Consider the following 60,962-nt stretch of genomic DNA (forward strand, 5'->3'; position numbering starts at 1 on the left):
GGGGGATAATTAACGGAGTCTGGCCACGCCCCCCGTGAATAAATTAACATAAATTAGCAGATAATTAATAAAGGGAGGGGAGGAGGGCTGGGAACCCCAGCTTGGGGGGGGGAGAGGGACATGGGGGGGGGGGGGGGCGCGGCAGCGGCACAGGGGGGTCCATGTCCCAGTACCCCCCAGTGCACCACACAGACCCCCATCACCCCACAGATCCCCCCACAGACCCCCCCCCCCATCACCCCACAGGACCCCCAGCACCCCACACACCCCCCCATCACCCCACAGCACCCCAAAGACCCCCAGCACCCCAAAGACACCCCCCCCCAGCACGGCTGGACCCCTCCAACTCCCTCCTCCCCCCAGCCCCGGATTTATGAATGGCTCCAGAGGCTCATTCACAACCACCCGGGGTTTGGGGTGGGGGGGGGTGGGGGGGTGACGTTCATTCAGATCTCCCCCCCCCCCCCCCTCCCCCCAGTGTGGGGGTGGACCCCCCCCCCCCCGCGAAGGAGCCCCCCCCCCACAGATGCCACCCAAGGCCCCACAGATGCCACCCAGCTCTCCGTGGCCACCACCCAGCTCTCCCTGGCCACCCCCCCACAGATGCCACCCAGCTCCCCGTGGCCACTCCCCAGCTCTCCGTGGCCACCCCCCAAGGCCCCACAGATGCCACCCAGCTCCCCGTGGCCACCCCCCAGCTCTCCGTGGCCACCACCCCACAGACACCACCCAGCTCCCTGTGGCCACCCCCCAAGGCCCCACAGATGCCACCCAGCTCCCCGTGGCCACCCCCCGGCTCCCTGTGGCCATCACCCCACGGATGCCACCCAAGGCCCCACGGATGCCACCCAGCTCTCTGTGGCCACCCCCCAGCTCTCCCTGGCCACCCCCCACAGATGCCACCCAGCTCCCCGTGGCCACTCCCCAGCTCTCCGTGGCCACGCCCCAAGGCCCCACAGATGCCACCCAGCTCCCCGTGGCCACCCCCCAGCTCTCCGTGGCCACCACCCCACAGACACCACCCAGCTCCCTGTGGCCACCCCCCAAGGCCCCACAGATGCCACCCAGCTCCCCGTGGCCACCCCCTGGCTCCCTGTGGCCATCACCCCACGGATGCCACCCAAGGCCCCACGGATGCCACCCAGCTCTCTGTGGCCACCACCCAGCTCTCCCTGGCCACCACCCCACAGATGCCACCCAGCTCCCTGTGGCCACCCCCCGGCTCTCCGTGGCCACCTCCCCACAGATGCCACCCAGCTCTCCGTGGCCACCCCCCAGCTCTCCGTGGCCACCACCCCACAGACACCACCCAGCTCCCTGTGGCCACCCCCCAAGGCCCCACAGATGCCACCCAGCTCCCTGTGGCCACCCCCCCACAGATGCCACCCAGCTCCCCGTGGCCACCCCCCGGCTCCCTGTGGCCACCACCCCACGGATGCCACCCAAGGCCCCACGGATGCCACCCAGCTCTCTGTGGCCACCCCCCAGCTCTCCCTGGCCACCACCCCACAGATGCCACCCAGCTCCCTGTGGCCACCCCCCGGCTCTCCGTGGCCACCTCCCCACAGATGCCACCCAGCTCCCTGTGGCCACCCCCCGGCTCTCCGTGGCCACCTCCCCACAGATGCCACCCAGCTCTCCGTGGCCACCCCCCAGCTCTCTGTGGCCACCACCCCACAGACACCACCCAGCTCCTTGTGGCCACCCCCCAAGGCCCCACAGATGCCACCCAGCTCCCCGTGGCCACCCCCTGGCTCCCTGTGGCCACCACCCCACAGATGCCACCCAGCTCTCCGTGGCCACCCCCCAGCTCTCTGTGGCCACCACCCCACGGACACCACCCAGCTCCCTGTGGCCACCCCCCAGCTCTCCACAGATGCCACCCAGCTCCCCGTGGCCACCCCCCGGCTCTCCGTGGCCACCTCCCCACAGATGCCACCCAAGGCCCCACAGATGCCACCCAGCTCCCTGTGGCCACCCCCCAGCTCTCTGTGGCCACCGCCCCCCCCCCCCCCCCAGCACCCGCAGCTAGAAGAAGCCATCGCTTTATTGAAGGTGACATCGGGGGGGGACACCGGGGGGACACGGGGGGGACACCGGGGGGAGACGGGGACACAGACACCCCACCCCCCCCCAAAACTGTGTGGGGGGGTCCCGTGTCCCGTCCCCCCCCCAAAAAACCCTCAAAATATGTCAAATCCCCCCCAAAAACCCGCCCCAAGAAGCGGGGTGGGGACGCGCCGACGCAGGGCGTCCCTCCGAGAAACGTCGCGTCGCCCCCCCCCCCCCCCAAAAAGTGGGGGGGGGGAAAATCCCCCCCTTTCCCCAAAAATAAAAGGGGGGGCGGGGGAGGGGCTGGCCTACTGGGCTACTAGACGATCATCTCCAGTTGCCGGGCGTACTCGATGACCTGCTTGGCCAGCTCGGTGGAGGGGATGGTGGCGTCTTCCGCCTTCTGCTGGCGGCTGCTGAAGCCGTAGTAGTTGTTGGGCCCCAAAACCCACCCGCGCTGGGGAGAAACGGGGGCAAATCGGGCAAAAAAACAGAAAAAAAATGAGGATTTTTGGTTTTTTGGGGGGGGGAGGGGAGGGGGGGGGCTTCCCCGCAGGTTTTGGGGGTGTCATGGTGTCGTCGTGTCCCGTCCCGTCCCCCCGCCCCCAATCAAGGTACCTTCTCGGTCACCCCGAGAAACCACCCCCCCCCCCCCCCCAAAAAAAGCCTCAGAAACCCCCATGAAACGCCCCCCCCACCCCCCACTCCCCCCCCCCTCAAGACGACCCTCCAAAACCCGCCCCCACCCCCAAAGACCCTCCAAACCAACCCCCCCCCAAGCCAAAGAACCCCCCCCAAGACCCCCCAAACCGCCCCCCAATCCAAACAACCCCCCAAAACCCAACACCCCCCCAAAAGACCCTCCAAACCAAACCCCCCAATCCAAAGAACCCCCCCCCACAAGACCCCCCCAAAACCCAAGAACCCCCCCCCAAGATGACCCTCCAAAACCCCCCCGAGACCCTCCAAACCCCCCCAAAACCCAAGAACCCCCCCCGAGACCCTCTAAACCCCCCAACCCAAAGAACCACCCCAAGACCCCTCCAAAACCCCCCCAAGACCCTCCAAGCCCCCCCCAAACCCAAAGAACCCCCCCCAAAACCCAAGAACCCCCCCCAAAAGGCCCGAGAAGACCCTCCAAACCCCCCCGAGACCCCCCCAAACCCCAAGAACCCCCCCCAAGACCCGAGAAGACCCTCCAAAACCCCCCCCGAGACCCTCCAAACCCCCCCCAACCCAAAGAACCCCCCCCAAGACCACCCCCAAAACCCAAGAACCCCCCCCAAGACCCCTCCAAACCCTCCCCGAGACCCTCTAAACCCCCCAACCCAAAGAACCCCCCCAAGACCCCCCCAAAACCCAAGACCCCCCCCAAGACCCCTCCAAAACCCCCCCAAAAGACCCTCCAAGCCCCCCCAAACCCAAAGAACCCCCCCCAAGACCCAAGAACCCCCTCCGAGACCCAAGATGACCCTCCAAAACCCCCCCCAAGACCCAAGAAAACTCTACGAACCCCCCCCAAGACCCCCCAAACCCCAAAACAACCCCCCCAAACCCCAAGATGACCCTCCAAAACCCCCCTGAGATGCCACGAAAGCCCCCCAAGACCTGCCAAAACCCCCCCGAGACCCAAGAAAACTCCACGAAACCCCTCCAAGACCCCCCCAACCCCCAAAAAACCCCCCCAAACCTCAAGATGACCCTCCAAAACCCCCCTGAGATGCCACGAAAGCCCCCCAGGACCTGCCAAAACCCCCCCGAGACCCAAGAAAACTCCACAAAATCCCCCCCAAGACCCCCCCCGACCCCAAGAAACCCCCCCGAGACCCAAGAAGACCCTCCAAAACCCCCCTGAGATGCCACGAAAGCCCCCCAGGACCTGCCAAAACCCCCCGGGACCCCAGAAAACTCCACAAAATCCCCCCCAAGACCCCCCCCGACCCCAAGAAACCCCCCCGAGACCCAAGAAGACCCTCCAAAACCCCCCTGAGATGCCACGAAAGCCCCCCAGGACCTGCCAAAACCCCCCCGAGACCCAAGAAAACTCCACAAAATCCCCCCCAAGACCCCCCCCGACCCCAAGAAACCCCCCCGAGACCCAAGAAGACCCTCCAAAACCCCCCTGAGATGCCACGAAAGCCCCCCAGGACCTGCCAAAACCCCCCTGAGACCCAAGAAAACTCCACAAAATCCCCCCCAAGACCCCCCCCGACCCCAAGAAACCCCCCCGAGACCCAAGAAGACCCTCCAAAACCCCCCTGAGATGCCACGAAAGCCCCCCAGGACCTGCCAAAACCCCCCCGAGACCCAAGAAAACTCCACAAAATCCCCCCCAAAAACCCCCCCGACCCCAACCCCCCCCCCCAAAGACCCCCCCCCCAAGGTACCTTCTTGGCGTAGTCCGTCATCTTCTTGGGGGTGGTGAAGAAGAGGACGCGGGTGGCCTCGGCGAAGAGGATCTTCTCGTAGGCTTTCTCGATGCAGCCGGCGATTTCATCCCTGGGGTTTTGGGGGGGGGGGGGGGGGGGACGGACACACACATTGAGGTGGGGGGGTGACGCAGGGACATTTTGAGGGGGGGGGGACGACACACACGCCACCTCACCGGATGGTGTCCAGCAGGATGTCGATGAAGAAGGTGTAACTCTCCGCCGGGATGTTGCCTTTGGCCAAGAAGACTTTGTTGTAGCTGCCCTCCATCAAATACTGCCGGGGAAAAAGGCCGGGGGGGGGGGTCACACGTTGAATTCCCCCCCCCCCCCCCTCAAAAAGCCCCCTAACACCCCCCACACCCACCCCCCCAGAGCAAAAAACCCCACGGCACCCCAACAAGAGCCAAGAAAAGCCCAAGAAACGCCCGCCAAGACCCACCAAAACCCCTCCGAGACCCAACAAAACTCCACAACATCCCCCCCCACAGACCCAAAAAAAACCCAAACAGCCCCCCCCCGTGACCCAAAAAAAAAAACAAACCCCAAAAGGCCCCCCCAAGAGCCAAAAAAAACCCCAAAAGGCCCCCCCAAGAGCAAAAAAAAAAAACCCCAAAAGGCCCCCCCGAGACCTCACGAAACTGCCCCGAGACGACCACCCAAGATGACCCCCCCAAGACCCAAGCAACCACCCCAAGAAACCGCCCCCCAACCCCCCCAACCCTAAAAACCCCTCCCAAGGCCCAAGATGACCCCGGAAAACCCACCAAGACCTCATGAAACCCCCCCAAGACCTAAGATGACCCCCCAAAACCCACCAAGACCTCCCGAAAGCCCCCCAAGACCCACGAAAACCCCCCAAGACCCCCCCCCAACCCCAAGGAACCCCCCCCAAGACCCCAAAAAAATCCCCAAAACACTCCCAAGACCCACCCCAAGCCCAAGGAACCCCGTCAAGACCACCAAGACCTCATGAAAGCTCCACCAAGACCCCCCAAGACCCAAGAAGACCCCCTGAAACCCCCCCAAGACTATCCCCAACCCCAAGGAACCCCCCCCAAGACCCCCAAAAAAACTCCCGAAACCCCCCCAAGACCCAAGAAGATGCCCCAAAACCCCCCCAAGACCCCCCAAACCCCAAGGAACCCCCTAAGACCCACCAAGACCTCCCGAAATCCCCCCAAGACCCAAGAAGACCCCCCGAAATATCCCCAAGACCCCCCCCCCAACCCCAAGGAACCCCCTGAAACACCCCCAAGACACCCCCAACCCCAAGGAACCCCCTGAAACACCCTCAAGACACCCCCAACCCCAAGGAAGCCCCTAAGACCCACCAAGACCTCATGAAAGCTCCACCAAGACCTCCCGAAACCCCCCCAAGGCCCAAGATGACCCCCCAAAACCCCCCCAAGACCCAAGAAGACCCCCCGAAATATCCCCAAGACCCCCCCCAACCCCAAGGAACCCCCTGAAACACCCCCAAGACACCCCCAACCCCAAGGAACCCCCCCCAAGACCACCAAGACCCCATGAAAGGTCCACCAAGACCTCCCGAACCCCCCCCAAGGCCCAAGTAGACCCCCCGAAACACCCCGAAGACCCCCAAAAAAAACCCCAAACACCCCCAAGCCCCCCCCAACCCCAAGGAACCCCCCTAAGACCCACCAAGACCTCGTGAAAGCTCCACCAAGACCTCCCGAAACCCCCCCAAGACCCAAGACGACCCCCCGAAACCCCCCCAAGACCCAAGAAGACCCCCCAAAACATCCCGAAGACCCCAAAAAAACCACCAAAACACCCCCAAGCCCCCCCCAACCCCAAGGAACCCCACCAAGACCTCACGAAAGCTCCACCAAGACCCAAGAAAACGCCCTGAAAGCCCCCCAAGACCCCTCCCAACCCCAAGGAACCCCCCCCAAGACCACCAAGACCCCATGAAAGCTCCACCAAGACCTCCCGAAACCCCCCCCAAGGCTCAAGAAGACCCCCCGAAACACCCCGAAGACCCCCCAAAAAAACCCCAAACACCCCCAAGCCCCCCCAACCCCAAGGAACCCCCCCCAAGACCACCCGAAATCCCCCCAAGGCCCAAGAAGACCCCCCGAAACACCCCCAAACACCCCCCAAAAAAACCCCAAGCTCCCCCCAACCCCAAGGAACCCCCCCCAAGACCACCCGAAATCCCCCCAAGGCCCAAGAAGACCCCCCGAAACACCCCGAAGACCCCCCCAAAAAACCCCAAACACCCCCAAGCTCCCCCCAACCCCAAGGAACCCCACCAAGACCTCATGAAAGCTCCACCAAGACCCAAGAAAACGCCCTGAAAGCCCCCCAAGACCCCTCCCAACCCCAAGGAACCCCCCCCAAGACCACCAAGACCCCATGAAAGCTCCAGCAAGACCTCCCGAAACCCCCCCCAAGGCCCAAGAGGACCCCCCGAAACACCCCGAAGATGCCCAAAAAACCCCCAAGCTCCCCCCAACCCCAAGGAATCCCCCCCAAGACCACCCGAAATCCCCCCAAGGCCCAAGAAGACCCCCCGAAACACCCCGAAGACCCCCCAAAAGAACCCCAAACACCCCCCAAGCCCCCCCAACCCCAAGGAACCCCCCCCAAGACCACCCAAAATCCCCCCAAGGCCCAAGAAGACCCCCTGAAACCCCCCCAAGACCATCCCCAACCCCAAGGAACCCCACCAAGACCTCACGAAAGCTCCACCAAGACCCAAGAAAATGCCCTGAAAGCCCCCCAAGACCCCTCCCAACCCCAAGGAACCCCCCCCAAGACCACCAAGACCTCCCAAAACCCCCCAAGAAGACCCCCCGAAACACCCCAAAGACCCCCAAAAAACCCCCCAAACGCCCCCAAGCTCCCCCCCAACCCCAAGGAACCCCCCCAAGACCTCATGAAAGCTCCACCAAGACCCAAGAAAACGCCCTGAAAGCCCCCCAAGACCCCTCCCAAACCCCAAGGAACCCCCACCAAGACCACCAAGACCCCATGAAAGCTCCACCAAGACCTCCCGAAACCCCCCCCAAGGCCCAAGAAGACCCCCCGAAACACCCCGAAGACCCCCCAAAAAAACCCCAAACACCCCCAAGCCCCCCCCAACCCCAAGGAACCCCCCCCAAGACCACCCGAAATCCCCCCAAGGCCCAAGAAGACCCCCCGAAACACCCCAAAGACCCCCCAAAAACCCCCAAGCTCCCCCCAACCCCAAGGAACCCCCCCCAAGACCTCATGAAAGCTCCACCAAGACCCAAGAAAACGCCCTGAAAGCCCCCCAAGACCCCTCCCAACCCCAAGGAACCCCCCCCAAGACCACCAAGACCCCATGAAAGCTCCACCAAGACCTCCCGAAACCCCCCCCAAGGCCCAAGAAGACCCCCCAAAACACCCCGAAGACCCCCCAAAAAAACCCCAAACACCCCCAAGCCCCCCCAACCCCAAGGAACCCCCCCCAAGACCACCCGAAATCCCCCCAAGGCCCAAGAAGACCCCCCGAAACACCCCCAAACACCCCCCAAAAAAACCCCAAACACCCCCAAGCTCCCCCCAACCCCAAGGAACCCCCCCCAAGACCACCAAGACCCCATGAAAGCTCCAGCAAGACCTCCCGAAACCCCCCCCAAGGCCCAAGAAGACCCCCCGAAACACCCCGAAGGCCCCCCCAAAAAACCCCAAACACCCCCAAGCCCCCCCCAACCCCAAGGAACCCCCCCCAAGACCACCCGAAATCCCCCCAAGGCCCAAGAGGACCCCCCGAAACACCCCAAAGACGCCCAAAAAACCCCAAACACCCCCAAGCTCCCCCCAACCCCAAGGAACCCCCCCCAAGACCACCCGAAATCCCCCCAAGGCCCAAGAAGACCCCCTGAAACACCCCAAAGACCCCCCCAAAAAACCCCAAACATCCCCAAGCCCCCCCCAACCCCAAGGAACCCCCCCCAAGACCACCCGAAATCCCCCCAAGGCCCAAGAAGACCCCCTGAAACCCCCCCAAGACCATCCCCAACCCCAAGGAACCCCACCAAGACCTCACGAAAGCTCCACCAAGACCCAAGAAAACGCCCTGAAAGCCCCCCAAGACCCCTCCCAACCCCAAGGAACCCCCCCCAAGACCACCAAGACCTCCCAAAACCCCCCAAGAAGACCCCCCGAAACACCCCAAAGACCCCCAAAAAACCCCCCAAACACCCCCAAGCTCCCCCCCAACCCCAAGGAACCCCCCCAAGACCTCATGAAAGCTCCACCAAGACCCAAGAAAACGCCCTGAAAGCCCCCCAAGACCCCTCCCAACCCCAAGGAACCGCCCCCAAGACCACCAAGACCCCATGAAAGCTCCACCAAGACCTCCCGGAACCCCCCCCAAGGCCCAAGAAGACCCCCCGAAACACCCCGAAGACCCCCCCAAAAAACCCCAAACACCCCCAAGCCCCCCCCAACCCCAAGGAACCCCCCCCAAGACCACCCGAAATCCCCCCAAGGCCCAAGAAGACCCCCCGAAACACCCCAAAGACCCCCAAAAAACCCCCCAAACACCCCCAAGCTCCTCCCAACCCCAAGGAACCCCCCGCAAGACCACCCGAAATCCCCCCAAGGCCCAAGAAGACCCCCTGAAACCCCCCCAAGACCATCCCCAACCCCAAGGAACCCCCCCAAGACCTCACGAAAGCTCCACCAAGACCCAAGAAAACGCCCTGAAAGTCCCCCAAGACCCCTCCCTCCCAAACCCCAAGGAACGCCCCCATCCCCCCCCCCCCCCCCCAAGACCCCCGAACCCCCCCCCCCCGCCCCCACCTGCTCGAGGGAGACGGGGTGCTTGATGTAGACGTTGCTCTGGATCTCCTTGGCCGGCAGGCGCTCCAGCTCCGTGTGGAACTCGGCCACCCGGTTCTGGGAGAGCAGGAAGAGCAGGTTCAACCCCAGCAGCTGGTGCTTGTAGGCCGATTCCGGCAGCTCCTCCCTGGCGGGGTGGGGTGGGGGGGGATTAAAAAAGGGAGTTGGGGGGGGGTTGGCTAGCGGAAGAGGCAGGTGGCTAGTAGCCCTCCCCCTCGCTCACTTGTAGTCGAAGTAGTAGCACTTGAGCTGGGCCATGTAGCGCTCGAAGGAGGGGATGTCCTTCTTCAGGATGCTCCACTGCGCCCCGATCTCCAGGATGTCCCCTGGCGAGGGGGGGGGGGGGGGGGTAAAATTGAGGTGGGGGGGGGGTCGTTGAGGTTGTCCCCCCCCTCCCCGTCCTGTGTCCCCCCCCCCCGGCCATCCCGAGGTGACACTCACGGGCCAGGATGAGCTGCTGCTTGGTGAGTTTGGTGCCGGTGGTGGGCAGAAAGTTGAGCTCCAGCAGGGCCAGCTGTGGGGGGGGGGACACACACAGTGAGGGGGGGGGACACACACAGTGAGGGGGGGGGACACACACAGTGAGGGGGGGGACACACACACACACCCCCCCGCCGCCTGACGAGCTTAATTAATATTTGCGGGCAGCTGCGGGAAGTGGGGTGCCCCCAGGGCGGTGGGGGGGGGGGGGGGACGACGGACCCTGACTCATACCCCCCCCCCCCCCGCGGTGTAATTAAAGCTTCCGGCTGACGAGGCAGCACACACCCCCCCACCCCCAGAGACACCCCCCCCTTCCATTTCCAGAGGTCCCCCCCCCTCACTCCCAGCACACCCCCCCTCGTCCCCAGACCCCCCCCCGAAGCCTCTCCTCGCCCCCAGACTCCCCCCCCCCCCAAGCCCACACGCCCCCCCCCCCCAAGGCCTCCCTTCATTCCTAGAGCCCCCCCCGAGGCCCTCCCTCGCCCCTAGACCCCCCCACGAGGCCCCCTCTCGCCCCCAGACCCCCCCCCCCGAGGCCTCCCCTCACTCCCAGACACCCCCCCAGGCCCCCCCTCGCCCCCAGACTCCCCCCCCCCAGCCCCAGGGACCCCCCCCGCCAAGGCCTCCCTTCATTCCTAGAGCCCCCCCCGAGGCCCCCCCTCGCCCCTAGACCCCCCCCGAGGCCCCCTCTCGCCCCCAGACCCCCCCCCCCGAGGCCTCCCCTCACTCCCAGACACCCCCCCAGGACCCCCCTCGCCCCCAGACTCCCCCCCCCCAGCCCCAGGGACGCCCCCCCCCGCCCCCCCAAGGCCTCCCTTCATTCCTAGAGCCCCCCCCGAGGCCCCCCCTCGCCCCTAGACCCCCCCCGAGGCCCCCTCTCGCCCCCAGACCCCCCCCCCCCCGAGGCCTCCCCTCACTCCCAGACACCCCCCCAGGACCCCCCTCGCCCCCAGACTCCCCCCCCCCCAGCCCCAGGGACCCCCCCCCCCCAAGTCCACACGCCCCCCCAAGGCTTCCCTTCATTCCTAGAGCCCCCCCCGAGGCCCTCCCTCGCCCCCAGACCCCCCCCCCCGAGGCCTCCCCTCACTCCCAGACACCCCCCCAGGCCCCCCCTCGCCCCCAGACTCCACTCCCCGAGGCCTCCCCTCACTCCCAGACACCCCCCCAGGCCCCCCCTCACCCCCAGACTCCCCCCCCCAGCCCCAGGGACCCCCCCCCCCAAGTCCACACGCCCCCACAAGGCCTCCCTTCATTCCTAGAGCCCCCCCCGAGGCCCTCCCTCGCCCCCAGACCCCCCCCCCCCCCGAGGCCTCCCCTCACTCCCAGACACCCCCCCCAGGCCCCCCCTCGCCCCCAGACTCCCCTCCCCGAGGCCTCCCCTCACTCCCAGACACCCCCCCAGGCCCCCCCTTGCCCCCAGACTCCCCCCCCCCAGCCCCAGGGACCCCCCCCCAAGTCCACACGCCCCCCCCCCCGCCCCCCCAAGGCCTCCCTTCATTCCTAGAGCCCCCCCCGAGGCCCGAGGCCCCCTCTCGCCCCCAGACCCCCCCCCCCCCCGAGGCCTCCCCTCACTCCCAGACACCCCCCCTAGGCCCCCCCTCGCCCCCAGCCCCAGGGACCCCCCCCAAGGCCTCTCTCTCAATCCCACACCTCCCCCCTCCAAGGCCTCCCCTCACCCCGAGGCCTTCCCTCATCCCCGGCTCCCCCCCCACCCCCCCCACACGCTGTTTTCACCCCCCTCCCGCACCTTGAGGCGGCCCAGGGCCTCCCCGCACTTGCTGAGGTTGGGGCTCTTGCGGCTCCACTCGCCCTTGAGCTGCTCGTACATGCCGGCCGCCGCCTTCAGCCCCCCGGCCCCCTCCGCCCCGTTCACCACCAGCCCGGCCGCCGCCATCGCCGCCGCCATGAATCGGCACCGCGACGCGCGCGCGCGACACCCCCCGCCGCCTTTTACGGCCGACGCACGGCCGCGCTTGACGGCCGGCCCCGTCTCTCCCTGGCAACGGCCGCCGGCAACGCCACGCCCCCCCCCCCCCCAACCCGCTTCCCCGGCAACGCCCCCTAGCAACGCCACGCCCCCCCCTCCCCGGCCACGCCACGCCCCCTAGCGACGCCCCAGCCAATGGCAGCGAGGGGGCGTGGCGAAGGGCGCGGGAGCCGGGGCGGCGCATGCGCAGAGGGCGGGGGACGCGCCGTATCGGGACCTATAGGGCAGCGCGTAGGGAGCTATAGGGCGATGTACGGACCTATAGCGCACCGTATATTGCCCTATAGCACCGTATAGAGCACCCTATAGGGACCTATAGTGCGATATCTACGGCCCTATAGCGCGCTGTATGGCCCTATAGGGCAATGGGCGGACCTATAGCGCACCGTATATGGCCCTATAGTGCACAATATGGCCCTATAGCACACCCTCTGTGGCCCCACAGCACACTGTATAGCGCCGTAGGGCACCGTGTGGGGCCCTATAGCACAATGTATAGCCCCATAGCACACCCTATGTGGCCCCCCCAAGGATCTCCAACCCACAGGTTCTACGTCCCCATAGCTCCATGTCCCCTTGAAGCCCCCTGACCCACAGCTTCCACGTCCCCAAGGATCTCCGACCCACGGGCTCCTTCTCCCCATAGCTCCATGTCCCCTTGAAGCCCCCTGACCCACACGTTCCACGTCCCCCTGAAGCTCCCTGACCCACAGCTTCCACGTCCCCAAGGATCCCTGACCCATGGGCTCCTTCTCCCCATAGCTCCATGTCCCCTTGAAGCTCCCTGACCCACACGTTCCACGTCCCCACGTCCTCCTGAAGCTCCCTGACCCACAGCTCCCACGTCCCCAAGGATCTCCGACCCACGGGCTCCTTCTCCCCATAGCTCCATGTCCCCTTGAAGCTCCCTGACCCACAGCTCCCACGTCCCCAAGGATCTCCGACCCACGGGTTCCTTCTCCCCATAGCTCTATGTCCCCTTGAAGCTCCCTGACCCACACGTTCCACATCCCCACGTCCTCCTGAAGCTCCCTGACCCACAGCTCCCACGTCCCCAGGGATCTCCGACCCACGGGCTCCTTCTCCCCATGGCTCCATGTCCCCTTGAAGCTCCCTGACCCACACGTTCCACGTCCCCCTGAAGCTCCCTGACCCACAGCTCCCACGTCCCCAAGGATCCCTGACCCATGGGCTCCTTCTCCCCATAGCTCCATGTCCCCTTGAAGCCCCCTGACCCACAGCTTCCACGTCCCCAAGGATCCCTGACCCACAGGCTCCTTCTCCCCATAGCTCCATGTCCCCTTGAAGCCCCCTGACCCACACGTTCCACGTCCCCCTGAAGCTCCCTGACCCACAGCTTCCATGTCCCCAAGGATCTCCAACCCACGGGCTCCTTCTCCCCATAGCTCCATGTCCCCTTGAAGCTCCCTGACCCACACGTTCCACGTCCCCACGTCCTCCTGAAGCTCCCTGACCCACAGCTCCCACGTCCCCAAGGATCCCTGACCCACGGGCTCCTTCTCCCCATAGCTCCATGTCCCCTTGAAGCTCCCTGACCCACAGCTCCCACGTCCCCAAGGATCTCCGACCCACGGGCTCCTTCTCCCCATGGCTCCATGTCCCCTTGAAGCTCCCTGACCCACACGTTCCACGTCCCCACGTCCTCCTGAAGCTCCCTGACCCACAGCTCCCACGTCCCCAGGGATCCCCGACCCACAGTCTCCTTCTACCCATAGCTCCCCGACCCACGGCGTCCCTCTCCCTCCCCAAGCCCCCCAACCAGCCCTGACCCCCCTCCCCAAGGTCCCCATGAACCCGGGGCAACTCCGCGACCCCACGGGACCCCCAACCCCCCTCCTCCCCGAGACCCCCCAAGGGTGGCCGTGGGTCCGGCGAGGAAGAAGAGACGGGGGGCGCTGGGGGGACACACACAGAACAGAGGGGGGGGACACGGGGGGGGCCGATGCCGAAGCTGCTTTTTATTGGCCACGGTGGGACGGGGCGAGCGCGGAGCGGTCACGAGTACAGCACAGGCGACGACAATAATAACAATAATTAATTAATTACAAATAATAATAATAACAATAATAAAAAAATTAAACATCTCCCCACCCCCACCTCCCCCACCCCCCCCCCCACACACCTCCCCTCCCCGGGGAGGGGGGGGGGGGGGCGCTCGGCGGCCCCCCCCCCCTCCCCACGCGACAAAAATATATATATTTAAGAGAGAGAAAGAGGAAAAAAAAGAGGAAAAAGGACAAAGTCAACGCTGGCGAAGCTCGGGGACGGCGCGGGGGCGGGGGGGGGGGACGCCAGAGCCACCGGTGGGACCTGGGTGAGGGAAGGGGGGGGGGGACGGGCACCTCCGGGGTGATGGAGATGCTCCAAGGACCCCCCCCCCCCGGGGTGGTGGGGACGTAGAATGGGCACCTCCGGGGTGATGGAGATGCTTCACGGACCCCATGGGATGACGGCGATGGGGGAGAGACACCTCGAAGGTGATGGAGACACCACTGGAACCTTCTCCGGGTGGTGGAAACCGGGCAGGAACATCTCCCAAAGGATGGAGACGTTGGTGAACCCCCACGAGATGATGGGGATGGGGGGCAAACACCTCTAAGGTCAAGGAAACACCACAACAACCTTCTCTGGGTGGTGGAAACTGGGCAGGAACATCTCCCGAAGGATTTAGACGTTGGTGAACCCCCACGAGATGATGGGGATGGGGGGACAGACACCTCTGAGGTGATGGAGACACCACTGGAACCTTCCCTGGGTGGTGGAAACCAGGCAGGAACATCTCCAGAGGGATGGAGATGTTGGTGAACCCCCATGAGATGATGGGGATGGGGAGCAGACATCTCTAAGGTCAAGGAAACACCACAAGAACCTTCTCCAGGTGGTGGAAACCTGACAGAAATGTCTCCAAAAGGATGGAGATGTCACGCGAACCCCCATGAGATGATGGGGATGGGGGACAAAGACCCCTAAGGTCAAGGAAACACCACAACAACCTTCTCTGGGTGGTGGAAAGGTGGAAACCAAATCGGAAACATCTCCAAAAGGATGGAGACGTTGGTGAACCCCCACGAGATGATGGGAATGGGGGGTAAACACCTCTAAGGTCAAGGAAACACCACAACAACCTTCTCCGGGTGGTGGAAACCAATCAGAAACATCTCCCAAAGGATGGAGACGTTGGTGAACCCCCATGAGATGATGGGGATGGGGGGCAAACACCTCTAAGGTCAAGGAAACACCACAAGAACCTTCTCGGGGTGGTGGAAACCGGGCAGGAACATCTCCAAAAGGATGGGGACGTTGGTGAACCCCCATGAGATGATGGGGATGGGGGGCAGACACCTCTAAGGTCAAGGAAACACCACAAGAACCTTCTCTGGGTGGTGGAAACCAATCAGAAACATCTCCCAAAGGATGGAGACATTGGTGAACCCCCATGAGATGATGGGGATGGGGGGGGGACAGACCCCTCTAAAGCAGCCAGGAGGCCGCAGGAACGATGGAGCCCCATCGGGGCCACCTCCACCGCGCCAGCCCCACGGCTGACACACACCCCCCCCCCCGGCCTCCTCCTCTCTCCCCACGCCTCCCCCCAGGCGCCGAAGCCGCCCTTCAACCTCACCAACCCATCCAAAAAAAAAAAGACCGAAAAAGAAAAAAAAAAAAACTTAAAAAAAAATATAAAAAATAGGGGATGGGGGGCGGGGGGGGGGAAAAAAAGAGCCAAAAACCCACCACCTGGGGGAAGGGAGGAGGTGCCCGTTTTTGGGGGTTTTTTGGGGGGGGTGGGGTTGGTTTTTTTTTTTTTGGTGGGTTTTTTTGTTTTGGATTTTTTTTCGTTGTGGTTTTTGGGTATTTTTTTTTCACAACGCGAGGAGCGAGGGAGAGTTCAAGGAGTCCGAGGACTGGTCGCTGCTGCTGCTCCGCTGATGCGAGGCTCCGCAGGTGGCTCCCTCTGGGTGGGTGAACACAAACGGAGACGCGGAAGAGGGGTTAGGTGGCCCCGTGGGGACCCCGGGGACGAAGCAGCAGCCGCCGGGGTGGAACGAGCCCGGGGGTGGGAAAGCCGCCGGTTCTTCCTTGCCCAGGGCGCTCACCTCCACGGGGCCGGCACCCAAAGGACCCAGGTCCTCGAAGGGGAGCTTGCAGGCCGGGGCGTGGGCCACCAGGACGAATTCCAACCGCTCCTTCTCCTTCCGCAGCTCCGCGATCTCCGACTCCAACTCCGCCTTCTCCTCCTCCAGCTGGTCCGTCTCCTGGGGGAGGGGACCCGGAGGTGAGGTGGGGAAAACGAGACCCCCCGGGGCGCCCAACCCTGGGGACGTCACCCGCCCCCGGGCCCCAGGATGGGGTCTTTCCTCCTTCCCGGGTCCCCATCCCACGTCCCCCGCTCAAGGGGACGTCATTGTCCCCCTCCAGCACCTTCATGGCCCCGTCCGTCCCCATCCCACGTCCCCTGCTCAAGGGGACCTCATTGTCCTCCTCCAGCACCTTCATGGCCCCGTCCATCCCCATCCCACGTCCCCTGCTCAAGGGGACCTCATTGTCCTCCTCCAGCACCTTCATGGCCCCGTCCGTCCCCATCCCATGTCCCCCGCTCGAGGGGACGTCATTGTCCTCCTCCAGCACCTTCATGGCCCCGTCCGTCCCCACCTGTCCCCATCCCACGTCCCCCGCTCAAGGGGACGTCATTGTCCTCCTCCAGCACCTTCATGGCCCCGTCCGTCCCCATCTGTCCCCATCCCACGTCCCCCGCTCAAGGGGACCTCATTGTCCTCCTCCAGCACCTTCATGGCCCCGTCCGTCCCCATCCCACGTCCCCCGCTCAAGGGGACGTCATTGTCCTCCTCCAGCACCTTCATGGCCCCGTCCGTCCCCATCCCACGTCCCCCGCTCAAGGGGACGTCATTGTCCTCCTCCAGCACCTTCATGGCCCCGTCCGTCCCCACCTGTCCCCATCCCACGTCCCCCGCTCAAGGGGACCTCATTGTCCTCCTCCAGCACCTTCATGGCCCCGTCCGTCCCCATCTGTCCCCATCCCACGTCCCCCGCTCAAGGGGACGTCATTGTCCTCCTCCAGCACCTTCATGGCCCCGTCCATCCCCATCTGTCCCCATCCCACGTCCCCCGCTCAAGGGGACGTCATTGTCCTCCTCCAGCACCTTCATGGCCCCGTCCGTCCCCATCCCACGTCCCCCGCTCAAGGGGACGTCATTGTCCTCCTCCAGCACCTTCATGGCCCCGTCCGTCCCCATCTGTCCCCATCCCACGTCCCCCGCTCAAGGGGACGTCATTGTCCTCCTCCAGCACCTTCATGGCCCCGTCCGTCCCCACCTGTCCCCATCCCACGTCCCCCGCTCAAGGGGACGTCATTGTCCTCCTCCAGCACCTTCATGGCCCCGTCCGTCCCCATCCCACGTCCCCCGCTCAAGGGGACGGCACTGTCCTCCTCCAGCATCTCCACATCCCCATCTGTCCCCATCCCATGTCTCCATCTGTCCCCATCCAATGTCCCCTGCTCATGGAGATGGCACTGTCCTCCTCCAGCATCTCCGTGTCCCCATCCCACATCCCCTTCCCATGGGGACAGCATCGTCCTCCTCCAGCACCTTCATGTCCCCATCTGTCCCCATCCCATGTCCCCTGCTCAAGGGGATGGCACTGTCCTCCTCCAGCATCTCCACGTCCCCATCCCATGTCCCTGTCTGTCACCATCCCACGTCCCCCCGCTCCTGAGGACAGTATTGTCCCCTTCCAGCCTCCCTGGGTGTCCATCTGTCCCCATCCCACGTCCCCTGCTCATGGGGACGGCATCGTCCTCCTGCAGCATCTCCACGTCCCCGTCTGTCCCCCTCTGGTGTCCCCCGTTCCTGGGGATGACATTGTCTCCCTCCGCCATCCCTGAGCATCAATCTGTCCCCTCTGATGTCCCCAGCTCCTGGGGACAGTCTTGGACCTCTGTGGTATCATCGTCCCCAGGGACCGGGCTGTCCCCTTCCCGGGTCCCCAGCTCCAAGGGACATCGCTGTCCCCTTCCAGCCTCCCTGGGGACACTCTTGTCCCCATCCGACGTCCCCAGCTCCCCAAGATGCTGCACCCGGTGGTGTCCAACTGTCCCCTCCAGCACAGCCGGGTCCTGGGGACACCACTGTCCCCATCAAGTGTCCCCACATCCCCGGGGTTCTGCAGGCACCAACTGTCCCCCATCACCATCGTCATCATCATCATCATCACCCCCTTCCAACGTCCCCATGGCCTTGGGGACACCACTGTCCCCATATCCCTGGAATCGGGGTCTACAGGCACCAACTGTCCCCATCACCATCATCATCGCCCCCTTCCAACATCCCCATGGCCTTGGGGACACCACTGTCCCCCTCTGCTCGTATAGTCCCCCACTGTCCCCTTCCAAGGCCAACCCAACCAACGTCCTCATGGCCTTGGGGACACCACTGTCCCCATTGAGTGTCCCCACATCCTTGGGGGTCTACAGGCACCAACTGTGCCCATCATCATCATCATCATCGCCCCCTTCCAACATCCCCACGGCCTTAGGGACACCACTGTCCCCCTCTGCTCCTATAGTCCCCCACTGTCCCCTTCCAAGCCCAACCCAACCAACGTCCCCATGGCCTTGGGGCCACCACCGGCCTCATTGAATGTCCCCACATCCCTGGGGGTCTACAGGCACCAACTGACCCCATCATCATCATCATCGCCCCCTTCCAACATCCCCACGGCCTTGGGGACACCACTGTCCCCCTCTGCTCCTATAGTCCCCGACTGTCCCCTTCCAAGCCCAACCCAACCAACGTCCCCATGGCCTTGGGGCCACCACCGGCCCCACTGAATGTCCCCACATCCCTGGGGGTCTACAGGCACCAACTGACCCCATCATCATCATCATCGCCCCCTTCCAACATCCCCACGGCCTTGGGGACACCACTGTCCCCCTCTGCTCCTATAGTCCCCGACTGTCCCCTTCCAAGCCCAACCCAACCAACGTCCCCATAGCCTTGGGGCCACCACTGGCCCCATCAAGTGTCCCCACATCCCTGGGGGTCTACAGGCGCCAACTGTCCCCATCATCATCACCATCACCCTCTTCCAACGACCCCACGGCCTTGGGGACACCACTGTCCCCCTCTGCTCCTATAGTCCCCGACTGTCCCCTTCCAAGCCCAACCCAACCAACGTCCCCATGGCCTTGGGGCCACCACCAGCCCCATTGAATGTCCCCACATCCCTGGGGGGTCTACAGGCGCCAACTGTCCCCATCATCATCACCATCACCCTCTTCCAACGACCCCACGGCCTTGGGGACACCACCGGCCCCAAACGTCCCCAGGAACTCAACCCCCGTAGACTTCCATCAACCCACCCCCGCGATGTCCCCAACCCAACCCCCACCCCGGGTGACGCCGCCGCGTCCCCCCTCGAGCGCTCACCGCCTGCAGCCGATCCGTCAGCTCCCGGCGTCGGTTCCGGCATTTGGCCGCCGCCAACTTGTTCCTCTCCCTCCGCACCCGCCGCTTCTCCTCCTCCTCGGGCGTCAGCTGCCGGAAGGACCGCCACCGTCAGACGGTTGTCACCCACGGCCCCCAACCGCCCCTCGGGGTGTCACCCCCCCACACCCACCCACCCACCCACCCGGGGGACGCCACTCACCGTCTCCTCGCGGCTACGCCGGGGCCGGGCGCGGGTGGGACGTGCCGGTGGCGGCGGCGCCGTCGTGGGTCCGGCGGCGAAGGCGCCCATTCCCGGCGTGGAATAACTGGGTCCCGGCAGGTCGTAAGGATCCACTTGGGGGTGGGGAGGGGGTGGGGGGTGGGCCATGGGTGCCCCCGGGGGCTGCGACTGGGCCACCGAGGAGATGAGGGTGGGCTGCACCAGCCACTGCAGGTCCTGGCTGGTGGTGATGGCCGTCACCGTGGGCACGAAGGAGCCGGGCATGTCCCCCAGGCCGCCGCACTCCTGCCGAGAGGGGGACAAAAAGTCGGGGGGGGGGGGGCGGGGAGGGGGTCAGAGCGGTGCACGACGGCCTCGTGGCCCCAGCACCCGCGTGCAAGAACCCCCCCCCCACCGACACATGTGCGTTCGTGGCGCCGGCACCCACGTGCGACGCCCTCGGGTCCCTGGCACCCGCGGGCAAGGGGTCCCTGGCACCGATGTGCAAGACCCCCCCCCCCCCCGGCACTGATGCACGACACCCTCGTGCCCCGGCACCCACGTGCAAGGGCTCCCGACACCGACGTGCAAGAAACCCCTGGCACCGATGCACGACACCCTCGTGCAAGAGCTCCTGGCGCCGATGAACAATGTCCTCGTGCCCCTGGCACCGACGTGCAAGGGCTCCCTGGCACCGACGTGCAAGAACCCCCCGGCACTGATGCACGACACCCTCGTGCAAGAGCTCCTGGCACGGACACACAACGTTCTTGTGCCCCAGCATCCACGTGCAAGGGCTCCCTGGCACCGACACGCAACGTCCTCGTGCCCTGGCACCCACGTGCAAGGGCTCCCTGTTCCCAACGTGCAAGAAACCCCCCGGCACTGATGCACGACACCCTCGTGCCCCGACAGCCACGTGCAAGGGCTCCCGACACCGACACACAAAGTCCTTGTGCCCCAGCATCCACGTGCAAGGGGTCCCCGGCACCCACACACAACGTCCTCGTGCCCCGGCACCCATGTGCAAGGGCTCCATGGCACCGACGTGCAAGAAACCCCTGGCACTGATACACGACACCCTCGTGCAAGAGCTCCTGGCGCCGATGCACGACACCCTCGTGCAAAGGGTCCCTGTCCCCCGCGTGCAAGAACCCCCTGGCACCGACACACAACGTCCTCGTGCCCCGACACCCACGTGCAAGGGCTCCCTGGCACCGACGTGCAAGAAACCCCTGGCACTGATGCGCAAAACCCTCGTGCAAGAGCTCCTGGCGCCAACACACAAAGTCCTTGTGCCCCAGCATCCACGTGCAAGGGCTCCCCGGCACCGATGCATGACACCCTCGTGCCCCAACAGCAACGTGCAAGGGCTCCTGGCACCGACGTGCAAGAAACCCCTGGCACCGATGCACGACACCCTCGTGCAAGAGCTCCTGGCACCGATGCATGACACCCTTGTGCCCCGACACCCATGTGCAAGGGGTCCCTGACACCGACGTGCAAGAAACCCCTGGCACCGATGCACGACACCCTCGTGCAAGAGCTCCTGGCGCCAATGCACGACACCCTCGTGCCCTGACACCCACGTGCAAGGGGTCCCTGACACCGACGTGCAAGAAACCCCCCGGCACTGATGCGCAACACCCTTGTGCCCCGGCACCCACGTGCAAGGGCTCCCGACACCGACACACAAAGTCCTTGTGCCCCAGCATCCACGTGCAAGGGGTCCCCGGCACCCACACACAACGTCCTCGTGCCCCGGCACCCATGTGCAAGGGCTCCCCAGCACCAACGTGCAAGAAACCCCTGGCACTGATGCGCGAAACCCTCGTGCAAGAGCTCCTGGCGTCAACACACAGTGTCCTTGTGCCCCAGCATCCACGTGCAAGGGCTCCCTGGCACTGATGCACGACACCCTCGTGCCCCGGCACCGACACACAATGTCCTCGTGCCCTGGCACCCACATGCAAGGGCTCCCTGACACCGACGTGCAAGAAACCCCTGGCACTGATGCGTGAAACCCTCGTGCAAGAGCTCCTGGCACCAACACACAACGTCCTCGTGCCCCAGCATCCACGTGCAAGGGCTCCCTGTCCCCGACGTGCAAGAAACCCCCGGCACTGATGCGCGACACCCTCGTGCAAGAGCTCTGGCACCGACACACAGTGTCCTTGTGCCCCAGCATCCACGTGCAAGGGCCCCCGGCACCAACACACAACGTTCTTGTGCCCCAACACCCACGTGCAAGGGGTCCCTGGCACTGATGCACGACACCCTCGTGCCCTGACAGCCACGTGCAAGGGCTCCCGGCACCGACGTGCAAGAAACCCCTGGCACCGATGCGCGAAACCCTTGTGCAAGAGCTCCTGGCGCCAACACACAACGTCCTCGTGCCCCAGCATCCACGTGCAAGGGCTCCTGGCACCGACGTGCAAGAAACCCCTGGCACCGATGCACGACACCCTCGTGCCCCGACAGCAACGTGCAAGGGGTCCCTGGCACCAACACACAATGTTCTTGTGCCCCGACACCCACGTGCAAGGGCTCCTGGCACCGACACACAACACCCTCATGCCCCTGGCACCCACGTGCAAGGGCTCCCTGGCACCAACGTGCAAGAAACCCCTGGCACCAATGCACGACACCCTCGTGCAAGAGCTCCTGGCACCAACACACAGTGTCCTTGTGCCCCAGCACACACGTGCAAGGGCTCCCTGGCACCAACACACAACACCCTCGTGCCCCGGCACCCACGTGCAAGGGCTCCCTGGCACCGACGTGCAAGAAACCCCTGGCACCAATGCACGACACCCTCGTGCAAGAGCTCCTGGCGCCAACACACAACGTCCTTGTGCCCCAGCATCCACGTGCAAGGGCTCCCCGGCACCGATGCACGACACCCTCGTGCCCTGACAGCCACGTGCAAGGGCTCCCGGCACCGACGTGCAAGAAACCCCTGGCACTGATGCGCGACACCCTCGTGCAAGAGCTCCTGGCACGGACACACAACGTCCTTGTGCCCCAGCATCCACGTGCAAGGGCTCCCTGGCACTGACACGCAACGTTCTTGTGCCCCGACACCGACGTGCAAGGGGTCCCTGGCACTGATGCACGACACCCTCGTGCAAGAGCTCCTGGCACCGACACACAGTGTCCTCGTGCCCCGACACCCACGTGCAAGGGCTCCTGGCACCGACACACAACGTCCTCGTGCCCCTGGCACCCACGTGCAAGGGCTCCCTGGCACCAACGTGCAAGAAACCCCTGGCACCGATGCACGACACCCTCGTGCAAGAGCTCCTGGCGCCAACACACAACGTCCTTGTGCCCCGGCACCCACGTGCAAGGGCCCCCGGCACCGACACACAACGTTCTTGTGCCCCGACACCCTCGTGCAAGGGGTCCCTGGCACTGATGCACGACACCCTCGTGCCCCGACACCCTCGTGCAAGGGCTCCTGACACCGACGTGCAAGAAACCCCCCCCCCGGCACCGATGCACGACACCCTCGTGCCCTCGACACCCACGTGCAAGGGCGTGCAAGAGCCCCCCCGACCCCCCCCCGAGCCTGGTGACCCCGTGTGTGCCCCCCCCCCCCCCCCGGGACACCCCTTCTGCCCCCCCCCAGCTTTGCACGGGGCACCCTGGGGGGGGGGGGTGTGTGTGTGTTGGAACGCATCGCCCCCCCCCGTTACAGCGGAGGGGGGGGAGGGACACTCATCCCCCCCCCCGCCGGTTGCACCGTGCGCCGTTTTCGGGATAAAACCCCCAAATTTCGCCCCATTTCACTTCCCCCCCCCCCCCCCCCCCCCCCCCCCCGCGGCGGCACTGGCGGGGGGCGTGGCCGCGGCGGGGGGGCGTGGCCACACAACGCGAGGGAGGCGTGGTTATGCAAATAAGCAACGCCGCCTCGCAGCGGAGAGGTGGTTGAGCGCGGAGGGGGGGCGTGGTTATGCAAAATAAGAGGGGGGGCGTGGCCCCCGCCCTCCCCGTCTCCATAGCGACGCGGGGGGGGGGGGTGGTGGGGGGGAAGAGGCGCCCGCCTCGTTCCAAAATAAACCCGCGCGCGCGCCGGCGCCGCGTCATCACGGAGGGTTCCAGCGCGTCACGCGTTTACGCACGACCCCGCCCCCCTTTCCCACACTCCCCCCCCCCCCCCCCTCCCCCCCCCCCCTCCCCGGCTCCATTCACGAATCACGATCGCGGTCATTCACCTGCGCGGCCGCCGCCGCCGCCGCCGCCGGGCTCCCGAAGGAGTCGACCGAGGAGAGGTACTGGGACTCGGCGGAGGGCGAGGAGCTGCAGCGGGAGCCGGAGTCGTAGTCACCGGGGAAACCTTGGTACATGGCCCCGGGGGCCGCCGGGGGCCGCCCCCGCCGCGACAAGGCTGCGGGTCAAGCCACCGGCATCCTCACCGCCCCCGGTTCGGCGGGGTTTGGAGTGATGGAGGTGGGGGGGGTGGGTTGGGGGGGACCTCTCGGTGCCCCGCTGCCGTTGGCCGGTGAAAAGTCTCGGTGCGCCTCTACGAGCTCCGGTTCGCCGCTATGAACCCCGGGTTATCCGTCCCAGGCGCCGGTTGGCCCGTGCAAAGCCTCGGTGCGCCGCTACGAGCTCCGGTTCGCCGCTGTGAACCCCGCTGTATCCGCCTCAGGCTCCGGTGAGCCTCTAGAAGCTCCGGTTCTCCGGTACAAAGGCCCGCTGTATCCGTCCCAGGCTCCGGTGAGCCTCTAGAAGCTCCGGTTCTCCCGTCAAAAGCCTCGGTGCGTCCGTCCCAGGCTCCGGTTGGCCGCTACAACCCGCGGTACATCCCTTCCAGGCTCCGGTTCTCCGGTCCAAAGCCCCGGTGCGGCTGTACAAACCCCGCTGCAGCCGTTCCCAGGCTCCGGTTTGCTGGTACAAAGTCCCGGTTCGCCGCTCTAAGCCCCGGTACAATCCGTTTCCCAGGCTCCGGTTCTCCGGTTGCAAAGTCCCGGTTCGGCCGCTATTGAGCTCCGGTAAATTCTTTCCCAGGCTCCCCCCGCCCCGGTTGCCGCCGGTGCAAAGTCCCGGTGAAGGCTCCCGCCGCTTCCCCCCCGGTCTCCGCTTTTTTTATGAATGAACCGCTCAGCCGCCGCGCCGCCGCTTTAATACGGCGGCGCCCCGCCCCTTGCGCTGACGTCACGCCCACCGCCGCCGCTCCTCCGGACCCCCCGGGACCCCCCCGACCCCGCACCCGCCTTCGCCGCCGTTGCCGCTGTCGTTCTGAGGCCCCGGGAACCGCCGCCGCCGTTAAGAGGCTCCGGGACGGGCGGGGAACGGGGGGGATCCCTCGCCCCGCCCCCTCCGGAGTTCCTGTGACGCAATTAGCCATATATGGGCTTGTCTCGGAGTGTTTGTTTGGTATCCTAGCAATGACGTCACAGGGAATCCCTTCGCCGCCGCCGCCGCCGCCGAAAAACGCGTATTAATAGAAACGGGCGCCGCGGTTCTAGAAACGGCCTGAAGCGTCCGGGGCGACGGCCCCGCACCCCCGGTAACCCCCCCCCGGGACCCCCCCCCCCGACCCCCCCGGTATCCCCTCCCCCTCCTCCCGCCACGCGGTGACCCCCCCCCCCCCCCCTCCGGTGAGCCCCCGGCACCCCCTTCCCCCCCCCCCCCTCCCCGGTAACCTGCCCCCGGTGCTCCTTCCCCACCCGGTGACCCCCCCCCAGACCCGGTAACTCCCCCCAGGACACCCCCCCCCCCCCCGGTAACATCCTCCCGGGAGCCCCCCCCCCCCCCCCCCCAAACGGTAACCCGGCCCCGGTGCTCCTTCCCCAATCGGTGACACCCCCCCCCCCCCCCCCGGTAACTTCCCGCTCCCCGGTTACCCACCCCCCGGGAGCCCACCCCACCCGGTGACCCCCCAGCACCCCCTTCCCCCCCCCCGGTAACCTGCCCCCGGTGCTCCTTCCCCACCCGGTGACCCCCCCGGGATGCCCCCCACCCCCCCCGCTGACCCTCCCAGAACCCCCTTTTCCCCCGGTAACGTGCCCCCGGTGCTCCTTCCCCACCCGGTGACAGCCCCCCCCCCCCCCCCCCCCGGTAACTTCCCGCTCCCCGGTGGCGCCGCGGCCCAACGGACCGTCCCGGGGTGGGGGGCGGGTGCCGGTAGCGGGGTAACGGGACCCCCCCCCCCCAAACTCCGGGATGCGGAGCACCGCGGGGTCTCCGGTACCGGATGGTGACACACCGGGGGGGGGGACGACGGGACGTGTCCCGGTACGGGGGTGTCGGTGACCCCGGGGGTGGGTGGGGGGGGTGTCCCGGAGGCTGATGTCACCGGTGGGAACCGGCGCTGAGTCACGGCGGGGCCACGGCGACCGGGGGGGGGGCGGTTGGGGGGGCAGTTCCCACGCCCCTTCATTCATTCACTCATTGATTCATTCATTCATTCATTCATTCATTCATTCATTCCCCCCCCCCCGTCATTCATTCATGCCCCGCCCCCAGCTCGGGGGGGCGGGGCCGGGGGGGGTAAGGGGGGGTCGCAGCTCCGGTTGTTCCCGGTGTCTCGGTCCCCGGTGTCCCCACCGGGCTCCCCCCAGTGTCCCCCACCCCCGGTCTCTGTGTGTCCCCTCCCGCTGGCCCCCCTCCCCGGTGTCCCCCCGGTCCCTGTGTCCCCTCCTGGTGCCCGCCCTCCCCGGTGTCCCGGTCCCGGTGCCCTCCGGTCCCTGTGTCCCCCCCCACAGTGTCCGGGGGTCCCGGTGCCCCGACCGGGCTCTTCCCGGTGTCCCCCACCCCCGGTCGCGGTGTCCCCCGGTGTCGGTGTCCCCCGGTCCCTGTGTCCCCCCTCCCCGGTGTCCCCCGGTCCCGGGGTCCCCCCTCCCTGGTGTCCCCTCCCGGTGTCTCCCGGTCCCGGGGTCCCCCCTCCCTGGTGTCCCCTCCCGGTGTCTCCCCCCCACGGTGTCCCCCCACGTTGTGCCCCCTCCCTGGTGTCCCCTCCCGGCGTCCCGGTCCCGGTGTCCCCTCCTGGCGTGTCCCCCCTCTCTGGTGTCCCGTCCCGGTGTCCCCCCTCCCGGTGTCTCCCCCCCACGGTGTCCCCCCCCGTTGTCCCCCCTCCCTGGTGTCCCCTCCCGGCGTCCCGGTCCCGGTGTCCCCTCCTGGCGTGTCCCCCCTCTCTGGTGTCCCGTCCCGGTCTCCCCCCTCCCTGGTGTCCCCTCCTGGTGTCTCCCCCCCGCGGTGTCCCCCGGTCCCGGTGTCCCCCCCGCGGTGTCCCCCCCGGGGGATCCCCCCCCCCCGCTGTGTGTCCCCCCCCGGTGTTTCCCCCCCTCCCCCCCCCCCCCCCCGAGGTGTTTCCCCCGTCCCGTCCCCACGTGCCGCCGCGCGCGGCCGGAGTAAACACGGCGCGTGTCGCCCCGGCGACGGCGTTCCATGCCCCTGACGTCACCACGTCCGGCGTCCTTTGTTTACGTCGCGCGGCAACCGCCGTGCCCTTGGCAACGGGGCGGGAGGGGAGGGGGGGGCGTGGCCAGGGGGCAGGGAGGGGGCGTGGCCAGAGCGGAGGGGGGCGTGGCCATGGCGGTGAGGGGGCGTGGTCTGCGCCGCCGCGTTCCCGCGCGTTTGGCGGTGCGGGAGGGGACACGGGGGGACACGGGGAGCACAAGGGGGGGACAAGGGAGACCCAGTGCCCCCCCCCCGGGTCCACTCGTGTCCCCCCGTGTCCCCCGTGTCCCTTGTGCCTCCCCGTGCCCCCCCCGTGTCACCCTGTCCCCCCCCCGTGTCCCTTGTGCCTCCCCGTGCCCCCCCCGTGTCACCCTGTGTCCCCCCCCGTGTCCCCCTGTCCCCCCCCGTGTCCCTTGTGCCTCCCCGTGCCCCCCCCGGCACCCTGTGTCCCCCCCCCCGTGTCCCCCTGTCCCCCCCCGTGTCCCTCGTGCCTCCCCGTGCCCCCCCCATGGCACCCTGTGTCCCCCCCGTGTCACCCTGTCCCCCCCCCGTGTCCCTTGTGCCTCCCCGTGCCCCCCCCATGGCACCCTGTGTCCCCCCCCCCGTGTCCCCCTGTCCCCCCCCGTGTCCCTTGTGCCTCCCCGTGCCCCCCCATGGCACCCTGTGTCCCCCCCCCGTGTCCCTTGTGCCTCCCCGTGCCCCCCCCATGGCACCCTGTGTCCCCCCCCCCGTGTCCCTTCTGCCTCCCCGTGCCCCCCCCGGCACCCTGTCCCCCCCCCGTGTCACCCTGTCTCCCCCCCGTGTCCCTTGTGCCTCCCCGTGCCCCCCCCATGGCACCCTGTGTCCCCCCCCCGTGTCACCCTGTCCCCCCCCCGTGTCCCTTGTGCCTCCCCGTGCCCCCCCATGGCACCCTGTGTCCCCCCCCCGTGTCACCCTGTCCCCCCCCGTGTCCCTTGTGCCTCCCCGTGGCCCCCCATGGCACCCTGTGTCCCCCCCCCGTGTCACCCTGTCCCCCCCCGTGTCCCTTGTGCCTCCCCGTGCCCCTCCCGTGTCACCCTGTGTCCCCCCCCCGTGTCCCCCTGTCTCCCCCCGTGTCCCTTGTGCCTCCCCGTGCCCCCCCATGGCACCCTGTGTCCCCCCCCCGTGTCCCTTGTGCCTCCCCGTGCCCCCCCCGTGTCCCCCTGTCCCCCCCCGTGTCCCTTGTGCCTCCCCGTGCCCCCCCCATGGCACCCTGTGTCCCCCCCCCGTGTCCCTTGTGCCTCCCCGTGCCCCCCCCGTGTCACCCTGTCCCCCCCCCCGTGTCCCTTGTGCCTCCCCGTGCCCCCCCCGTGTCCCCCTGTCCCTCCCCGTGCCCCCCCCATGGCACCCTGCGTCCCCCCATCTCCCCCCCCCACCGTGTCCCCCCGTGTCGCCCCCCATGTCCCCCTCTGTGTCCCCCCCCCCCCCCCCGATCAAGCCGGGCTGTCACAAGAGTTTTTATTAAAGTGTGACCCCCCCCCCACGCACAAAGGGGGGGGGCGGGGGGGGGGGAGGGAGGGGGATAGGACACGGGGGGCGGAGGGGGGGGGACACGACCCCCCCCCCCCCCCCCTCCCCCGAGTGACACCTCCCCCACACACGCAGGGTGGGAGGGACGGGGGGGGGGGGGGGACACCCCTGTCACCCCCCACCCCCCCCCCGCAAAAAAAAAATTGTCACCTCGTGGGGGGGACACGCGGGGGGGGGCGGGGGGGGGGGGGTCACTGCGGCTTGGCTTTGGCACTTGGGAGCTTGGCCCGGATCCTGGGGACAGAGGGGGGGGGGGGGGGTTGGGGACACCCCGGGGACACCCCCAAGGTCCCCATGGCGGGGGGGGGGGGGTGTCCCCCATGGCGGGGGGGGTGTCCCCATGGTGGGGGGGGGGTGTCGGGGGGGGGGGGGGACACCCTCACCTGGCTCGGAGGTGGCTCAGGTGGTTCCTCACCAGACTCACGTACTGGTCGATCTGGGCCTGGGGGGGGGGACAGGGGACATCGGGGACATGGGGGGGGGGGGCGGAGGGGGACACTTGGGCCCTCTCCGTGTCCCCTCAATGGCCCCAGGTCTCTCCAGTCCCCCCGTGTCCCCCCGTGTCCCCCCGTGTCCCCCCTGTGTCCCCTGGTGTCCCCAACCCCTGTGTCCCCCCCATGTCCCCTGTGTCCCCCGGTGTCCCCAACCCTCTCCAGCCCCTGTGTCCCCCCGTGTCCCCAGTGTCCCCCCCATGTCCCCAACCCTCTCCAGCCCCTGTGTCCCCCCATGTCCCCAGTGTCCCCAACCCTCTCCAGCCCCCGTGTCCCCCCATGTCCCCCTGTGTCCCCCGGTGTCCCCAACCCTCTCCAGCCCCTGTGTCCCCCCATGTCCCCCTGTGTCCCCCGGTGTCCCCAACCCTCTCCAGCCCCTGTGTCCCCAGTGTCTCCCCATGTCCCCAACCCTCTCCAGCCCCTGTGTCCCCCCGTGTCCCCAGTGTCCCCCCCATGTCCCCAACCCTCTCCAGCCCCTGTGTCCCCCCATGTCCCCAGTGTCCCCAACCCTCTCCAGCCCCCGTGTCCCCCCATGTCCCCAGTGTCCCCCTGGTGTCCCCAACCCTCTCCAACCCCTGTGTCCCCCCACGTCCCCAGTGTCCCCCCATGTCCCCAACCCTCTCCAACCCCTGTGTCCCCCCATGTCCCCCTGTGTCCCCCGGTGTCCCCAACCCTCTCCAGCCCCTGTGTCCCCCCATGTCCCCAGTGTCCCCCGGTGTCCCCAACCCTCTCCAGCCCCTGTGTCCCCCCATGTCCCAAATGTCCCCCCCATGTCCCCAACCCTCTCCAGCCCCTGTGTCCCCCCATGTCCCCCTGTGTCCCCCGGTGTCCCCAACCCTCTCCAACCCCTGTGTCCCCCCATGTCCCCCTGTGTCCCCTGGTGTCCCCAACCCTCTCCAGCCCCCGTGTCCCCCCATGTCCCCCTGTGTCCCCCGGTGTCCCCAACCCTCTCCAACCCCTGTGTCCCCCCATGTCCCCCTGTGTCCCCTGGTGTCCCCAACCCTCTCCAGCCGCCGTGTCCCCAGTGTGCCCCCATGTCCCCAACCCTCTCCAGCCCCTGTGTCCCCCCATGTCCCCAGTGTCCCCCGCTGTCCCCAACCCTCTCCAGCCCCTGTGTCCCCCCATGTCCCCCTGTGTCCCCCGGTGTCCCCAACCTTCTCCAGCCCCTGTGTCCCCCCATGTCCCCCTGTGTCCCCCGCTGTCCCCAACCCTCTCCAGCCCCTGTGTCCCCCCATGTCCCCCTGTGTCCCCCGGTGTCCCCAACCCTCTCCAGCCCCTGTGTCCCCAGTGTCTCCCCATGTCCCCAACCCTCTCCAGCCCCCGTGTCCCCCCATGTCCCCAGTGTCCCCCCAGTGTCCCCAACCCTCTCCAACCCCTGTGTCCCCCCATGTCCCCCTGTGTCCCCCGGTGTCCCCAACCCTCTCCAGCCCCTGTGTCCCCCCATGTCCCCAGTGTCCCCCGGTGTCCCCAACCCTCTCCAGCCCCTGTGTCCCCCCATGTCCCAAATGTCCCCCCCATGTCCCCAACCCTCTCCAGCCCCTGTGTCCCCCCATGTCCCCCTGTGTCCCCCGGTGTCCCCAACCCTCTCCAACCCCTGTGTCCCCCCATGTCCCCCTGTGTCCCCCGGTGTCCCCAACCCTCTCCAACCCCTGTGTCCCCCCATGTCCCCCTGTGTCCCCCGGTGTCCCCAACCCTCTCCAACCCCTGTGTCCCCAGTGTCTCCCCATGTCCCCAACCCTCTCCAGCCCCCGTGTCCCCCCATGTCCCCAGTGTCCCCCCTGTGTCCCCAACCCTCTCCAGCCCCTGTGTCCCCCCATGTCCCCAGTGTCCCCCCCATGTCCCCAACCCTCTCCAGCCCCTGTGTCCCCCCGTGTCCCCAATGTCCCCCCCATGTCCCCAACCCTCTCCAGCCCCTGTGTCCCCCCATGTCCCCCTGTGTCCCCCGGTGTCCCCAACCCTCTCCAACCCCTGTGTCCCCCCATGTCCCCCTGTGTCCCCTGGTGTCCCCAACCCTCTCCAGCCCCTGTGTCCCCCCATGTCCCCCTGTGTCCCCTGGTGTCCCCAACCCTCTCCAGCCCCTGTGTCCCCCCAGTGTCCCCCAGTGTCCCCAACCCTCTCCAGCCGCCATGTCCCCCGTGTGCCCCCATGTCCCAAACCCTCTCCAACCCCTGTGTCCCCCCATGTCCCCAGTGTCCCCCCGGTGTCCCCAACCCTCTCCAGCCCCTGTGTCCCTCCAGCCCTCTCCAGCCCCCATGTCCCCAGTGTCCCCCCGGTGTCCCCAACCCTCTCCAGCCACGTGTCCCCCAGTGTCCCCCCCGGTGTCCCCCATGTCCCCGCCGTCCCCGTACCTGGTGGTGCCGGTAGAGCACGGGGAAGGTGAACGCACAGATGACGCCTGGACGGGGAGTCCCACGTCACCCCACGTCCCGTGTCCCCTCCTCTGTCCCCTCCTGTCCCCGGGCCATACCCCAGGCTGTCCCCAGGCTCTGTCCCCCTGGTGTCCCCATGCCTGTGCCACCCCCCTGTCCCCTACGCCGGTCCCCTTGTCCCCCAGCCATAGCTGCACCCTGTCCCCGTGCGGGCCAGTGTCCCCCTGCCTGTCCCCAGGCCCCACGCTGTCCCTTGTCCCCATCCCCTCTGCTCGGTCCCCGTGCCCCGTCCCTGTCCCCATCCCGTGTCCCCGTCCCCATGTCCATCCATGGCCCTGTCCCCATCCGGTGTCCCTTGTATCCCAGCCCTCTCCCGTGTCCCTGTCCCCCATCCGCTGTCCCCTGTCCCGTGTCCCTGTCCCCATGCCACATCCCCTGTCCTGTGTCCCTGTCCCCCATCCCTTGTCCCCGTCCCCCTGCCACATCCCCTGTCCCCCATTCTCTGTCCCCTGTCCCTGTCCCCCATCCCGTGTCCCCGTCCCCGTGCCACATCCCCTGTCCTGATGCCATATCCACTGTCCCATGTCCCCATGCCACCTCCCCTGTCCCCTATCCCGTGTCCCCGTCCCCGTGCCACATCCCCTGTCCCCCATCCTCTGTCCCATGTCGCTGTCCCCCATCCCGCGTCCCTGTCCCCGTGCCACCTCCCCTGTCCTGATGCCATATCCCCTGTCCCATGTCCCCATGCCACCTCCCCTGTCCCCTATCCCGTGTCCCCGTCCCCGTGCCACATCCCCTGTCCCCCATCCGCTGTCCCGTGTCCCTGTCCCCATGCCACATCCCCTGTCCCCTGTCCCTGTCCCGTTCCCCATCCCCTGTCCCTGTCCCCCATCCCGTGTCCCTGTCCCTGTGCCACATCCCCTGTCCTGATGCCATATCCCCTGTCCCATGTCCCCGTGCCACGTCCCCTGTCCCGTGTCCCCGTCCCTGTGCCACATCCCCTGTCCCCCATCCTCTGTCCCCTGTCCCTGTCCCCCATCCCGTGTCCCTGTCCCCGTGCCACATCCCCTGTCCCATGTCCCCATGCCACCTCCCCTGTCCTGATGCCACATCCCCTGCCCCCCATCCTCTGTCCCTCGTCCCTGTCCCCCATCCCCTGTCCTGATGCCACATCCCCTGTCCCCCATCCTCTGTCCCTCGTCCCTGTCCCCCATCCCGTGTCCCCGTCCCCGTGACACATCCCCTGTCCCATGTCCCCACGCCACCTCCCCACCCCGTGCCCTTTGCCTCCCGCGCCCACACCCTGTCCCCCTCCCGTGTCCCCCCGGTGTCCCCGTCCCCCGGTGTCCCCGTCCCCCTGGTGTCCCCCCGGTGTCCCCGTCCCCCGGTGTCCCCGTCCCCCTGGTGTCCCCCCGGTGTCCCCCCGGTGTCCCCGTCCCCCGGTGTCCCCGTCCCCACGCCGTACCCGCTCCCAGCAGCGTCAGCCCGTTGCAGACGGCCCCCACGTAGGTCAGCAGGTAGAAGAAAAAGGCGAACTGCGGCCACGGCCCGGTGTCACCGTCACCCTCGTCGTCACCACCGTCACCCGCGGGTGTCGTGACGTGTCCCGTGTCCCCCCCCCCCCCTCCCCCAATGCCACCGGTGTCCTCGGAACCCCCCGGCACCCCACGTCCCCCTGTCCCTCTCTGTCCCCTCTACCCCCGTGCCCCGGCGTCCCTGTGCCACCAGTGTCCCCCGTGTCCCCATACCCTCGGTGTCCCCATGCCCCCAGTGTCCCCATGTCCCCCAAACCCTCAGTGTCCCCGGTGTCCTCATGCCCGCCGTGTCCCCGTGCCCCCCACGCCCCCACTGTCCCCCATGTCCCTCATGCCCCCGTGTCCCCAGCGTCCCCAGTGCCCCCCTGCCCCCAGAGTCCCCACACCCGGGGTGTCCCCAGTGTCCCCCTGGCCCCGCTGTCCCCATGCCCCCCATGTCCTCCGTGTCCCCAGTGTCTTCCATGTCCCCCGTGCCCCCAGTGTCCCCATACCCTGTGTGTCCCCATGCCCCCCATGTCCCCAGCGTCCCCATGCCCCCCATGTCCCCACTGCCCCCCATGCCCCCTGTGTCTTCCATGTCCCCCGTGTCCCCAGTGTCCCAATACCCTGGGTGTCCCCAGTGTCCCCATGTCCCCAGCATCCCCAGTGTCCCCATGCCCCCCATGTCCCCCATGTCCCCAGCATCCCCATGTCCCCCATGGCCCTCATGTCGCCAGCGTCCCCAGTGTCCCCAGCGTCCCCATGTCCCCAGCGTCCCCAGTGTCCCCCATGCCCCCCATGTCGCCAGCATCCCCAGTGTCCCCATGCCCCCCATGTCCCCAGCGTCCCCAGCGTCCCCAGCGTCCCCAGCGTCCCCCATGCCCCCCATGCTGCCAGCATCCCTAGTGTCCCCATGTCCCCCATGCCCCCAGCGTCCCCATGTCCCCCATGTCCCCACTGCCCCCCATGCCCCCTGTGTCTTCCATGTCCCCTGTGTCCCCCATGTCCCCCGTGTCCCAATACCCTGGGTGTCCCCATGTCCCCAGCGTCCCCATGCCCCCCATGTCCCCAGCATCCCCAGTGTCCCCACGTCCCCCACGTCCCCAGAATCCCCAGCGTCCCCCACGCCCCCAACATCCCCAGTTGCCCCCCTGCCCCCGGCGTCCCCATACCCGGGGTGTCCCCCCCGGGGGGTGACGGTCACCTTGAGGGACTCGGGGAGGCTGTGGACGAGGAAGAGGCGGGCGAGGGTGCGGGTGGCGGCGGCCAGGTGACGAGCCAGGCGCCGGGCCCAGCGCTGCTGCTCCTCGGGGCTCAGCCCCACGGGCCCCTCCGGCGGCGCCCTGCGCGGGGACGGGGACAGGGACAGGGCTGGGGACGGGGGGGGACGGGGACCGCAGCGGGGTGGCAGGGCCAGCCCATGGGGACAGGGACATCAGGGCCACCCCATGGGGACAGGGACATCAGGGCCACCTCCCAGGGACATGGGGGCCACCCAGGGCAAGGGGACAGGGTCGTCACGGCCACCCCATGGGGACAGGGATGGCAGGGCCACCCCATGCCATGGGGACAGGGCCATTGGTGCCAGCCAGGGTGAGGGGACAGGGACATCATGGCCACCCCACGCCATGGGGACAGGGACATCGGGGCCACCCAGGGCAAGGGGACAGGGATGTCACGGCCACCCCATGGGGAAAGGGACATCATGGCCACCCCACGCCATGGGGACAGGGACATTGGGGCCACCCAAGGTGAGGGGACAGGGACATCAGAGCCATCCCACAGGGACAGGGACATCATGGCCACCCCATGCCATGGCGACAGGGCCATCGGTGCCACCCAGGGCGAGGGGACAGGGACGTCACGGCCACCCCATGGGGACAGGGATGGCAGGGCCACCTCCCAGGGACATCAGGGCCACCCAGGGCGAGGGGACAGGGACATCATGGCCACCCCATGCCATGGGGACAGGGCCATTGGTGCCAGCCAGGGTGAGGGGACAGGGACATCATGGCCACCCCACGCCATGGGGACAGGGACATCGGGGCCACCCAGGGTGAGGGGACAGGGATGTCACAGCCACCCCATGGGGAAAGGGACATCACGGCCACCCCACACCATGGGGACAGGGCCATTGGTGCCACCCAGGGTGAGGGGACAGGGATGTCACGGCCACCCCATGGGGACAGGGATGGCAGGGCCACCTCCTGGGGACATGGGGGCCACCCAGGGCGAGGGGACAGGGATGTCACGGCCACCCCATGGGGACAGGGATGGCAGGGCCACCTCCCGGGGACATGGGGGCCACCCAGGGCGAGGGGACAGGGATGTCACGGCCACCCCATGGGGACAGGGATGGCAGGGCCACCTCCCGGGGACATGGGGGCCACCCAGGGCGAGGGGACAGGGACGTCACGGCCACCCCATGGGGACAGGGATGGCAGGGTCACCTCCCGGGGCCATGGGGGCCACCCAGGGCGAGGGGACAGGGACGTCACGGCCACCCCATGGGGACAGGGACATCAGAGCCACCCCACAGGGACAGGGATGTCATGGCCACCCCACACCATGGGGACAGGGCCATCGGTGCCACCCAGGGCGAGGGGACAGGGACGTCACGGCCACCCCATGGGGACAGGGATGGCAGGGCCACCTCCCAGGGACATCAGGGCCACCCAGGGCGAGGGGACAGGGACATCATGGCCACCCCATGCCATGGGGACAGGGCCATTGGTGCCAGCCAGGGTGAGGGGACAGGGACATCATGGCCACCCCACGCCATGGGGACAGGGACATCGGGGCCACCCAGGGTGAGGGGACAGGGATGTCACAGCCACCCCATGGGGAAAGGGACATCACGGCCACCCCACACCATGGGGACAGGGCCATTGGTGCCACCCAGGGTGAGGGGACAGGGACGTCGTGGCCACCCCATGGGGACAGGGATGGCAGGGCCACCTCCCGGGGCCATGGGGGCCACCCAGGGCGAGGGGACAGGGACGTCACGGCCACCCCATGGGGACAGGGATGGCAGGGCCACCTCCCGGGGACATGGGGGCCACCCAGGGCGAGGGGACAGGGACGTCACGGCCACCCCATGGGGACGGGGATGGCAGGGCCACCCCATGCCATGGGGACAGGGCCATTGGTGCCAGCCAGGGTGAGGGGACAGGGACATCATGGCCACCCCACGCCATGGGGACAGGGACATCGGGGCCACCCAGGGCGAGGGGACAGGGATGTCACAGCCACCCCATGGGGAAAGGGACATCACGGCCACCCCACGCCATGGGGACAGGGACATTGGGGCCACCCAAGGCGAGGGGACAGGGACATCAGAGCCATCCCACAGGGACATCATGGCCACCCCATGCCATGGTGACAGGGCCATCGGTGCCACTCAGGGCGAGGAGACAGGGACATCGTGGCCACCCCATGGGGACAGGGATGGCAGGGCCACCTCCCAGGGACATGAGGGCCACCCAGGGTGAGGGGACAGGGACGTCACGGCCACCCCATGGGGACAGGGATGGCAGGGCCACCTCCCGGGGACATGGGGGCCACCCAGGGTGAGGGGACAGGGACATCATGGCCACCCCATGGGGACAGGGATGGCAGGGCCACCTCCCAGGGACATGGGGGCCACCCAGGGCGAGGGGACAGGGATGTCATGGCCACCCCATGGGGACAGGGATGGCAGGGCCACCTCCCGGGGCCATGGGGGCCACCCAGGGCGAGGGGACAGGGACGTCACGGCCACCCCATGGGGACAGGGATGGCAGGGTCACCTCCCGGGGCCATGGGGGCCACCCAGGGCGAGGGGACAGGGACGTCACGGCCACCCCATGGGGACAGGGACATCAGAGCCACCCCACAGGGACAGGGATGTCATGGCCACCCCACACCATGGGGACAGGGCCATCGGTGCCACCCAGGGCGAGGGGACAGGGACGTCACGGCCACCCCATGGGGACAGGGATGGCAGGGCCACCTCCCAGGGACATCAGGGCCACCCAGGGCGAGGGGACAGGGACATCATGGCCACCCCATGCCATGGGGACAGGGCCATTGGTGCCAGCCAGGGTGAGGGGACAGGGACATCATGGCCACCCCACGCCATGGGGACAGGGACATCGGGGCCACCCAGGGTGAGGGGACAGGGATGTCACAGCCACCCCATGGGGAAAGGGACATCACGGCCACCCCACACCATGGGGACAGGGCCATTGGTGCCACCCAGGGTGAGGGGACAGGGACGTCGTGGCCACCCCATGGGGACAGGGATGGCAGGGCCACCTCCCGGGGCCATGGGGGCCACCCAGGGCGAGGGGACAGGGACGTCACGGCCACCCCATGGGGACAGGGATGGCAGGGCCACCTCCCAGGGACATGGGGGACACCCAGGGCAAGGGGACAGGGACATCGCGGCCACCCCATGGGGACAGGGATGGCAGGGCCACCTCCCAGGGACATGGGGACAGGGCCATCGGTGCCACCCAGGGCGAGGGGACAGGGACATCAGAGCCATCCCACAGGGCCAGGGACATCATGGCCACCCCATGCCATGGCGACAGGGCCATCGGTGCCACCCAGGGCGAGGGGACAGGGACATCGCGGCCACCCCCTGGGGACAGGGATGGCAGGGCCACCTCCCGGGGACATGGGGGCCACCCAGGGCGAGGGGACAGGGATGTCACAGCCACCCCATGGGGACAGGAACATCACGGCCACCCCACACCATGGGGACAGGGCCATTGGTGCCACCCAGGGTGAGGGGACAGGGACGTCGCGGCCACCCCATGGGGACAGGGATGGCAGGGCCACCTCCCAGGGACATCAGGGCCACCCAGGGCGAGGGGACAGGGACATCGCGGCCACCCCATGGGGACAGGGATGGCAGGGCCACCTCCCAGGGCCATGGGGGCCACCCAGGGCGAGGGGACAGGGACGTCACGGCCACCCCCTGGGGACAGGGATGGCAGGGCCACCTCCCAGGGACATGGGGGCCACCCAGGGCGAGGGGACAGGGACGTCGCGGCCCCCCCTCGGGGTGCCGGAGGCGGCGGGGGGGAGGTGACTCACCGGGCGGGGGGGGCCGGGGGGCGCAGGGCGCGCAGGGCGGCGCGGTGCAGGCGCAGGGGCAGGGTGACGGCCAGCACGGCCAGCGCCCCGTAGGCGCCCACGCTGACGGCGCTGAAGCGGCCCAGGCACCCCAGGGTGGCCAGTGCCACCCCCAGCGCCAGCGCCGAGCGCCCCGGCGCCCGCCAGTACAGCAGCTCCCGCACTGCGGGGGACACCCAGTGCCACCCCAGTGCCACCCAGTTCATCCCAGTGCCGCTGCAACGCCAGCCCGGTGACACCCCACAGCCCCCAGTGCCACCCAGTTCATCCCAGTGCCACCCCACAGCCCCCAGTGCCACCCTGCTGCCACCCACACAGCCCCCAGTGCCACCCAGTTCATCCCAGTTCATCCCAGTGCCACCCCACAGCCCCCAGTGCCACCCTGCTGCCACCCACACAGCCCCCAGTGCCACCCAGTTCATCCCAGTGCCGCTGCAACGCCACCCCAGTGACACCCCACAGCCCCCAGTGCCACCCAGTTCATCCCAGTGCCACCCCACAGCCCTCAGTGCCACCCAGTGCCACCCTACTGCCACCCACACAGCCCCCAGTGCCACTGCAATGCCACCCCAGTGACACCCCACAGCCCCCAGTGCCACCCAGTTCATCCCAGTGCCGCTGCAACGCCAGCCCGGTGACACCCCACAGCCCCCAGTGCCACCCAGTTCATCCCAGTGCCACCCCACAGCCCCCAGTGCCACCCTGCTGCCACCCACACAGCCCCCAGTGCCACCCAGTTCATCCCAGTGCCGCTGCAACGCCAGCCCGGTGACACCCCACAGCCACCAGTGCCACCCAGTTCATCCCAGTGCCACCCCACAGCCCCCAGTGCCACCCAGTGCCACCCAGTTCATCCCAGTGCCACCCCACAGCCCCCAGTGCCACCCAGTGCCACCCTACTGCCACCCCACAGCCCCCAGTGCCACCCTGCTGCCACCCACACAGCCCCCAGTGCCACCCAGTTCATCCCAGTTCATCCCAGTGCCACCCCACAGCCCCCAGTGCCACCCTGCTGCCACCCACACAGCCCCCAGTGCCACCCAGTTCATCCCAGTGCCGCTGCAACACCACCCCAGTGACACCCCACAGCCCCCAGTGCCACCCAGTTCATCCCAGTGCCACCCCACAGCCCTCAGTGCCACTCAGTGCCACCCTGCTGCCACCCACACAGCCCCCAGTGCCACCCAGTTCATCCCAGTTCATCCCAGTGCCACCCCACAGCCCCCAGTGCCACCCTGCTGCCACCCACACAGCCCCCAGTGCCACCCAGTTCATCCCAGTGCCACCCCACAGCCCCCAGTGCCACCCAGTGCCACCCTACTGCCACCCACACAGCCCCCAGTGCCACCCAGTTCATCCCAGTGCCGCTGCAATGCCACCCCAGTGACACCCCACAGCCCCCAGTGCCACCCAGTTCATCCCAGTGCCACCCCACAGCCCCCAGTGCCACCCAGTGCCTCCCTGCTGCCACCCACACAGCCCCCAGTGCCACCCAGTTCATCCCAGTGCCACCCCACAGCCCCCAGTGCCACCCTGCTGCCACCCACACAGCCCCCAGTGCCACCCAGTTCATCCCAGTGCCACCCCACAGCCCCCAGTGTCACCCAGTGCCTCCCTGCTGCCACCCACACAGCCCCCAGTGTCACCCAGTTCATCCCAGTGCCACTGCAATGCCACCCCAGTGCCACCACACAGCCCCCAGTGCCACCCAGTTCATCCCAGTGCCACCGCAATGCCACCCCAGTGCTACCCAGTGCCCCCCTCGAGCCCCCCCAGAGCCCCCCAGGGCCCCTCCAATGCCCCCAGAACCCCCCCAGTGCTTCCCAGTGCCTCCCAGTAACCCCTCCCGAGCTCCCTGGGTGCTCCCAGAGCCTCCATAACCCCTCCAGTGCCCCCCCTCGGCCCCCCAGTACCCCCCCAGAGCCCCCCCAGAGCCCCCAGTCTAATGCTCACAGAGCCCCCCCAGTGCTTCCCAGTGCCTCCCAGTAACCCCTCCCGAGCCCCACTGGGTGCTCCCAGAGCCTCTTTAAGCCCCCCAGTGCCCCCCTCGGCCCCCCAGTACCCCCCCCAGCGCCCCCCCCGAGCCCCCAGGGGCCCCTCTAACGCTCCCAGAGCCCCCCCAGTGCTTCCCAGTGCCTCCCAGTAACCCCTCCCGAGCCCCACTGTGTGCTCCCAGAGCCTCTTTAACCCCTCCAGTGCCCCCCCTCAACCCCCCCAGTGCCCCCCCCAGAGCCCCCCCTCAGCCCTCCGAACCCCCCGGGGTCCCTCCAATGCTCCCAGAGCCCCCCCCAGTGCTTCCCAGTGCCTCCCAGTAACCCCTCCCGAGCCCCACTGGGTGCTCCCAGAGCCTCCATAACCCACCCAGTGCCCCCCCCTCAGCAACCCAGAGCCCCCCCAGTGCCCCCCCTCGGCCCCCCAGAGCCCCCAGAGCCACTCCAGTGCCCCCCTCAGCCCCTCCCGAGCCCCCCAGGGTCCCTCCAATGCTCCCAGAGCCCCCCCAGTGCTTCCCAGTAACCCCTCCCGAGCCCCCTGCGTGCTCCCAGAGCCTCTTTAACCCCCCCAGTGCCCCCCCTCGGCCCCCCAGTACCCCCCCAGGGCCCCCCCAGAGCCCCCCCCGAGCCCCCAGGGGCCCCTCTAACGCTCCCAGAGCCCCCCCAGTGCTTCCCAGTGCCTCCCAATAACCCCTCCCGAGCCCCCTGCGTGCTCCCGGAGCCTCTTTAACCCCACCAGTGCCCCCCCTCGGCCCCCCAGTACCCCCCAGGGCCCCCCCAGGGCCCCCCCAGGGCCCCCAGGGGCCCCTCTAACGCTCCCAGAGCCCCCCCAGTGCTTCCCAGTGCCTCCCAGTAACCCCTCCCGAGCCCCCTGGGTGCTCCCAGAGCCTCCATAAACCGCCCAGTGCCCCCCCCTCAGCAACCCAGAGCCCCCCCCAGTGCCCCCCCTCGGCCCCCCAGAGCCCCCAGAGCCACTCCAGTGCCCCCCCTCAGACCCCCCCGAGCCCCCCAGGGTCCCTCCAATGCTCCCAGAGCCCCCCCAGTGCTTCCCAGTAACCCCTCCCGAGCCCCCTGCGTGCTCCCAGAGCCTCTTTAACCCCCCCAGTGCCCCCCCTCGGCCCCCCCTCAGCCCCCCGAACCCCCCAGGGTCCCTCCAATGCTCCCAGAGCCCCCCCCCAGTGCTTCCCAGTGCCTCCCAGTAACCCCTCCCGAGGCTCCCAGAGCCTCCATAACCCCCCCTCTCAGTGCCCCCCCCCCCCAGCCCTCAGCTGTCCCCACCCCGAGTGACAGCCCCAGGTGCTGGGAAGGGGGAGCCCCCACCTCGCCCCCCCCCCGCCGCCCATGGGTGCCCCCCCCCCTTCCATGGGTGCCCCCGCACCCACCTTGGCCCTCCATGGCTCCCGTGGGTGCTGCTGGGGGGGTTGGGGGGGGGGGAGTTGTCACCCCTATTTTTAGCCACCTGCAACCGGACCCCCCCCGCCTCCACCCCCCCCCCCGCCACCTCCCCGGCAGCGCCCCTGATTGGCCGCTCACCCAGTCCATCAGCTGCCGGCGGGCTCGGTGATTGGTCGGGGGGGGCCGGGGGCGGGTCCGAAATGAAGGGGGGGCCCGGGGGGGCGCCCCCTACAGGCGGGGGGGGGAGAGCGGCCGGAGGGGGGGCGGTGGGTGCTGCGGCGACCATCGGGGGGGGGGGGGGGCGGTGTCAGGAGGGGCCCCGAACCCCCCCACGGGGACCCCCCCCCCATTGCCCTGGGACCCCCCCCCCCCTCGGGACCCCCCCCCATGGCCCCGAGCTGCCCCACCCGGGCCTCCCCCACCCCAAATTGTGTGTGTCGTCCCCCCCCCCCGGGACCTCCATCACCCCCAGCCCCACCTTGGGTACCCCGCGACCCCCCCATCGTCCCCAGCCCCCCCCTCCCCGGGGGAACCCCCTCACGGCCCCGAGCTGCCCCCCCCGGGCCTCCCCCACCCCAAATTGCCCCCCCCCGGGACCTCCATCACCCCCAGCCCCACCTTGGGTACCCCGCGACCCCCCCATCGTCCCCAGCCCCCCCCCCCGGGGACCCCCCCCACGGCCCCGAGCTGCCCCCCCGGGCCTCCCCCACCCCAAATTGCCCCCCCCCGGGACCTCCATCACCCCCAGCCCCACCTTGGGTACCCCGCGACCCCCCCATCGTCCCCAGCCCCCCCCCCCCGGGGAACCCCCCCACGGCCCCGAGCTGACCCCCCCCCCCCCCAGGGACCTCCATCACCCCCCCTCCCCATGGCCCCCCCCCCCCATACCCAGGCTCACGGGGGTCTCTTCAGTCTCCGACCCCCCCAGCTCTGGCAGGGCCCCCCCCGGTTCCAGCCGCCCCTCGGGGGGGGCCGGGGGCTCCTCGGGGCGCCGGGGGGGGACCCTGGCAGCCAAACGGGGGTCCGGCCCCCGGGGGGGCCCCGAGCTCAAGCGGTGGTGGGGGGGGGGTCGTCCCCTACGGGAGTCCCGGCGACAGCGGGGAGCCGGCGGCTCGTTGGGGCCCCCACCCCCCGCGAAGGCGATGTAGGAGAAAGTGAGTTCCCGGGGGGGTCCCCGGGGTGTCCGTCCCCCCCCCGCCGCCGCCGTCGCCCCGTCTTCATCCTCCTCTTCCTCCTCGGGGGGCTCCGGTGCCGCCTGCAGCTCGGGGAAGTCCGACTCCTCGTTGCCACCTTGGGGGGGAAGAGGGGGGGGTGTCAAGGAGGGGGGGGGGGGGGGTCAAGGCACCTCTGTGCCCCCCCCCCCCCCCCCCGGCCCTGCCCCAGAATGGGGGGGGCTCGGCCCCACTCACCCTCCGTGGAGTCCGGCGTGGTGGAGGCCGTGGATGGAGCCTCTTCTGGGGGGGGGGGACGTGGGGGGGGGTGTCGTGACAACCCCCCCCCCCCCCCCCCCGTGTCCTCGACCCCCCCCCCCCCCGTGTCCCTGACACCCCCCCTCGTGTCCTCGACCCCCCCCGTGTCCCTGATTCCCCCCCTCGTGTCCCCAACACCCCCCCCCGTGTCCCCGAGACCCCCCCCCACCGCATCCCCGGACACGCCCCGTCCCCGCTGTCCCGGTCCCCCCGGGACTCCCGGTCCCCCCCCATCCCGGTCCCCCCCATCCCCGACCCCTCCTTGTCCCCCCCTCCCAGCTCCCCATCCCCGGTCCCCCCCATCCCCGGTTCAGCATCCCCGGCCCCTCCCGGTACCCCCCCAAACCCCGGTACCTCCATCCCCGGTGCCCCCCTCCCAACTCCCCATTCCCGGTACCCCCCCATCCCGGTTTCCTCATCCCCGGTGCCTCCCATCGCCGGCCCCTCCCGGTCCCCTCCATCCCGGTGCCCCCCATTCCCGGCCCCTCCAAGTCCCCTCCACCCCCGGTTCAGCATCTCCGACCCCTCCCGGTGCCCCATCCCCGGTGCCCCCATCCCCGGCCCCTCCCCGGTAACCCCCCCCATCCCCGGTCCCCTCCATCCCCGGCCCCTCCCGGTGCCGCCGCCCCCCCCCCGGTTCCCGGTGCCGGTGCGTACTGCAGTGGGCGAAGCCCAGGACCTGCCCCATGGCGGCGGCCCCCGCATGGGGCTCCCGGTTGCCCCCGGCCCCGTCGCCCCCGGGCCGGCCCCGCCGCGCATCACCGCGGCGACATGGCGGGGCCCGCGGCGGCGGACAAAGGGCGGCGGCGGCGGCGGCGGCGGGGAGGGGCGGCGACGGGCGGGGCCCGGGGCGGGGCCGCACCGGAGAGACGGGAACCGGGCACCGGGAACCGACACCGGGGACCAGAGGCCGGGAACCGGATGCTGGGAACCGACATCGGGATCCGACACCGGGAACCAGGAACTGACACCAGGGACCGGATACCGGGAACCGGGCACCGACATCGGGATCCGACACCGGATACCGGGAACCGACACCAGGGACCGGATACCGGGAACCGACACCAGGGACCGACATCAGGGACTGACATCGGGCACCTGGTACCGGGAACCGGCACCGGGAATGGGATACTGGGAACCGGGAACCGACACCGGGAACCGACACCAGGAACTGACAACGGGCACCTGGCACCGGGAACCGACACCAGGGACTGGATACCGGGAATCGGGCACCGACATCGGGAACCGACACCGGATACCGGGAACCGACACCAGGAACCGACATCAGGGACTGACATCGGGCACCTGGTACCGGGAACCGGCACCGGGAATGGGATACTGGGAACCGGGAACCGACACCGGGAACCGACACCAGGAACTGACACCGGGCACCTGGCACCGGGAACCGACACCAGGGACCGGATACTGGGAATCGGGCACCGACATCGGGAACCGACACCGGATACCGGGAACCGACACCAGGAACCGACATCAGGGACTGACATCGGGCACCTGGTACCGGGAACCGGCACCGGGAATGGGATACTGGGAACCGGGAACCGACACCAGGAACTGACACCGGGCACCTGGCACCGGGAACCGACACCAGGGACCGGATACCGGAAATTGGGCACCGACATCGGGAACCGACACCGGGAAGCGGGCACCGGATACCGGGAACCGACACCAGGAACCAACATTGGGGACCGGATACCGGGAACCAACACTGGGAACCGACATCAGGGACTGACATCGAGCACCCGGTAGCGGGAACCGGCACCGGGAATGGGATACTGGGAACCGGGAACCGACACCGGGAACCGACACCGGGCACCGGATACCGGGAACCGACACCAGGGACCGACGTCGGGGACTGGATACCGGGAACCAACACCAGGAATGGGATACTGGGAACCGGGAACTGACACCCGGGACTGGATACTGGGGACCGACACCGGGCACCGGAGCCCCCCAGTATCCCCCAGTACCCTCCAGAGCCTCCCAGTGCCTTCAAGAACACCCCCCCAGTATGCCCCAGTGCCGCCCAGTACCTGTCTAAGTCCCCCAGTGCAAACAGAGGCCCCCCCCGGCCCTGCCCGCTCTTCCAGAGCCCCCCCCAGTACCTCCCAGTGCCCCCAGTACCCTCCTAGACGCTCCCCAGTGCCTCCCAGTGCTCCCAGTACCTTGTCAGAGTCCCCTACCAATAAATCCCACAACCCCCAGTATCCTCCCAGCGCCCCCAGTACCCTCCTAGACCCTCCCCAGTACCCTCCCAGTGCCCCCAGTATCACCTCAGAGCCCACCAGTGCCCTTCCAGTGCCGCCAGTACCCTCCTAGACCCTCCCCAGTACCCTCCCAGTGCCGCCAGTACCCTCCTAGACCCTCCCCAGTACCCTCCCAGTGCCCCCAGTATCACCTCAGAGCCCACCAGTGCCCTTCCAGTGCCACCAGTACCCTCCTAGACCCTCCCCAGTGCCCCCAGTACCCTCCTAGGCCCTCCCCAGTATCCTCCCAGCGCCCCCACTACCCTCCTAGACCCTCCCCAGTGCCTCCCAGTGCTCCCAGTACCTTGTCAGAGTCCCCCACCAATAAATCCCACAACCCCCAGTATCCTCCCAGTGCCCCCAGTACCCTCCTAGACCCTCCCCAGTACCCTCCCAGTGCCCCCAGTATCACCTCAGAGCCCATCAGTACCCTCCCAGTGCCACCAGTACCCTCCTAGACCCTCCCCAGTACCCTCCCAGTGACCCCAGTATCACCTCAGAGCCCACCAGTGCCTTTCCAGTGCCACCAGTACCCTCCCAGACCCTCCCCAGTGCCCCCAGTACCCTCCTAGGCCCTCCCCAGTATCCTCCCAGCGCCCCCACTACCCTCCTAGACCCTCCCCAGTGCCTCCCAGTACCTCGCCAGAGTCCCCCACCAATAATTCCCACAACCCCCAGTATCCTCCCAGTGCCCCCAGTACCCTCCTAGACCCTCCCCAGTACCCTCCCAGTGCCCCCAGTATCACCTCAGAGCCCACCAGTGCCCTTCCAGTGCCACCAGTACCCTCCTAGACCCTCCCCAGTACCCTCCCAGTGCCACCAGTACCCTCCTAGACCCTCCCCAGTACCCTCCCAGTGCCCCCAGTATCACCTCAGAGCCCACCAGTGCCCTTCCAGTGCCACCAGTACCCTCCTAGACCCTCCCCAGTGCCCCCAGTACCCTCCTAGGCCCTCCCCAGTATCCTCCCAGTGCCCCCACTACCCTCCTAGACCCTCCCCAGTGCCTCCCAGTGCTCCCAGTACCTTGCCAGAGTCCCCCACCAATAATTCCCACAACCCCCAGCATCCTCCCAGCACCCCCAGTACCCTGCCAGAGCCCCCCCCAACACTTCCATCAGCCCCCAGTACCCTCCTAGTGTCACCAGTACCCTCCTAGACCCTCCCCAGTACCCTCCCAGTGCCCCCAGTACCCTCCTAGACCCACCCCAGTGCCTCCCAGTGCCCCCCAGTCCCCGGAACTGGAGCGCTTTGGGTGACAACGGGCGGGGGGTGGGCACTGGGCGTACTGGGCCGCCTCCCCTCTTTGGTGAACCCCACCCGCCGCCGTTGCCCCTTTAAGAGGGGAGGGGGCCGCCCCGCCTCCTTTACCGGGAGGGGCGTGGCCGGGGCGGAGGAGGGGGCGTGGTTTGACTGAGAGGGCGGGGCCTGGCGGCGGAGGGGGCGTGGTCTGGCGGGAGGGGCGGGGCCGGGCGGGGCCGGGCGGGGCCGCGGGGCCGGGACCGGCCGGTCCTTCCCCCCCCCCCCCCCCCGCGCTCGCCCCCCCCCCCCCCTCGCCGCTACCGGAAGGGCCCGGCCCGGCCCCAGCGCGTCGCCGCCGCCAGCATGAGGTGAACGGGCGGGGGGGGGGCACCGGGAATAGACCGGGAATAGCGGGGTGGGGGGGGGCGCTGGGACCACCGGGAACCGGTAGTGGGGGTAACGGGGAGCACCGGGAACCGGTACTGGGGGCATTGGGGACACCGGGAACTGGTACTGAGGAGTGCTGGGAGCAGCGGGGGCACCGGGGAGGACCGGGAACCGGTACCGGGAGCACTGGGAGCACCGGGAACCGGTACTGGGAGCACGGGGAACCGGTACCGGGAACACTGGGGAGCCCCGGGAACCGGTACTGGGAGCACCGGGAGCACTGGGGAGCACTGGGAAGTGGTACCGGGAGCACTGGCGAGCACCGGGAACCGGTACTGGGAGCACTGGGAACCGGTACCGGGAGCACTGGGGAGCACCGTGAGCCGGTACCGGGAGCACTGGGAGCACTGGGAACCGGTACTGGGAGCACTGGGGAGCACCGGGAATCGGTACCGGGAGCAGCGGGAATTGGCACTGGGGAGCACTGGGAAGTGGTACTGGGAGCACCGGGAACCGGTACTGGGGAGCACTGGGAGCACCGGGAAGTGGTACCGGAAGGTACCGGGAGCACTGGGGAGTACCGGGAACCGGTACTGGGAGCACTGGGAGCACCAGGAATTGGCACTGGGGAGCACCGGGAACCGGTACTGGGAGCACTGGGAGCACCGGGAAGTGGTACCGGAAGGTACCGAGAGCACCGGGAGCTGTTACTGGGAGCACTGGGGAGCACCGGGAACTGGCACTGGGGGAAACCGGGAGCACTGGGAGTACCGGGAAGCCCCAGGAGTTGTTACTGGGAAGTACTGGGAGCTGGTACTGGGGGGGACTGGGGAGCGCCGGGAGCTCTTACTGGGCTAACTGGGAGCACTGGGAAGCACTGGGAGCTGCTACTGGCAGAACTGGGAAGCAACGGGAGCTCTTACTGGGGGAACTGGGAGTATGGGGAAGTCCCGGTAGCTGGTACTGGGGGAACTGGGGAGCACCGGGAGCTCCTACTGGGAGAACTGGGGAGCACTGGGAAGCACCGGGAGCTGGTACTGGGGGGGACTGGGGAGCACCCGTAGCTCTTTCTGGGGGAACTGGGAGCACTGGGAGTACCAGGAAGCATTGTGAGCTGGTACTGGGGGAACTGGGGAGCACCAGGAGCTCTTACTGGGGGAACTGGGAGCGCTGGGAATACTGGGAAGCATCGGGAGCTGGTACTGGGGGAATTGGGAGCACTGGGGAGTACTGGGAAGCACCGGGAGCTCTTACTGGGGGAACTGGGAGCACTGGGAAGCACTGGGAGCTGTTACTGCGGGAACTGGGAGTACCAGGAAGCATTGTGAGCTGTTACTGGGGGAACTGGGGAGCACCGGGAGCTGGTACTGGGGGAACTGGGGAGCACCGGGAGCTCTTACTGGGGGAACTGGGAGCACTGGGAAACACCGGGAGCTCTTACTGGAGGAACTGGGAGCACTGGGAAGCACTGGGAGCTGGTACTGGGGGAACTGGGGTGAACCGGGAGCTGGCGCTAGGGGGGAACTGGGAGTACTGAGGAGCACCGGGAGCTCTTACTGGGGGAATTGGGAGCACTGGGAAGCACTGGGAGCTGGTACTGGGGGAACTGGGGAGCAGCGGGAGCTGGTACTGGGGGAACTGGGAGTACTGGGGGGACCGGGAAGCCCCTGGAGCTGGTACTGGGGGAACTGGGGAGCAGCGGGAGCTGGTACTGGGGGAACTGGGAGTACTGGGGGGACCGGGAAGCCCCTGGAGCTGGTACTGGGGGAACTGGGGAGCACTGGGAGCTGGCAGTGGGGGAACTGGGAGCACTGGGGGGACCGGGAAGCCCCTGGAGCTGGTACTGGGAGAACTGGGGAGCACTGGGAGCTGGTACTGGGGGAACTGGGAGCACTGGGGAGTACTGGGAAGCACCGGGAGCTCTTACTGGGGGAACTGGGAGCACTGGGAAGCACTGGGGGCTGGTGCTGGGAGCACTGGGGAGCACTGGGAGCTGGTACTGGGGGAACTGGGAGCAGCGGGAGCCGCCCCGGCGATGGGCCCCCCCGTGAGAAGAGGAAGGAAAAGGGGGGGGGCGGGGGGGGGGGGGTTGGGGTGCCCTTGTGGTTTGGGTGGTGGGGGGGTGGGGGGGGGGGGAGGGCAGCGCCTATGGGTGCCCCACGGGTGTCCCAAAATTGGGGGGTGGGGGGTCCCCAAATTGGGGGGGGGGGGGGTCTGGCACCCAGGGGGTCTCACCCCATGGGGGGGGGGTCCCAGCACCCTGGGGGTCCCAAACCGGGGGGGGGGGGTGGGTCCCAGCACCCATAAGGTCCCACCACCCATAAGGTCCCACCCCATGGGGGGGTCCCAGCACCCTGGGGGTCCCAAACCGGGGGGGGGTCGGGTCCCAGCACCCATAAGGTCCCACCCCATGGGGGGGGTCCCCAACTTTGGGGGGGGGGGTGTGTGTCCTCAGACTGGGTGGGGTCCCAGCACCCTGGGGGTCCCAAACCGGGGGGGGGGGGTGTCCCAGCACCCATAAGGTCCCACCCCATGGGGGGGGGTCCCCAACTTTGGGGGGGGGGGGGGGTGTCCTCATACTGGGTGGGGTCCCAGCACCCTGGGGGTCCCAAACCGGGGGGGGGGGAGGGGTGTCCCAGAACCCTGGGGGTCCCCAAGCTTGGGGGGGGGGGGGGTGTCCTCAGACTGGGTGGGGTCCCAGCACCCTGGGGGTCCCAAACCGGGGGGGGGGGGGTGTCCCAGCACCCATAAGGTCCCACCCCATGGGGGGGGTCCCAGCACCCTGGGGGTCCCAAACCGGGGGTGGGGGGGGGTCCCAGCACTCTGGGGGTCCCCAAGCTTGGGGGGGGGGGGGTGTCCTCAGACTGGGTGGGGTCCCAGCACCCTGGGGGTCCCAAACCGGGGGGGGGTCGGGTCCCAGCACCCATAAGGTCCCACCCCATGGGGGGGGTCCCAAACCGGGGGGGGGGGGTCCCAGCACCCTGGGGGTCCCCAAGCTTGGGGGGGGGGGGGTGTCCTCAGACTGGGTGGGGTCCCAGCACCCTGGGGTGCCCAAACTGGGGGGGGGTCCAGCACCCCATGGGGGATGGGGGGGGGGGGGGTCCCAAGCTGGGCGGGGGTGCGGCACCCAGGGGGTGCCCGAACCGGGGGGGGGGGTGTGTCCCCCTGCCATGGGGTGTCATCTCTATGGGTTGGGGGGGGTTGGGGGGGGTTGGGGGGGTCCCCACCCACCGTTGCCCCCCCCCCGGCAGCGAGAGGGTGCTGTGCAGCGCCCGGGCCTGGGTGCTGCTGTACGACGAGAGCCAGCAGCAGTGGGTGGGGGCCGGGGGGGGCCCCCAGACCCCCAGCTGCGTCTGTCTCTACCACCGCCCCGGAGCCTTCCGCCTGGTGGGGCGCAGGATGCAGCCCGACCAGCAGGTGGGGTGGGGGGCACCCATGGGTGCTGGGGGGGGGGGGTGGGAGGGGGAGCATGGGGCAACCCATGGGTGCTGGGGGGGGGGGAATTGGGGCTGGGGGGGGGGGGGGGAATTGGGGGGGGGGGGGTTTGGAGCATGGGGGAACACCGGGGTTGGGGGGGGTAGGGGGGGAGCTATGGGGCACCCATGGGTGCAGGGGGGTTAGGGCCTCCCCAGTGCCCTCCCAGTACCCTCCTAGAGCCTTCCCAGTGCCCTCCCAGTGCCCCCAGTACCCTCCCAGACCCGCCCCAGTGCCCCCAGTGCCCTCCCAGACCCTCCCCAGTGCCCCCAGGACCCTCCCAGACCCTCCCCAGTACCCTCCCAGTGCCCCCAGTACCCTCCCCAGACCCTCCCCAGTGCCCTCCCAGTGCCCCCAATACCCTCCTAGACCCTCCCCAGTGTCCCCAGTACCCTCCTAGATCCTCTCCAGTATCCTCCCAGACCCTCCCCAGTACCCTCCCAGTTCCCCCAGGACCCTCCCAGACCCTCCCCAGTACCCTCCCAGTGCCCTCAGTACCCTCCCAGACCCTCCCCAGTGCTCCCAGGACCCTCCCAGACCCTCCCCCCCCAGTACCCTCCCAGACCCTCCCCAGTGCCCCCAGTACCCTCCTAGACCCTCTCCAGTATCCTCCCAGTGCCCCCAGTACCCTCCCAGACCCTCCCCAGTGCCCTCCCAGTGCCCCCAGTACCCTCCCAGACCCTCCCCAGTACCCTCCCAGTGCCCCCAGTACCCTCCCAGACCCTCCCCAGTACCCTCCCAGTGCCCCCAATACCCTCCCAGACCCTCCCCAGTGCCCCCAGTACCCTCCTAGATCCTCTCCAGTATCCTCCCAGTGCCCCCAGTACCCTCCCAGACCCTCCCCAGTACCCTCCCAGTTCCCCCAGGACCCTCCTAGACCCTCCCCAGTACCCTCCCAGTGCCCTCAGTACCCTCCCAGACCCTCCCCAGTGCTCCCAGGACCCTCCCAGACCCTCCCCCCCCAGTACCCTCCCAGACCCTCCCCAGTGCCCCCAGTACCCTCCTAGACCCTCTCCAGTATCCTCCCAGTGCCCCCAGTACCCTCCCAGACCCTCCCCTGTACCCTCCCAGTACCCCCAGTACCCTCCCAGACCCTCCCCAGTGTCCCCAGTACCCTCCTAGACCCTCTCCAGTATCCTCCCAGTGCCCCCAGTACCCTCCCAGACCCTCCCCAGTGCCCTCCCAGTGCCCCCAATACCCTCCTAGACCCTCCCCAGTGTCCCCAGTACCCTCCCAGACCCTCTCCAGTATCCTCCCAGTGCCCCCAGTACCCTCCCAGACCCTCCCCTGTACCCTCCCAGTACCCCCAGTACCCTCCCAGACCCTCCCCAGTGCCCCCAGTACCCTCCTAGTCCCTCTCCAGTATCCTCCCAGTGCCCCCAGTACCCTCCCAGACCCTCCCCAGTACCCTCCCAGTGCCCCCAATACCCTCCCAGACCCTCCCCAGTGCCCCCAGTACCCTCCTAGACCCTCTCCAGTATCCTCCCAGTGCCCCCAGTACCCTCCCAGTTTCCCCAGGACCCTCCTAGACCCTCCCCAGTACCCTCCCAGTGCCCCCAGTACCCTCCCAGACCCTCCCCAGTACCCTCCCAGTGCCCCCAGTACCCTCCCAGACCCTCCCCAGTGTCCCCAGTACCCTCCTAGACCCTCTCCAGTACCCTCCCAGTGCCCCCAGTACCCTCCCAGACCCTCCCCAGTGCCCCCAGTACCCTCCTAGACCCTCTCCAGTATCCTCCCAGTGCCCCCAGTACCCTCCCAGACCCTCCCCAGTACCCTCCCAGTGCCCCCAATACCCTCCCAGACCCTCCCCAGTGCCCCCAGGACCCTCCTAGACCCTCCCCAGTACCCTCCCAGTGCCCCCAGTACCGTCCCAGACCCTCCCCAGTGCTCCCAGGACCCTCCCAGACCCTCCCCAGTAGCCTCCCAGTGATCCCATTACCCTCCCAGACCCTCCCCAGTGCCCCCAGTACCCTCCTAGACCCTCTCCAGTATCCTCCCAGTGCCCCCAGTACCCTCCCAGACCCTCACCAGTACCCTCCCAGTGCCCCCAGTACCCTCCCAGACCCTCCCCAGTGCCCCCAGTACCCTCCCAGACCCTCCCCAGTACCCTCCCAGTGCCCCCAGTACCCTCCCAGACCCTCCCCAGTGCCCCCAGTACCCTCCTAGACCCTCTCCAGTATCCTCCCAGTGCCCCCAGTACCCTCCTAGACCCTTTCCAGTATCCTCCCAGTGCCCCCAGTACCCTCCCAGACCCTCCCTAGTGCCCTCCCAGTGCCCCCAATACCCTCCTAGACCCTCCCCAGTGTCCCCAGTACCCTCCTAGACCCTCTCCAGTATCCTCCCAGTGCGCCCAGGACCCTCCTAGACCCTCTCCAGTATCCTCCCAGTGCCCCCAGTACCCTCCCAGACCCTCCCCTGTACCCTCCCAGTACCCCCAGTACCCTCCCAGACCCTCCCCAGTGCCCCCAGTACCCTCCTAGACCCTCTCCAGTATCCTCCCAGTGCCCCCAGTACCCTCCCAGACCCTCCCCAGTACCCTCCCAGTGCCCCCAATACCCTCCCAGACCCTCCCCAGTGCCCCCAGTACCCTCCCAGTTTCCCCAGTACCCTCCCAGACCCTCCCCAGTACCCTCCCAGTGACCCCAGGACCCTCCTAGACCCTCCCCAGTACCCTCCCAGTGCCCCCAATACCCTCCCAGACCCTCCCCAGTGCCCCCAGTACCCTCCTAGACCCTCTCCAGTATCCTCCCAGTGCCCCCAGTACCCTCCCAGTTTCCCCAGGACCCTCCTAGACCCTCCCCAGTACCCTCCCAGTGCCCCCAGTACCCTCCCAGACCCTCCCCAGTACCCTCCCAGTGCCCCCAGTACCCTCCCAGACCCTCCCCAGTGTCCCCAGTACCCTCCTAGACCCTCTCCAGTACCCTCCCAGTGCCCCCAGTACCCTCCCAGACCCTCCCCAGTGCCCCCAGTACCCTCCTAGACCCTCTCCAGTATCCTCCCAGTGCCCCCAGTACCCTCCCAGACCCTCCCCAGTACCCTCCCAGTGCCCCCAATACCCTCCCAGACCCTCCCCAGTGCCCCCAGGACCCTCCTAGACCCTCCCCAGTACCCTCCCAGTGCCCCCAGTACCGTCCCAGACCCTCCCCAGTGCTCCCAGGACCCTCCCAGACCCTCCCCAGTAGCCTCCCAGTGATCCCATTACCCTCCCAGACCCTCCCCAGTGCCCCCAGTACCCTCCTAGACCCTCTCCAGTATCCTCCCAGTGCCCCCAGTACCCTCCCAGACCCTCCCCAGTACCCTCCCAGTGCCCCCAGTACCCTCCCAGACCCTCCCCAGTGCCCCCAGTACCCTCCCAGACCCTCCCCAGTACCCTCCCAGTGCCCCCAGTACCCTCCTAGACCCTCCCCAGTACCCTCCCAGTGCCCCCAATACCCTCCCAGACCCTCCCCAGTGCCCCCAGTACCCTCCTAGACCCTCTCCAGTATCCTCCCAGTGCCCCCAGTACCCTCCTAGACCCTTTCCAGTATCCTCCCAGTGCCCCCAGTACCCTCCCAGACCCTCCCCAGTGCCCTCCCAGTGCCCCCAATACCCTCCTAGACCCTCCCCAGTGTCCCCAGTACCCTCCTAGACCCTCTCCAGTATCCTCCCAGTGCGCCCAGGACCCTCCTAGACCCTCTCCAGTATCCTCCCAGTGCCCCCAGTACCCTCCCAGACCCTCCCCTGTACCCTCCCAGTACCCCCAGTACCCTCCCAGACCCTCCCCAGTGCCCCCAGTACCCTCCTAGACCCTCTCCAGTATCCTCCCAGTGCCCCCAGTACCCTCCCAGACCCTCCCCAGTACCCTCCCAGTGCCCCCAATACCCTCCCAGACCCTCCCCAGTGCCCCCAGTACCCTCCTAGACCCTCTCCAGTATCCTCCCAGTGCCCCCAGTACCCTCCCAGTTTCCCCAGTACCCTCCCAGACCCTCCCCAGTACCCTCCCAGTGACCCCAGGACCCTCCTAGACCCTCCCCAGTACCCTCCCAGTGCCCCCAATACCCTCCCAGACCCTCCCCAGTGCCCCCAGTACCCTCCTAGACCCTCCCCAGTACCCTCCCAGTGCCCCCAGGACCCTCCCAGACCCTCCCCAGTACCCTCCCAGTGACCCCAGGACCCTCGCAGACCCTCCCCAGTACCCTCCCATTTCCCCCAGGACCCTCCCAGACCCTCCCCAGTGCCCCCAGGGCCCTCCTAGACCCTCCCCAGTACCCTCCCAGTTCCCCCAGGACCCTCCCAGACCCTCCCCAGTACCCTCCCAGTGACCCCAGGACCCTCCCAGACCCTCCCCAGTACCCTCCCAGTTCCCCCAGGACCCTCCCAGACCCTCCCCAGTGCCCCCAGGGCCCTCCTAGACCCTCCCCAGTACCCTCCCAGTTCCCCCAGGACCCTCCCAGACCCTCTCCAGTATCCTCCCAGTGCCACCAGTACTGTCCCAGACCCTCCCCAATGCCCCCAGGACCCCCCTAGACCCTCTCCAGTACCCTCCCAGTGCCCCCAGTACCCTCCCAGACCCTCCCCAGTGCCCTCCCAGTGCCCCCAATACCCTCCTAGACGCTCCCCAGTGTCCCCAGTACCCTCCTAGACCCTCTCCAGTACCCTCCCAGTGCCCCCAGTACCCTCCCAGTGCCCCCAGTACCCTCCCAGACCCTCCCCAGTGCCCCCAGTACCCTCCCAGACCCTCCCCAGTACCCTCCCAGTGCCCCCAGGACCCTCCCAGACCCTCCCCAGTACCCTCCCAGTGCCCCCAATACCCTCCTAGACCCTCCCCAGTGTCCCCAGTACCCTCCTAGACCCTCTCCAGTATCCTCCCAGTGCCCCCAGTACCCTCCTAGACCCTCCCCAGTGCCCCCAGTACCCTCCTAGACCCTCTCCAGTATCCTCCCAGTGCCCCCAGTACCCTCCCAGACCCTCCCCAGTACCCTCCCAGTTCCCCCAGGACCCTCCCAGACCCTCTCCAGTACCCTCCCAGTGCCCCCAGTACCCTCCCAGACCCTCCCCAGTGCCCCCAGTACCCTCCTAGACCCTCTCCAGTATCCTCCCAGTGCCCCCAGTACCCTCCCAGACCCTCCCCAGTACCCTCCCAGTTCCCCCAGGACCCTCCCAGACCCTCCCCAGTACCCTCCCAGTGCCCTCAGTACCCTCCCAGACCCTCCCCAGTGCCCTCCCAGTGCCCCCAATACCCTCCCAGACCCTCCCCTGTACCCTCCCAGTGCCCCCAGTACCCTCCCAGACCCTCCCCAGTGCCCTCCCAGTGCCCCCAGTACCCTCCCAGACCCTCCCCAGTGCCCTCCCAGTGCCCCCAGTACCCTCCCAGACCCTCCCCAGTACCCTCCCAGTGCCCCCAGTACCCTCCTAGACCCTCCCCAGTGTCCCCAGTACCCTCCTAGACCCTCTCCAGTACCCTCCCAGACCCTCCCCAGTATCCTCCCAGTGCCCCCAGTACCCTCCCAGACCCTCCCCAGTGCCCCCAGGACCCTCCCAGACCCTCCCCAGTACCCTCCCAGTGCCCCCCCCACCCACCGGTTCCCCTCCCCCCGCCCCCCCCAGGTGGTGCTGAACTGCCCGCTGGGGCGGGGGCTGCGTTACGGCCAGGCCACCCCCCAGTTCCACCAGTGGCGGGAGGGGCGGCGGCTGTGGGGGCTCAGCTTCGCCGCCCCCCCCGAGGCCGCCCGCTTCGCCGCCGCCGTCCTGCGGGCGCTGCGGGCCCTGGAGGAGGGTGAGTTTTGTGGGTTTTTTTTTTTTTTTTTTTTGGGGGGGGGGGGGGGGGCTTGACACCCCCCACGCCCCCCCCATGGAATCAATTTGTGGGTGTCGTTCCCCCCCCCCCCAAAAAAAAACAAGGCACCCCACTGTCATGGCCGGACGCCGAGACGGAGGAGGCCGAGCAGCCGGAGAGGTGTGGGGGGGGGGACACCCCCAAATTAGGGGTGCTGGGGGGGGGGGGGCAACATGGTGGGGGGGTGCTGGGGTGGGGGATCCCCAAATTAGGGGTGCTGGGGGGGACACACACCTCCAAATTAGGGGTGCTGGGGGGGGTGGCACCATGGTGGGGGGGTGCTGAGGGGGACACCCCCCCAAATTAGGGGTGCTGGGGGGGGGCAACATGGTGGGGGGATGGTGGGGGGGTCCCTTGTCCTTGGGGGGGGGAGGCACCGTGGTGGGGTGCTGGGGGGGGGGGGCCCACCTCCAAATTAGGGGTGCTGGGGGGGGGTGGTACCATGGTGGGGGGGTGCTGAGGGGGACACCCCCCCCAAATTAGGGGTGCTGGGGGGGGGGCAACGTGGTGGGGGGGTGCTGGGGTGGGGGATCCCCAAATTAGGGGTGCTGGGGGGGACACACACCTCCAAATTAGGGGTGCTGGGGGGGGGGCAATGTGGTGGGCGGGTGCTGAGGGGGACACCCCCCCTAAATTAGGGGCACTGGGGGGGGCCAACATGGTGGGGGGGTGCTGGGGTGGGGGATCCCCAAATTAGGGGTGCTGGGGGGGACACACACCTCCAAATTAGGGGTGCTGGGGGGGGGGCAACATGGTGGGGGGATGCTGGGGGGGTCCCTTGTCCTTGGGGGGGGAGGCCCCACCTCCAAATTAGGGGTGCTGGGGGGGGGCAACATGGTGGGGGGTTGCTGGGGGGGTCCCCGTGTCCCTGGGGGGGGGAGGCACTGTGGTGGGGTGCTGGGGGGGGGGCCCACCTCCAAATTAGGGGTGCTGGGGGGGGGGCAACGTGGTGGGGGGGTGCTGAGGGGGACACCCCCCCCAAATTAGGGGTACTGGGGGGGGGGCAACATGGTGGGGGGGTGCTGGGGTGGGGGATCCCCAAATTAGCGGTGCTGGGGGGGACACCCCCCCCAAATTAGGGGTGCTGGGGGGGGGGCAACATGGTGAGGGGATGCTGGGGGGGTCCCTTGTCCTTGGAGGGGGGGAGGCCACCTCCAAATTAGGGGTGCTGGGGGGGGGCAACATGGTGGGCGGGTGCTGGGGGGGGTCCCCGTGTCCTTTGGGGGGGGGAGGGCCCACCTCCAAATTAGGGGTGCTGGGGGGGGTGGCACCATGGTGGGGGGGTGCTGAGAGGGACCCCCCCCCCAAATTAGGGGTGCTGGGGGGGGGGCAACGTGGTGGGGGGGTGCTGGGGTGGGGGATCCCCAAATTAGGGGTGCTGGGGGGGGCAACATGGTGGGGGGGTGCTGGGGGGGGGTCCCCGTGTCCTTGGGGGGGGGGAGGCACCGTGGTGGGGTGCTGAGGGGGGGGGCCACCTCCAAATTAGGGGTGCTGGGGGGGGTGGCACCATGGTGGGGGGTGCTGAGGGAGACACCCCCCAAATTAGGGGTACTGGGGGGGGGCCAACATGGTGGGGGGATGCTGGGTGGGGGGTCCCCGTGTCCTTGGGGGGGGGAGGCACCGTGGTGGGGTGCTGGGGGGGGGCCCCACCTCCAAATTAGGGGTGCTGGGGGGGGGTGGCACCATGGTGGTGGGGTGCTGAGGGGGACACCCCCCCAAATTAGGGTGCTGGGGGTGGGCAACGTGGTGGGGGGGTGCTGGGGTGGGGGATCCCTAAATTAGGGGTGCTGGGGGGGACACACACCTCCAAATTAGGGGTGCTGGGGGGGGCAACATGGTGGGGGGATGCTGGGGGGGGTCCCCGTGTCCTTGGAGGGGGGGGAGGCACCGTGGTGTGGTGCTGGGGGGGGGGAGGGCACCTCCAAATTAGGGGTGCTGGGGGGGGGGGCAACGTGGTGGGGGGGTGCTGAGGGGGACACCCCCCAAATTAGGGGTACTGGGGGGGGGGGCAACATGGTGGGGGGGTGCTGGGGTGGGGGATCCCAAATTAGGGGTGCTGGGGGGGACACACACCTCCAAATTAGGGTGCTGGGGGGGGCAACATGGTGGGGGGATGCTGGGGGGGGGTCCCCGTGTCCTTGGGGGGGGGGAGGCACCGTGGTGGGGTGCTGAGGAGGGGGGGCCACCTCCAAATTAGGGGTGCTGGGGGGGCAACGTGGTGGGGGGGTGCTGAGGGGGACACCCCCCCTAAATTAGGGGTGCTGGGGGGGGGCAACGTGGTGGGGGGGTGCTGGGGGGGTCCCCGTGTCCTTGGGGAGGGAGGGGGGGCACCTCCAAATTAGGGGTGCTGGGGGGGGAGGGGATCCCTATGTCGTGGGGGGGGGCCATGGGTGCTGGGGGGGGGGAGGTCCCATGCCATGGGGGGGTGGGGGGGGTGTCCCGTGCCGTGGGGGGGGTGCTGACCCTTCCTCCCCCCCCCCCCCCCCAGGCAGGCGCCGGAGGAGCCCGAGCGCCGGGTGGCGGCCGCAGGTGGGTGCCGGGGGGGCCCCCAAACCCGCCCCCCCCCCCCCCCAAACCCTTTTGATGCGGGGGGGGGGCCCTTCAGACCCATCCCCCCCCCCCCAAACCCCCCTTTTTTTTCTCTCCCCCCAACCCAGGCACCCAGGCTGCACCCACTGGAGGCCCCCCCCCACCCCCTGGCCCCCCGCCTTCAACCCCGGGGCCCCCGCCTCCGCCGCCCCCCCCGGGACCCCCCCCAGCTACGGGGGTTCCCCCGGCTCCCCCTTTACCGGGGGGGGCCGGTTCTGGGGGGGGGTCCGGGGGGGGTTCCGGCTTCGCCGCCGCCATCGCGGGGGCCAAACTCAGGAAAGTCAAGGTGAGGGGCACAAATTTGAGGGGGGGGGGGGGGAATAATTCTGGGGGGGGGGACGACAGACACTCAGCATCACCCCCCCCCCTTTTTTTTTCCCCAGCAGGACGAAGCGGGGGGGGCCCCCCCTGCGCCCCCCAAGGGTGAAGCCGCCCGGGGTGGGGGTGGGGGGGAGCCGGGGGGGGGTTGATGGAGGAGATGAGCGCCATGCTGGCCCGACGGTGAGGATGGGGGGGGGGGATGTGTGAAAAATGAGGGGGGGGGGCACCCCTTTGCCCCCCCTGACCCCTCTCCTTCCCCCCCCCCCCCCCCAGAGGAAAGCCACCCTGCAGCCAAAGAGGGACGAAGATGTCACCAGCGTGAGTCTGCCCCCCCCACCAAAATATCACTTTTTTGGGGTGGGGGGGCCTCCATTGGGGGGTGCCCCCCCTCCGTGTCCTCTCCCCCCAACGTCACCATTCATCACCCCCCCCCCCCTCCCCCGTGTCGCCATTTCCCCCCCCCTCCCCCCGCCACGACCCCTCTCTCTGCAGGAGGAGGCGGAGGCGGGCACTAGGACCCCGGGGCAGCCCGCCGGTGAGTGAGCGCGGCGGGGGGAGGGACTACAACTCCCAGCGTGCCCCTCGGCCCGCCTCCGCGGCGGGGCATGCCGGGAAATGTAGTTCGGCGGGCGGGGGGGGAGCCTTTAGGGGGCTCCTGGAGGGGAAAGGGGGGGATTTTTGCGGGGAGGGGGATTTTTGGGGCCCCCCCCCCCGCCTCAGCCGCTGCCCTCCTCTCCCCACAGAGACCCTGCGGAGGCCCTGGGAGAAAGCCAGCTCCACGCTGCCCAGGTGGGATGGGGGGGTTGGAGGAGGGGGGTGTGGGGTGTGTGTCTATGGGGCTGGAGGGTGGGTTTGGGGCGGGGGGGGCAGGGTCTGCGGGGGGGGGGTTTGGGGGAGTGGAGGGAGGGGGTTTGGGGGGGATCCGGGGACTGGAGGGGGGGGGTTTTGGGGGGGTCAAAAGGCTGGAGGGGGGGTTTAGGGCGGGTCCAGGGGATTTTGGCGGGGGTCCAGGGGCTGGAGGGAGATTTTGGGGGGGTCCAGAGGCTGCAGAGGGTTTGGGGGGGGCCCCCAACTTATTTCTGTGTGTCCCCCCCCCCACCGCCAGGATGAAGTCATCCGTACCGGCTGCCCCCCCCGACCCCCCCGGCCCCACTGAGGAGCCCGACCTGGAGCGAATCAAACAGGTACCGGGTTTTTGGGGGGGAGGGGGGAAATCTGGGGGTGGGGGGGGGGGCCTGGAGGGGGGTGTGTGTCCCCAAATCCCCTCATGCTGTGCCCCCCCCTTCCCCCCCCCCCCCAGGAGCTGCTGGAGGAGGTGCGGAGGGAGCTGCAGAAGATGAAGGAGGAGATCATCGAAGGTGGGGGGGGCCATGGGTCAAAGGCGGGGGGCCATGGGGCAAGGGGGGGCCATGGGGCAAGGGGGGGGGCATTTGGAGGGGGTTACGGGGCAAGGGGGGGTTATGGTGCGTTGGGGGGGAGGGTTATGGGGCACTGAAGGGAGCTTATGGGGCAAGGGGGGGGCATGGGCCAAGGGGGGAACATTTAGGGGGGGCCTTATGGGGCACTGGGGGGGGGTATGGGGCACTGAGGGGGGGGCTTACGGGGCACTGGGGGGGATATGGGGCACTGAGGGGGGGCTTATGGGGCAAGGGGGGAGCCATGGGGCAAGGGGGGGCATTTGAGGGGGGGTTATGGGGCAACTGGGGGCAGCTTATGGGGCATTGAGGGGGGCTTATGGGGCAAGGGGGGAGTTATGGGGCAAAGGGGGGGGAGACATAATTGTGTGACCCCCCCCCCAATTATGCCTTTCCCCCCCCCCCCCCCCCCAGTGTTCGTACAGGAGCTGCGGAAGCGAAGCACCCCCTAAACCCCCCCCCCCCAACAGCACCCCCCATATGAGGGGAGGGTCCCCCCACTTACCCCCCCCACACCCCCACAACCCCCCCTTAATTCACTAAGGCTGTGCCTTACCGGCTGGGGGGGGGTGGGCCACCGCCACCCCCCGCACTGTGCCCCCACCCCACCCCCACCCCCTTTCTTTATTCTCGGGGGGGGGGGGGGGGGGGGGAAACAACAGCAAAAATGAGGG

The 60,962-nt window shown here is 68.5% G+C and overlaps 4 protein-coding genes across 5 annotated transcripts; 1 reads left to right on the forward strand and 3 right to left on the reverse strand.

The window, feature by feature from the left end:
* Positions 1 to 2,029: 2,029 nt before the first annotated feature.
* On the reverse strand, positions 2,030 to 11,817 carry PSMD8 (proteasome 26S subunit, non-ATPase 8). Its single transcript, XM_074571318.1, has 7 exons — positions 11,551 to 11,817; positions 9,762 to 9,834; positions 9,544 to 9,646; positions 9,282 to 9,447; positions 4,658 to 4,758; positions 4,440 to 4,551; positions 2,030 to 2,509 (listed from the first exon to the last, which is right to left on the reverse strand). The coding sequence occupies exons 1-7, from the start codon at positions 11,707 to 11,709 to the stop codon at positions 2,372 to 2,374; spliced, it is 852 nt and encodes a 283-aa protein (XP_074427419.1). The 5' UTR covers positions 11,710 to 11,817; the 3' UTR covers positions 2,030 to 2,371.
* Positions 11,818 to 15,602: 3,785 nt separating this feature from the next.
* Positions 15,603 to 24,578, reverse strand: FOSB (FosB proto-oncogene, AP-1 transcription factor subunit). Of its 2 annotated transcripts, XM_074571317.1 has the most exons (5): positions 23,697 to 24,578; positions 19,480 to 19,785; positions 19,260 to 19,367; positions 15,909 to 16,067; positions 15,603 to 15,766 (listed from the first exon to the last, which is right to left on the reverse strand). In XM_074571317.1, exons 1-5 carry the CDS (start codon positions 23,826 to 23,828, stop codon positions 15,701 to 15,703), a joined length of 771 nt encoding a protein of 256 aa, XP_074427418.1. In that variant the 5' UTR covers positions 23,829 to 24,578; the 3' UTR covers positions 15,603 to 15,700. The 2 variants fall into 2 exon arrangements, with proteins under 2 accessions (XP_074427418.1, XP_074427417.1); XM_074571316.1 differs by having other exon boundaries at positions 15,603 to 16,067.
* Positions 24,579 to 28,624: 4,046 nt separating this feature from the next.
* LOC141736753 (uncharacterized) lies at positions 28,625 to 43,735 on the reverse strand. The gene is given in 11 exon segments (XM_074571320.1): positions 28,625 to 28,668; positions 28,818 to 28,876; positions 31,274 to 31,320; positions 32,760 to 32,829; positions 34,013 to 34,151; positions 37,891 to 38,092; positions 41,454 to 41,588; positions 42,204 to 42,563; positions 42,566 to 42,605; positions 42,725 to 42,769; positions 43,442 to 43,735. Coding segments are annotated over 11 exon segments (1,242 nt in total). The 5' UTR covers positions 43,544 to 43,735; the 3' UTR covers position 28,625.
* A 2,843-nt stretch (positions 43,736 to 46,578) lies between these two features.
* LOC141736752 (vasodilator-stimulated phosphoprotein-like) lies at positions 46,579 to 60,741 on the forward strand (the record flags this gene model as incomplete). Its single annotated transcript, XM_074571319.1, is given in 13 exon segments — positions 46,579 to 46,655; positions 49,926 to 50,091; positions 55,735 to 55,903; positions 56,029 to 56,083; positions 58,452 to 58,492; positions 58,621 to 58,658; positions 58,660 to 58,838; positions 58,936 to 59,053; positions 59,146 to 59,191; positions 59,617 to 59,662; positions 59,979 to 60,057; positions 60,174 to 60,231; positions 60,703 to 60,741. Coding segments are annotated over 13 exon segments (1,110 nt in total), but the record flags the coding sequence as incomplete, so codon positions are not given.
* Between the last annotated feature and the right edge of the window lie 221 nt (positions 60,742 to 60,962).

The sequence above is a fragment of the Larus michahellis genome, unplaced genomic scaffold (assembly GCF_964199755.1).
Source record: "Larus michahellis unplaced genomic scaffold, bLarMic1.1 SCAFFOLD_393, whole genome shotgun sequence".
NCBI lineage: Eukaryota > Metazoa > Chordata > Aves > Charadriiformes > Laridae > Larus > Larus michahellis.

Coding starts and splice junctions, on each gene's coding strand:
- PSMD8 (XM_074571318.1), bottom strand. CDS start 11,709: ATGGCGGCGGCGATGGCGGCGGCCGGGCTGGTGGTGAACGGGGCGGAG. Junction 9,835..11,550: donor AGGCCCTGGGCCGCCTCAAG/GTGCGGGAGGGG, acceptor CCCCCCCCACAG/CTGGCCCTGCTGGAGCTCAA. Junction 4,552..4,657: donor ATCCTGCTGGACACCATCCG/GTGAGGTGGCGT, acceptor CCAAAACCCCAG/GGATGAAATCGCCGGCTGCA.
- FOSB (XM_074571316.1), bottom strand. CDS start 23,828: ATGTACCAAGGTTTCCCCGGTGACTACGACTCCGGCTCCCGCTGCAGC. Junction 19,786..23,696: donor CGGCGGCGGCGGCCGCGCAG/GTGAATGACCGC, acceptor CCCTCTCGGCAG/GAGTGCGGCGGCCTGGGGGA. Junction 19,368..19,479: donor GGCGTAGCCGCGAGGAGACG/GTGAGTGGCGTC, acceptor TCCTTCCGGCAG/CTGACGCCCGAGGAGGAGGA.